This window comes from the organism of the source record quoted next, unplaced genomic scaffold, assembly GCF_019419815.1.
Source record: "Pyrus x bretschneideri cultivar Hongxiangsu unplaced genomic scaffold, Pyrus_bretschneideri_v1 Contig4, whole genome shotgun sequence".
Classification (NCBI taxonomy): domain Eukaryota; kingdom Viridiplantae; phylum Streptophyta; class Magnoliopsida; order Rosales; family Rosaceae; genus Pyrus; species Pyrus x bretschneideri.
Genome location: NW_025999723.1, coordinates 12258607 through 12330695, shown reverse-complemented (window position 1 = coordinate 12330695; position 72089 = coordinate 12258607). Strand labels below are relative to the sequence as shown.

At 37.0% G+C, this 72089-nt stretch overlaps 2 protein-coding genes and 1 pseudogene across 2 annotated transcripts; all 3 read right to left on the bottom strand.

Annotated features, from left to right (window-relative positions):
* Positions 1–46542: 46542 nt before the first annotated feature.
* LOC125468870 lies at positions 46543–50477 on the bottom strand (annotated as a pseudogene).
* A 4773-nt stretch (positions 50478–55250) lies between these two features.
* On the bottom strand, positions 55251–62052 carry LOC103932263 (signal peptide peptidase-like 4). Its single transcript, XM_009341822.3, is given in 15 exon segments — positions 55251–55521; positions 55663–55746; positions 55970–56040; positions 56389–56531; positions 56657–56749; positions 57076–57129; positions 57994–58156; positions 58352–58386; positions 58523–58687; positions 58690–58704; positions 58829–58980; positions 59199–59318; positions 59533–59644; positions 59792–59950; positions 61565–62052. Coding segments are annotated over 15 exon segments (1611 nt in total). The 5' UTR covers positions 61700–62052; the 3' UTR covers positions 55251–55411.
* Positions 62053–65293: 3241 nt separating this feature from the next.
* LOC103932264 (U-box domain-containing protein 33) lies at positions 65294–71839 on the bottom strand. Its single transcript, XM_009341823.3, is given in 10 exon segments — positions 65294–65720; positions 65930–66694; positions 68052–68579; positions 69085–69222; positions 69374–69830; positions 70090–70194; positions 70405–70526; positions 70766–70887; positions 71255–71405; positions 71407–71839. Coding segments are annotated over 10 exon segments (2610 nt in total). The 5' UTR covers positions 71446–71839; the 3' UTR covers positions 65294–65537.
* Positions 71840–72089: the final 250 nt, after the last annotated feature.

The following is a 72089-nucleotide window of genomic DNA, read 5'->3' as shown; positions in this document are numbered from 1 at the left end:
ATTCTTGTATATTGTTCCCCGGGATGGGGACTTTGGTATTTTTTTTCCTCTCGGAGCAAATAATCATACTGCTCAATGTGCTGAGCAAGTTCGTAAATATCTCGAATATTTACCCCCAGGAATTTCGTTTTGTATTCCACGTCCAGGCCATTTAGGGCGATTCTAATGAATTCAACTTCAGGGAGAGGTACTCGACACCAATTCCTGGTCGACTTGAACCTTGTTAAGTATTTCATTGGCGATTCGTCTGAAGCTTGAGCCATCCTAGCCAACGATGAAACAGACATATCCATCCCTCGTCGATAGAATTGTTCATGGAATTTCTCTACCAATTCCTCCCAACTCTGGATGGAGTTTGGTGGGAGATTAATGTACCAAGCAAAAGCTGAACCTGTCAGTGAAAAGTTGAATAGCCATAGTTTATGGAAGTCGCTATTGACGTCCCCACATTGCGCCGTGAACCGAGCTACATGTTCTAACGAAGATAAGGACGATTCTCCAGTGAAAAGACTGAAGTCGAGGATCTTGAAGCCTTTAGGGTATTCGAACTTTTCCACATAAGCTGGGTACGGATGGATGAATTTTGGGACTTCGGCCCTTTTTTTAAGGCCGAGTCGATCATTCTTTGGACCTCGGTCATATTGATGAATGCTGATTCTACTCTCTGGTTAGGTTTATCAAATCTACTGCTTGATCTGCCTCTTTTTTCCAAGTCAATTGGTTGTAGCCGAGTGGATCCTTTCTCAGCTTGCAATGGAACATTCTTAAAAGGAGGCTGTCGAGGTTGGCCGACGTGGCCATCTTCGAAGGCTTTACTGACCAATAGTTCAAGCATCCTAGTCTGTGTATCACTATTGCTTCGTATTGCGTCAAGTAAATCATTCATTTTCTAGCCAATCAACTGCTCGACCTGCTGAGATTGTTCATCAAGTCGTTTTCGAAGAAACGACCTAGTTGGCAGATCAGAACCTTCCCCACCATCTTTGTCGCAATCTTCCACTATTGCTTCGACGAAAATGCCTACCGTTTAGTTAGGAATTTCTAGGTTGCGAGGTTGTCCGCCAAGACAAATTTCCTTCTCTCGGCGTGTCGCACTTGTAGCCTCGGGTGGCACAACAATGAGGGGAGTTTGTGCCTGAGACAAATCTTGTCCAGGGCCTTGTACTGGTAAGTCAGTTGTTGACTTTCCCATGATTGTTTTCTTCTTTACGGACCGTGTCTCAATGGTCATGAACTCCGAAGGTCTAGCATAAGGTCCCACTAGGCGTGCCAAAATGTTGATCCTAAAAACTACCAAGCCTACGTGGCGCGCAGGCCGAGTAACTAATAAGCTAACTACATCCGTCGGTTGAATGCGGGGCGTGCCAACTCGTCGGCCGAGCTCGGCCGAGGAGTAAAATTTGTTGATGTTGCATTGAGCGCGTTGCTGACTTCTTTATTTGTGAAAAGTTCTGCGAAGTTCACGAATCGTCGGCGTCAGATTCAATCACGATGATTATATTTGTGAGAGTATAAGCACGTCGAATCGACACCAGACTATATAGACACAAGTATTCAAAGGTAATGTGTGTCTTGATGGTTAATGTGTTTCGACCGTCAGAATGCCGAACTCTGAAACTCACTTATGAGTATCCAATCATAAAATCAGTCGGCGGTCAATGCGCCGAATGTCGTAACTCGCAACACCTTACTTCGTCGAGAAAGCTAATAAGATGACATCTGCCAATAAGGATTCGGAAACCCTTCTTGACCGAGACTTGGATAGGTAACCAGTCGGCCTCGACGCAGTGCTGTTTGTCCAAACTAAAGGTGCTCCTCGGTTGATTGATTCTACGGCAACAGTGCTATTTATCCAAACTGAAGGTGTTTACCGGTTGCCTTCACAGTGCTGTTTATCCAAACTGAAGATGTGTCGGCAGAAAAAGAAAATAAAAAAATCTCAAGAGGTTTGAGAGGTTTTGAGCAAGGCAATTGTGTGTTGAATTGGAGGTCCCTGAATTGCACCCTCTTTTCTCTATTTATAGCAACAAAACCCAATCCTAACCATACTCGAACTAGGACTCCTTACCCCAATCCATATTATCTCGTCCAATCCCACCTCTATTAGGATTTTGAATTCAACCTCTTACTAGGCCACATTTACTTCCATTTTCCTGTATCCTTATCTAGCCGAGAATCCTTACTGCATCAGGACTTAACCACTTCATTCATCTGCTTCGCAACAGGGCCCACCTACTTCCTATTCATCTGGAATATTCTTTTCCAAACAGGGCTTGGCCGACTTTTATTAGGCGGCCCATAAACCGGTTGGTTTGTAGAAATCCTTGAACATAACTTCTAGGCCGAGAATAATTCCATACTCGGCCCAACCCAATAATTTTAGGTCCAAACAGCCTCAGAATAATACGAAATGCAGTCACAGTCAAAGTAGATGTTGATCGAAATGCCAGAAAATATGATAAATTCGAGAATGAAGAATTTTACCAAATGGTCTAAAGTTCAGTCCCTCTGGACCAACGGAAAGTAGGTTGACTTGTCAAGTCGGTTGATAATCATCGAAACATCGCCATGATATCCACATGTACATGATATTTCGTACCGAGAGCTTATGGTGATATTGAACCACTCAAACGATCCTTTGATGATTTGTGAGTAACGCCATATCAATCCTTGTGGATTTTAGCTGGAATAGGGTAGGACAAGCCAAAGGTGTTCCAAGGGTAGATAAGGTATTTTGTTGTAGTACATAGAAATTACGTTTGCACAACCGGGGTGATACACGATAGTGCAATCATAGACGTTGATTTGGTTTTTTTTTCGCTATTGCCAAAAATCTAGTTCATTTCAAATGAAGATGTTACCAACAACTCTGCCGCCACACTGCAGAACATAGTCGACGACGTCTCTCAAAGATGCCCGGCTGCTTTTATAGTGAAGGTCGTCGCCTAGTCGATGCCCATCGAACCAAGTCGATGTTCGATTGGTTCTCCATAAACGATACGAAATTGAGATCCATCAAGCTAAGTCAATGCCCAAGCCCAGATTCACGTCAAGCAGATGGATCTCCGGGAGCTGGGAAGAAGAAGAATGAAGTGACGACCCAGTTTGCAGCGGAGCTACTGCTTTCTGGTTGATCCGCACGATCTAGATGATCTTAACCCCACCACTTCAAATCTCATTATCCAACTTTCCTTTTCATACCTTGGCCTTGGAGGTAGGATAAATTTTTTAATATGCCGGGAATACGGTACATACACCAAGTATCATAATATAATTAGTTGGAAATTTTTTTATTTTTTTTTCAAATTTTTAGTCAATTATATAATGACACTTGATGTACCGAACCGTATTTCCGACACATTGAAAAATATCTCTAAAGCTAGAAGGAGTAGTATAAGTCAAGCCAATACCAAAGGGTTTTGGTCCATTCATTTCCCCAATATATTGACTTCCCATTCGGTCCAAAAAGAAAAAGACGAAGAAAAAACAAATTAATTTTTCTGATTTGGATGCTATTTTATTAACATTATTTGTTGTCCACTATCTTTACAAATTATTCAATTGGTGACTTAAGTGAATAAGTGACCACTCGAGTTGTTTGTAAAAGGCAATTTTATATGTGTATATAAATACACTTGCAGTGTTGCAATCTTCTTCCAAATTTCCAATAACAGAGCCTAAATACTTTTACTTCTTCGTTGTCGTTGAGATGCAGGGTGAGGGAACTAGGTGCTTGAAACTATTTCCTGCTTCAATATTCGTGGTTCTAATTTTGTTTCAATGTTGCAACCATTCTCTATCCCTTGAATTCAATAATATTTCTTCAGGAGCAGTTGGCCACTGGGATATTGCTAAGGTGCCGAAGGTGAAGAGGTGCACAGAGAGGGAAGGGGAAGCAATCCTTGCTTTCAAACGAGACCTCACACATATTGACAATCGTCTTTCTTCCTGGGGAAGCGAAGCCTGAAAACAAGATTGTTGTGCATCATGGGAAAGAGTCTATTGTGATGAATATACTGGTCACGTTGTCAAACTTGATCTCCAGGACCATTCTCTTGGTGGACGAATATCAAGTCATGTTGGAAACCTTACCCACTTGCAATATCTTGATCTCAGCTACAATCGATTTACTGATGTAAAAAAATCTCAATTCATGGCTCCCTTGCCCTTCTTCTTTAACATATTTGGATCTGAATAACAGCAATCTCAGTAATGTTTATGACTGGCTAGAAGCAATTAATAAGCTCCCTAAACTTACAAATTTGGCATTGTCTACATGTGGTCTTCCTTCTCCTCTAATTCATTCCAGTACTGTTTTTAACATAAATTCTTCTAAATCTCTTTCTCATGTTTACCTCCCTTCCAACCAAGTCACTTCTTCAATATTTTTATGGTTGTCAAACTACAATACCAACCTTTTTCATCTCTACCTCTTTGACAACCAAGTAACTAGTTCAATTCCCCATGTTTTTGGAAACATGAACTCTCTTCATTATCTTGACCTCTCTTTCAACCGACTAACTGGTTCAATTCTCCATGTTTTAGGAAACATCAGCTCTCTTGTCTATCTTTCTCTCTCTTTTAATCAAATTGAAGGAGGGATTCCGCAATCTTTTTTCATGTTATGTAATACGCAAGCATTGGACCTTGCAACCAATACTCTTAGAGGATAACTTTCCAAGCTGTTTCAAATATCAATGTCTACATGTCCTGATCAGAACTCACTTGAGATATTGGACCTTTCAGGCAAACATCTTTCTGGATCAATTCCTAATCTCACAAACTTTTCATCGTTGAAAGTATTACGTCTCTTTGGAAATCAATTGAGTGGAACAATACCTGAAAGTATTGGGGTCTAAGCTCGAGGAAATCGCCCTTAGTGAGAATGCTCTCGAAGGGGTCGTTTCAGAAAGTCATTTCTCTAAACTCTCAAGATTAACTTATTTGGATTTGTCCTCTACCTCACTAGATTTAAGCTTCAATTCTAATTGGGTTCCTCCTTTCCAATTGCATTTCATATATTTAGGCTCTTGCAAGATAGGTCCACATTTTCCAAAATGGCTTCAAACTCAGAAAAGTTATTCCTCCCTTGATATTTCTAATACAAGAATCTCTAACATCCTTCCAAGTTGGTTTTGGGGCAGGCTGCCTCATGATGGTTTTCTTATATATATAGATCTCTTCAACAACCGAATTAGAGGAATAATTCTAAATTCAAGATTTGAGTTTCCCTCATCTTTCATTCTTAAATTGTGTTTGGCTGGGAACCAATTGGAAGGTCCAATCCCTTCATTGCTTTCCACAGCGGTAGGTCTAGATCTCTCCAACAATAAACTTTCAGGGTTAATTTCTTTCTTGTGTCCAAACAAGGTTAGTAATTTAGACTTTCTTGATCTCTCAAGCAAGAATTTTTACGAACAACTTCCAGATTGTTGGACACATTTTGCAAATACAGCCATTCTAGATTTAAGTAACAATGCTTTTTTTTGGGAAAATTCCTGCCACAATGGGCTCTTTATTTTCCATTCAAACAGTGAAACTAAATAGGAATGGATTTGTGGGAGAATTGCCTTCATTCCTAAAGAATTGTACAAGCCTCGTAGTCTTTGATATTGGAGAAAATAACTTATCCAGGCTGATGCCTGAATGGTTAGGGGTTGGATTTCCAAAGTTGGCTATCCTTGTCCTCCGTCCTAATAACTTCTATGGAGACATTCCGTTACACTTGTGTAATCTTAAAAGCCTTCAAATTTTGGATTTCTCAATTAACAATATCTCTGGAAGTATACCCCAATGCATCAATAATTTGACAAATTTGGCTGAAACAAGAGATTCAAGTCTTATTGATCATCATATGTATGACATTACATTGGAAGGGAAGTTTGTTTTCAACGATTATTATGATGAATAAATATCCTTGATATGTAAAGGCATACTGTCCAAATACAAAAGTAATCTGGGGCTTGTAAAGAGTATTCATCTATTGAGCAATCGGTTAACTGGGGAGATTAATGATGAAATCACTGATCTTGTTGGGTTGGTTCCTATCTAGAAACAATTTGACAAGTCAAATAACTCCAGAGATTGGGAAGTTGGCTTCGCTACAGTTCCTTGATTTGTCAAGAAACCAAATTTATGGAAGAATTCCAACAAGTTTTCTTCAAATTTATGCTCTTGGTGTTTTGAACTTGTCAAACAACAACTTATCTAGAATAATTCCAATGGGGACCCAACTCCAAATCTATGATCCCTCTGATTTTGCTGGGAATCCATTGCTTTGTGGAAATTCCACTTCAACAGTTGTGCTCTCCTGAGAAAAAAGGTCCAGAGGATCAACCAGTGTTCAGGGATCAAGTTGAAGAGAAGGATGACTCTATAACAATGGGATTTTATGTGAGTTTAGCGCTTGGATTTGTTGTTGCATTTTGGGGACTTTGTGGCAATTTGATATTCATCAAACCATGGAGATACACATACTACAATTTCTTAAACTGTGTATATGATTGGCTTTATGTGAGGATGGCGTTATCCGAAGATGGTTGATGGGTAAACTGTAAGTACTCTTCCACTTAACTATAATATAATGATATGGTATCGATGCCATCATGATTAATATCAATTTGGTCTCTCTAACTGCCTTTAAATTTGTGACTAATATATGCTGTGGTTTTTTCTCAATCTTTTTAGCTCGTGCATCTACTGTTCGCGAGCCATGCTCCCTTTCAACTGGAGAAGAAGGAGATAAAAGAGTGTAGTTAGAAGTTTTGATTTAGTCAAAGTGTTGTGCTTGATTAACAAAAAAATAAAAAATAAGTGTTGTGCTTGGTATATGGGCCCTTTTGTTTTTGAATGATGCCCTTTTACTAAGTGTATCATTTTAACCTGATTCAATAAACTTCCTTGAGAAACTTGCAAGTAATTTAGTTACAGAGAGAAAAGCCAAAACTTCCCAAATCTTCGTTAAAAACCAAATCCTGACGATTAGGTTCGGCCACTACTACAATATATGCTATCACCGGCAGAGGAAAAACCAACGAGAAATCAAATTTCTGTCGGAAATTTGGCACAAATCCGACATTAAACAATGTAATGTCGCATTTCAATAGCGACACTATTGCTAGTGTCGCGAAAGGGCTTCAGTGTCGCTTTTTGAGCTTAATCCGTCACTACACAGCATCGGTTTAAAGCGACACTAACCTTAACGTCGGTTTAAAGAGACGCATACTTACACGTGCATCAGCTATTTAATTGTAAAGTATACAATCTACTGTCGCTTTTAATCGACATTATATTAAAATTAAATAAATAAAATATCCCTGAAACCGACGTTAGATAACAATTAAATAAATAAAATATAAAATCTAGTAACAGTCTTAACTGACACTATATTTGTTAATAATAATAAAAATAGATGGACAACTGCATGCAATTTCAATTAATTCCAACTAAAATAAATTATATAATCAAAATAATAAATTTTAAGATCTAAATAAACATTAATGAAAATAAATAACAAAAACAATAGTGTCAAACTGTACATCTAACATTTCACATAAAATCCAAAAAGTCATCCGTCGTAACAAACATTAAATCCGACATTACAAACATAACATAAAAAAACAAAAAGATAGAACAATTATAGTGTCATATTTAACCGACAAGAAAAAGAACCAATTAAACTACCCAACCGAATCTGCGCCTGAACGTCGTCCAGATCCTTCTGCTTGAGAACCTTCTCCTTGAGATCCTCCTCCTTGAGATCCTCCATCTGATCCAAAAATCCTCGACAAGTCCACATCAAATCCAACACCCGCAAGCATTCCAGAAAATCCCCCAGCTGGAACTTCAGGATAAAATCCACTAGGAGCAGCCATCTCAGGTCGATATACTGGCACTTGATAAGGCGGCTGCTGCATGTATGGCATGGGCGGCTGCTGCATGTATTGCATGGGCTGCGTAGGCATCGGATACATAGGATATGGAGGTTGTTGATTATGGCCAGCATACGGATATGCAGGGGGAGGCTGACTTTGGCCCGACTGTTGAGGAGGTTGACTCTGACCTGATTGTTAGGTTCCCGGGCTATACGGTGGTTGTGGCTGAAATCTTTGAAAAAACCATGCAAACAACTGATTTTGCTTGTTCTCTAGGTCCGAAATCCGTTTATTATTATTTTCGTCCCTCATTTTCAACTCATTATTTTGAGTCATCAGCAACGCCATTGAACTCTTAGATGATCTCCTGGAGGAAATTGATGTAGAAGATGAAGAATATGCATAGGACACCATATCAGGAGTCACACCATGACCATATCCTCTGACTCTATTATGCCTCTCAAGACCCATAGTATCAACATAAACTTGGGTCCTAAGATCTTCATTATCCTCCTGGCCCGACTCAATCAATGTTTGCAGATTGCTCTCCATTGTTGCCTTGCATTACAATTTTTAAAATCAAAAATTCAATCGTAAAACAGAAAAATAAGCTATAGATAATAAATACTAATAAAATCAAATACTAACACAAAAAAATCAATTACCCCTGTACGCTCTGATGTTTCATCAATCCATGTTTTATCTTTTCGCGTATGACATTTGATGTGAGAATTACTTGACACTCAAATTAAACCCTCGTTTGACAATTGTAGTAGAATGGATAAGTGAGGGATCGTTCTGGACCGGGGATTAGGAGGGATTGCTAATACCTTCTAAATTGAATTAAAAACATAAAAACTAAATTAAAACAGATTTAAGACACTTAGGAACAAGGAAATAAAAAAAAGGGGTTTTAGTTTTGACGAAGTTGAAATAAACAAACAAAGTGCAAAAATGGACAGATTGTAAACAAGTGTTGTGAAACAAGATGGTTGGTGAATTAGCTAGAGGTTCTTTCTCCACACATGATATTTATGCATATGAATCAATTTCCAGTTATTCCTTCATTGAATTATGAACGACAATGCCCCAAATTAACCGTGACATCACTAGTTAACCCTCAGATTTTCCTTATATTATTGGATTGGATGGCATCATTCGACAACCCAAAACATTCTCAAAAGTTCCCTACATGTCATCATAATAGAGATACAATCGAAGATCATTAAGAATAATGAAAACCATAAGCATTGACAAAGCATTTGCAACTATGACATCATGTTACTCATGCTAAGAATTAAACTTAACGCGATCGTGACAAGCGACCTTCACTACTTTCAAGTATAAGTTAGTAACGATTATGTGAAACCTTCTTAAACTTTAGCCACATATTCATGCATGCTAATTAAGTGTCGACCCTCAATCAACAAACACAAATAAGTTAATCATCAAATAGTTAAGCCAATTGCATTCACGAATCAAGAGTTCATAACCGGAATTCATCAATTCATATTACATAAATAATCATGGTATTGAAATCACCCCTAGCCAAAAAGGGTTTAGTTCCTCATAACTTTGAAATCAAAGAAACACCTAAACATTCCAACAATTCAAACTTGAATTGTATGAACGTTTAGGCACTCTTCTCTTCCATTCCTCATATTACAAAACAAAGAGAATTGAATTTAAACATTGAAATCAAAGAAACGCGTAAACATTCCAACAACTCAAACGTGAATTGTATGAACGTTTAGGCCCTCTTCTCTTTCTCTTTATTGTAGCACAAGGTCTAAGGGATGTTGTTGGTGTGTTGAATGGATTGGGGAATTATGGAAATGGATGAGTGTTTGAGGGTTGGAGGAAGGTGGAAGGCTCGGTAAGGGAAGGAATGGAAGTGTTTGAGGGGTATTGTGTTGTGAAATGAGATGATGAATGAATGAATGAATGCAAGGGTATTTATAGGAGTAGTGGAGGGAACGTATAGGGAGAGAATGGATGGGAGAGCATGTGAATGATAGCTAGGAGAATGATTAAAGGGGTGTGAATGGTTGAAAATGCATGTGGGTGAATTGGTTGTGCAATGATGAAAGAATAAGTGCATGTGTGTGTTTTGTGTTGGAATGAATGTGGATGCAAGATGAAAAGTTAATAAATAATGCATGTAGGGTTAGGAAATAAAATCATAACTTAAAGGGGGGATGATTAAAGGGTGTGGCTAGGTTGGAAAGGTGTGGAAGATGGATGGAATTAGGGGGAATGCATGGCAATGATGGGGAGTTCTTTGGTGATGAATGCAATGATGAAGAGTGAATAAATAATGCATGTAGGGTTAGCTAGGTTGGCTTTGTTTGGGTGCATGTGAGTTAAAGAGGGAGAATGTGGTGAAATGATGAAGTAGGAAGGTGGAAATGCATGTGAATGGGTGTTTCTTGATGGTTTTGGGGTTGTGATGCATGTGAATGCATGTGGCTAAGGCTTGTTGATTGGGCTAGAGGTTTTGCATGGCTCAAAGGATTGTTTGATTGGGCTAGGCCCTTTGTTTTATGTCCAAAGTGCATACAAGGCTTTCAAATTCGTCCAACACTTTGGCTCCAAAAATATGCTATCCATTCCAAGCCCAATTTTGCTCCAAAATGCTCCAAAATGCATCTTTTTGCTTCCTTAGCCATATGAACCTAAAAACACACGAAAATGGCTTAAACTACTAAAACAACTATGAATTAACAACATAGATGCACGAAAACAAGCTAAGTAAGTCGCCTAAATATGCTCCTATCAACATTCACGAAAAAAGGTTACAGGATCTGCTTCTTTCCCATGCTTCTTCCGCTTTATCAAAAATAAAATTTCATACAAACAACTTAAGCAAACCTCATACTAAAAATAAATATGATTATTTAAAATTAATCATTTCTTCAAAATGTACGATCCATACATATTCTTCTCGCACTCTTGCAAAGGATTTTGTACCAGTGGTATGGTTCATTGATTTCAATCCCCGATTAATCTTATTTTTTTCAGCAACCTCCCTGGAATAAAAAAAGATTATATTAGGCAACCTTAAAGTTATAACGAAATAAATCATGTAAAGTTTACCTTTGTTTGGTCTCTATTCCAATATGCCAACAAATCATCCCACTGGGCAGGAATCACATCAGGAGGAGGCTCGCTGCGCACCTCTTCTGCTCTTTTAGTATAATACTTATTTTTTAACTTATTTCTAAACTCTTTGTGCGCATGCTCCGCAATCTTAAGCGTCATATGACAGATCAAAGGCATTTTTACTATATCTGCATCTTCAAAAAAAAATATTTCCCTACATCCATAAAAACAAAAAACAAAAAAAATCAAGCTAGTCAATTATTATTACAATCATTGCCTTATTCTTCTATTTTCAACTAAAAATAAAAACACCTATACCTTTATTCTATTCCAGAAAGCTTCCTTATCTTCTTCCGTAACCTTACGCCAATCTTTCTCCAACGGGAGATTTCTATAGTCCCTAACCTCCGCTGCTACATGTTTTGAAAAAGCACTAGCATTATCACTAATGCATTTTCCGGACGAATCAAACAAACAAAGCTGTTTCGTCCATTTAGGAATTGAGGGTCCACGCCTCCGTTGAGATGTACCTTGTTAATACAAAAACACAATTAAAAACCAGGAAACAAATGTATATTTTCAGTTTAGCCATAATAATAGTTCAAACACACACAAAAAAATAAAAATAAAAACTGAGATTAATAACAATTCAAAAAAGAACCAGCATCACCCTCGTCCTCTTCCAAATGAAGTTCCTCAGAACGTTGATCTTCACGAGTACTATCCATAGCAAAATTTAGTGGAAGGAGAAGGAATATGGCTGCAATGGGGGAAAGAGTAGGCCAGAAATGGGGGATAGAGACGAGAGACAGAAGTGGAATCACGGAAGCAATAGGAAATAAAGAAGATTAAATATGGATAAAAACTTAGCGTCGAAATATGAACACTTTGCGTCGGTTAAAACCGACACAAGGTCTGACTCGACCTAACATACTTTTGACAGAAAGCCTACACACGTAACCTGACATACTTTAGACAGAAAGCCTGACATACTTTTCAGTGGAAGACCATTGCGTCGGTTAAAACCGACGTTATCTTGCATAGCGTCGAAATAAGGACCCATTGCGTCGGTTAAAACCGACGTTAGTTTGCATAGCGTCGAAATAAGGACCCATTGTGTCGCTTAAAACCGACACTATGTTTGATTCGACCATCATTATAACCTGGCATACTTTTGACTGAAAGCCTTACATAGTTTTCACTCAAAGGTCAGTAGCGTCGAAATAAGGCCACATTGCGTCGGTTAAAACCGACGTTAGCCTGACAGATTTTCATAACGTCGAAATAAGAACAATTTTGTGTCGAAATAAGATAAAATTTGTGTCGAAATAAGAACAAATTTGTGTAGTGTCTCTGACAGAAAATCCATTGTAGCAAGTAGTCTCGAAAGTGTATAATTTTGCATCGGTTAAAGCCAATAGAAGCATGATTTGACATGATAATGACTGACAAAGTCTTCCAACCCATTCCCCCGTGCAAAAAAACCGGGAAAATTCCCGCCCAACATAAAAAAAAAGTTTTAACTTACAAAAAAAAGAGAACAAGGATAAAAATAGAAACAAAAAAAATAAAAAAGTTTAACCCAAAATTAAAAAATAATCAGCTATGTTATCTCATATAATATTTTAATAAATAAATTTATTAAGTTGAATCAATTTTTTTTGCACTGTAATTGTTATTTTAATTTGTTGTTATTTTGATAATTTTTTGTTGTTATTTACTAGAATGGATTAGATGAACATAATTTGAGTTGTTATGAGAAAATGGAATGAATAATATTTATAAGCATTTATGTTAAATTAACAATATTAAATATAACATAAACTTATAATATTTAGTAATATAAGTATATATTATGTTAAATTAACTTTTTTTTGCACTCTAATTGTTATTTGAATTTGTTGTTATTTTGATAACTTTTGGTTGTTATTTACTAGTATGGATTAGATGAGCATAATCTGAATTGTTATGAGAAAACGGAATGATTAATATTTATAAGCATTTATGTTAAGTTAACAATATTAAATATAACCTAAACTTATAATATTTAGGAATATAAGAATATATTATGTTAAATTAATTTTTTTTGCACTCTAATTGTTATTTTAATTTGTTGTTATTTTGATAACTTTGATAACATTTGGTTGTTATTTACTATAATGGATTAGATGAGCATTTCTCAAAAGTTTAAACCTTGCCAATGTAACTCAAAGCTTGCATTTTATTCTTTTTACAAAATCATCAATTTTCATTGATCATCATCCATTGTATTCATATAGGTTCAAGGAGTGTAGCTGTAAAAAATCATCAAAATCGAACTTAAAATAACCGTTAAATCGTCATTTTTCGTTGATAACCGTCGAAATTTTTTGTCCCGTTACTTCATCCCAGAATGTTTGTTTTTTGCGATTTTTTTCGTATACGATCTCGAATTATATACAAACATGTTTGATGGTTGGATTGTTGAAATTAGTTTTGTAGAATGCGTATCCCATCAAAACGATAGATTCACTAACACTTGAGAGTTTATTCATACTTTCATTAAGTATAACATAAGATTTTGTGGTATCCACTAGTATAAATATTTTAATTTGAAAATCGAATTCATTCATTGTATTCATATAGGTTCAAGGAGTGTAGCTGTAAAAAATCATCAAAATCGGACTTAAAATAACCGTTAAATCGTCATTTTTCGTTGATAACCGTCGAAATTTTTTGTCCCGTTACTTCATCCCAGAATGTTTGTTTTTTGCGATTTTTTTCGTATACGATCTCGAATTATATACAAACATGTTTGACGGTTGGATCGTTGAAATTAGTTTCGTAGAATGCGTATCCCATCAAAACAATAGATTCACTAACACTTAAGAGTTTATTCATACTTTCATTAAGTATAACGTAAGATTTTGTGGTATCCACTAGTATAAATATTTTAATTTGAAGATCGAATTCATTCATTGTATTCATATAGGTTCAAGGAGTGTAGCTGTAAAAAATCATCAAAATCGGACTTAAAATAACCGTTAAATCATCATTTTTCGTTGATAACCGTCGAAATTTTTTGTCCCGTTACTTCATCCCAGAATGTTTGTTTTTGCGATTTTTTTCGTATACGATCTCGAATTATATACAAACATGTTTGACGGTTGGATCGTTGAAATTAGTTTCGTAGAATGCGTATCCCATCAAAACGATAGATTCACTAACACTTAAGAGTTTATTCATACTTTCATTAAGTATAACGTAAGATTTTGTGGTATCCACTAGTATAAATATTTTAATTTGAAGATCGAATTCATTCATTGTATTCATATAGGTTCAAGGAGTGTAGCTGTAAAAAATCATCAAAATCGGACTTAAAATAACCGTTAAATCGTCATTTTTCGTTGATAACCGTCGAAATTTTTTGTCTCGTTACTTCATCCCAGAATGTTTTTTTTTTGCGATTTCTTTTGTATACGATCTCGAATTATATACAAACATGTTTGACGGTTGGATCGTTGAAATTAGTTTCGTAGAATTCGTATAATAATTATATATATAATTATTATAGTTTTTAGGGGTGTAAAACTGTTAAATTAATATATAATTATATATAATTATTATAGTTTTTAAATTAATATATATAATTATATGTAATTATTATTATAATTATTATAGTTTTTAGGGGTGTAAAACTATTAAATTAATATATAATTATATATAATTATTATAGTTTTTAAAACTGTTAAAACTGTTAAATTATATATAATTATTACATATGATTCACAACAGGTACCTTGCGTCGAAATAGCCTCATATTGCGTCGCATAAAACCGACGTAAGGTTAACATTGCATCGGAATAGGCTAAGGTTGCGTCGGTCAAAACCGACAAGTCTGACACACATGACATATGCCGTCGGTTAAAAGCGACAGGAAACAAGAAAAAAAAAAAACAGAAATATAATTTTATGATACGATATCATAGCATACAAAATGAAACAAAGTCTAATTAATACAAAAAATAATTAATATATTTATTCCCTGTCATCATCTGTTAACTCATCGTCGGTATTGGCATGATTAACGAACCCGGTAGGCAACGCTAATTATTCAAGAAAGGGAGTCTCTTCCACGCCAACCCTTGTATGGAAATTTTCATTATCAAGAATTCGATCATCCAAGTTCGGCATGGCATAATCATCAATAGCATCACTATCCTCTAACACGTCAAATAAATCTCTTGGCTGAGTTCGAACAACTACGTGCCAATCTTTTTCAATCGTGTCCTCCACGTAAAATGCCTGTAATGCTTGTGATGCTAGTATGAAAGGATCCTCTTTAAATCTCAATTGATTGAAATTCACCATAGTAAATCCATATTGATTAGTCTTCATTCCTCGTGGACTTTCACTATTAACCCATTCGCACTTAAATAACATCACAGCTCGACCCCTATCTCCTGCTTCAGTAGGACCACAATATTTGACCTCGAACATATCTACAACTCTGCCATAACAATTCACTTGCCCAATTGCTCCAGGAACATTTGCAGGTACAAAGACACCACAATTTTGATTCTTATGCTTATCATCCACAGATTTTATACGAAATCTAAATCCATGAACAATGTGACTTTTGTATCTACTCACAACCCTACTAGGATAATTAGCTAGCCAATGCAAGTCTTGAGATATCAATATGTCATTAGCATCATATCTTGAATTCATCTGTAATAAGTATGAAGATAAAAATTGACAGAATAACTATAAACATGTTATAATTAAAATGCAAAACAATAAATAAATAATATGATTGTTATATCAACTCACATGTTGCTTGAACCATTCTGGAAATTCTTTCTTGCTTAGCTCCTTAATTTGTCGCATAGTTAACCTTTCTCGACGATGTTTAATTTTCAAGAATTCTTCATGTTGCCTACACAATTATGTCCAATTTAGATAATTATTTTTTCAAAGTTAAGAAAACCAATAAAACATTAAGATGTATGATTAAACATTCTTACCTTCTAAATGGGCTAACTTCATCACAATTATTTAGAATGTATCTATGGCACTGATCAAGAACATTTAGATCGAGCTCCACATTTTCTCCTGAACCCATATAACATCCTTTCGAGTCAAAAATTGATAACCCACCAGATACTCCACGTCCAATAACATCTTCATTTCGGCCTCTACGGGTACGATGAGACTCAACGTCTCTAAGATACATGGAACAAAATGACAAGCACTCATCCACCAAATATGTTTCAGCAATAGAACCTTCAGGACGACCCTTATTACGAACATAGCGCTTCAGTGTTTGCAAATACCTACAATTATAAAATGAAATACAAATTATTATAATTATTAATTAAAGTTATGACTACATTTGTAAAAAATTTATAAAAATTTATTCATTACCGTTCAATTGGATACATCCATCTATATTGAACAGGCCCTGCAAGAGCTGCTTCATTTGCCAAGTGAACTGGGAGGTGCACCATTATATCAAAAAATGCAGGAGGGAATATTTTTTCAAGTTGACATAATGTCAAGGCAATTCTTGAATTCAGTTGCTTAAATCCTTCCTCAGACTCCTTCTTACTACATAACTGTCTGAAAATTGCACTCAACTCTAATAAAACCATAGTAACAGCTTTAGGCAAAATCGGGCGTATTGCAAGCGGGAGTAACTGCTGCATTAAAACATGGCAATCATGACTTTTCAACCCATGTATTTTTCGTTCATTCACGTGCACACATCGCGACAGATTTGATGAATATCCATCTGGGACCCGAATAGTAGACAATACTTTACAAAACGCAGTTTTTTCTTCTCTTTTCAATGTGAACAATGCTGGAGGTCGAAATGTTCTATTTCCTTCTCTACGTGGGTGTTGACTATGTCTTATGTTCAAGAATTCAAGATCCGCACGTGCAGCCAACCCATCTTTAGACTTTTCTATATCTAGCAATGTTCCCACCACACTGTCACATATATTCTTCTCGATATGCATAACATCAAGATTGTGTCTAATCAACAGATGCCTCCAATAAGGTAGTTCATAAAAAATAGATTTCTTCTTCCACTGACTGTTACTACTTGTACTGCTCGAAGTTCTTCTTCTGCGTTGCCCAACTGAAGCATCTTTGTTTGGTTTTCCAAAAGTAAATCTCAATGTAGAAAGTTCTTCGAGACATTGTAAACCAGTCCACTGCCTTGGTGCACTACGATGCTCTCGACGACCATTAAAAATGATGGTTTGCCTTCGAAACCTATGATTATCTTCAAGAAAATGTCGATGCCCCATATAACAAATCTTACGACTCGCTGGCAAGTAAATAGATTCTTTATCATGCATGCAATGTAGACAAGCTTTATAGCCATGTGTACTCCTTCCTGACAACATTCCATAAGCCGGAAAATCACTTATAGTCCATAACACGGCAGCCTTCATCGTAAAACTTTGGTTGGAATACGCATCATAAGTGGGAATGCCCACCTCCCACAACTCATTCAGCTCGTCAATCAATGGATGCATGTATACATCAATCTCTTTACCAAGATTGCGCGGTCCTGGTATTAACAGAGACAATAACAAATTTGGTTGCTTCATGCACATCCAAGGTGGCAAATTATAAACAGAAAGCACCACAGGCCATGTGCTATGATCATTCCTCATTTTCCCAAAAGGATTAAATCCATCACTGGCCAACCCTAATCAGACATTTCGAATTTCTGACGCAAAATCCGGATATAATTTATCCAAATGCTTCCATGCTGGAGAATCTGAAGGATGTCTCGTAAACTCATCCTTAGGACATTCAGTTGCATGCCACCTCATATGTTCAGCCATGTGCTTCGACATAAAAAATCGTTGCAATCGTGGTTTTAAGGGAAAATACCACATAACCTTAGCTGCGACCTTTTTCCTCGAGCTATCCTCTGCATTGGTAATTTTATATCTTGATTTACCACAAACCGAGCACACGGTCAAATCTGAAGTATCTTTCCAATAGATCATGCAATCATTGGGACATGCATCAATTTTCACATATGACAGACCCAAGTCATTTATAAGTTTTTTTGCCTTATAACAGGATTCAGGCAAACAATCCCCTTCAGGCAACATTCTTTTAATTAACTCCAGTAAAGTGGTGAAGATCTCGTCAGGCATTCCCGCTAAACACTTAATCTGATACAGTCTTACAACTGCTTCCAATTTCTTAAACTCCTTACAACCTGGCCACAAATCTTGATCTGCCTCTTGAAGCAACTTAAAAAAAGTTTGCACCTCTTCTGGACGCCCTTCCCCAATAGGGGGTTCAGTAGATGGCCCAACACCTTCTTCTGTTAATGGTTGGACAAATACATCATTAAGAAAATCATGCATGCCAATCACCTCATCTCCTGTTTCTTCTTCTCCAATTGCCACATTTTGCTCTCCAATGTTTTGCTCGCCATGATGCCGCCAACAAGCGTTTTTATAATCTTTATCCATATCATACAATATGAGATGTTCAACAATAGTGTTCCTAACAAAAGTATATCGATTACAACATCTTTTGCAAGGACATCTAAACTTATCAAGACCAACACCATTTGCAACTGCTTGATCCAAAAACAAATTAATTCCAGTTGTATACGCTTCAAAATTTCGGGGTATTGTCAACCAACTCTTGTCCATATTTTACCACTTTACGAAGGCAAAATATTACGTTGACACTAAGATGCCTACAATCTTTCAATCCCTATCATGTAGGCATAACTATCAGAATTTTCAATTTCTATCTTTCACCCCTCGAACTCTATCACGATTGCAATCTTTTAATTTTCAACACCTATTATAGTAAAAACAAATTAAAATAACAACAAAAAGTTATCAAAATTATGCTCATCTAATCCATTCTAATAAATAACAACCAAAAGTTATCAAACTTATCAAAATAACAACAAATTAAAATAACAATTAGAGTGCAAAAAAAATTAATTAATATATTCTTATATTCCTAAATATTATAAGTTTAGGTTATATTTAATATTGTTAACTTAACATAAATGCTTATAAATATCATTCATTCCATTTTCTCATAGCAATTCAAATTATGCTCATCTAATCCATACTAGCAAATAACAACCAAAAGTTATCAAAATAACAACAAATTAAAATAACAATTAGAGTGCAAAAAAAAAAGTTTAACATAATATATTCTTATATTACTCAATATTATAAGTTTATGTTATATTTAATATTGTTAATTTAACATAAATGATTATAAATATTATTCATTCCATTTTCTCATAACAATTCAAGTGACAAAATTAATTAATTCGACTAAATTTTTATTGATTTAACAAAAATAGTAGAATTTTATCTAAGTGCTTAAATTATAATTTTTAAATAAATAATATTGTGCATTATACAATTTAAAAATTAAAGAAGTTAGTGACACAAACCTGATTTGTTGAAGAATTTCAACGTCAACAATTCTTTATGTACTCAACCAGCTCAAATAAATTTCCTACAAAAATAAATTGTAACTAAAAATTAAACATAAGAGGAGAAAATAAAAATATTATAAGCAAGAAAAACTTATTGTTGTGAAGAGGAACAAATGAAGTTGGAAAACCAAATAAGAAAGCTGAAAGAGAGAGAACACGGGGAGGCTTTGTAAATTGGAAGAACAAATAAGCATCACACAGCCTGCGGATCCTAGCAGGGTCAACTGACCGCGATCCATTGTCCTAAAATCCATTATTCAGCAGTCGGATGGAAACCAAGGTTGAAATCTGCCCAAAAGAAATTAAATGATCCTCAGATTCTACAATTGGTTCAACTATTCATGATTAATTCAAGTAAACCAAACAAATTCATGATTACTGAGATACCTTTTTCTAAATCTCAGTTCAACTAGTTCGAGAAATCGTATTAAAGCTAAGGTCTTTAAGTAAAGATTGTATACAAGTTGCAAGAATCGAAGGAGCAGAAGAAGAAGAAACTCACCCGAATCCGAAACCGAGCAATCGAGCGGATCGAATCCAAGAAATCTGAGAGACCCTTTAGTGTTTGTGCTGAAAATTGAGTCAACAAATCGGATTTTAACCAAACCACTAGAGCTTGTTACTTGAATTGGATCAGTGAGTGTCCACGCCGGAAAATGATTATAATTAAAGTGATTATAATTAAAGGGTAAGAACAATTATAATTAAAGGGTAAGAACAATGAGTGTCCACTAGAGCTTTCCTCATATATCACATTAGCGTTTAATGCTTCAAAAACAGTGAGCACAGGAAAATGATTATAATTAAAGGGTAAGAACAATGATTATAATTAAAGGGTAAGAACAATGATTATAATTAAAGGGTAACACGCTACCAAAACCTATAGGTAAGAAACTCACTGATTGAGCTATCAAAAAACAAAACAAAACAAAACTGACCCACATGAAAAAAATCAAATCTAATGAGCGGGAGACAGTTCGGGTCTCGGAAATATTTGTCCGGGAAAATTTAAAAAAAAAAAAAGCATATATTATATACCAAATAGCATATATTATATACCAAATAGCATCCACTAGAAATTTTCATGATATCACCATCATTGATTATTCAACTTTTCACTTAACTATATTATCTGCATACAAGATTTGTTCAAATGCATATTGATAAGTGTTAGAAACTTAGTGAACGGGCATCGTTTGAAGGCAAAAGAAAGCGCTACTTGGAAGGCAACCCAATACATTGAATAAAGCTTGTTCATTGATTTCCGAGTGATAAAAAAAAACATGGCAGAAAGATGGAGCCTTCACAAAGGTTGTGTACGTGAGGCCCCACTACGTGGCAACACTCTCGGAGCAAGAGGTCTCAGAGCAAGAGGTCTCGGAGCAGAAGGCATTGGAGCAAGAGGCATCGGAGCAGAAGGCATTGGAGCAAGAGGCATCGGAGCAGAAGGCATCGGAGCAGGAGGCATAGGAGCGGGAGGCACCGAAGATAGATCATTCAAGGCCCCAAACCTTGGTGGAACGCTGGATGACCCAGGAAAGAGGTGCCTCTGGAAGAAAGTTGCAAACCGTTGACGATCATCAAGCTCATCAAGCTTCCTCTTCATGCCTGTCGAATAATTGTTGGCAAGCACGTGCAAACTTCGGTTCTCGTACTTCAGCTGTTTGATCTCCTGCTTAAGACTCTCCACCTCCGCCATCAAGGATTCAACCTGACGGGAGCGAGCAAGAAGGCGTTGGCCCATGTTGGACACAGAGCCAGCACACTGAACACTCAGAGCCAGGGATTCTTGAACGGCCAACTCATCGGACCGTCCTGAAAGCAGCTGACTGTCTTTGGGAGTGAGAAGGTTCCGAGCCACTATCGTAGCCGTTGTTGGATCCGTCATCACAGAGTCCTCATCTGTAAGAGGGCCATGAGAAGATAAGAAAGACGGGCACCATACCTTACCCTGACGAGGCACAACAGGATCACTGCTTAGACTCAAATCTAAGCAAATGTTCGATGGGTTGGATGAGCTAGCCATTGTTCAAGAAGTTAAAAGAGAAGGATAGGCGAAGATGATTTTTGGGAAGTCTTCAAAGTGTGCAGATAGAGGTGATCGATCACCTCTATTAAAGGATAGGCGACACAATCACCAATTCAGAATTGAAGAGACACCGCTCTTCAAAACCTAAAGATCGCCAGCTCTTCAGACGCAATCCAGGCTTTTCAGAAAGCATGTGCAAATTTGTCAAAAGTTCCCAGCTTTTCAGAAGACGCGTGGAAGGTGAGAAATCAGCTGCACACTTTAGCCGACAAACGTGGGTGACAAAGCCGAAAGCTCCCGGCTTTTCAGAAAACGTGTGCATCTTTGTCGAAAGCTTCCGGCTTTGCAGAAAACGCGTGCCACTTGTCAAAAGATCTCTGACAGATCCGCATCCGCACTACTACGTATCGCTCAGAAATCGAAGAGGCGCATTCAAAGATCGAAGAGTCGTCACTATTTCAAAAAGCCGGATTTGCGGGATCAAAACGTTTGTCGACAAGGGTAAAAGAACAGTACCACCACTTGCTATTGGGAAATCCCTATATATGTCAACTGTCATCTTTTATGCCCAACTCTTCCTCACCTCTGAGGGCGCACTCCCAGCAAAGCCTTTCGAAACATTCAATTCTTTCTTCTTCCCCAAAGATGATACCAGATGCCTGGAGTACAGATGACCCAGGAGGAAGCAGCACAACAAATACATGTGCTGATTCATTCACCGCTTTTTCGAAAGTAAAGGTATCTCATATCATCAAGGGCGAAAGCAAAGGTATCTCATATCATGCTCTTTCCCTATCTTTTCCTTTGCCCTTGATATTACTTGCATGGCAAAGTGAAAGAAGCAATCAGCCGGCACTTGGAGTCTACCTGGACTCTATTCCCTGGTTGCTTACCTAGCGTTGCTCTCGAGTAGTCATCTTCAACGGTTGATACACTTCCAGAGAAGGGACCACTTCTGCAAAGGGGAGCAAGTAAGGCAAAGGAAAAAGATACATTGAAGCATGAGGAGACAAGCATATGCTGAGCTATCCTCTAACCCTCTTCAATACGAATTGGAGAGATTGAACAAAGAAACAGATAAAAGGAGTAAGCTCAGACCTTCGGGGGAGACGAAAAGAATCCTGCTGCCCAGTTCAAGAGTAGCACAAAGGAAAATCAACGATCGGAGGAAACCAAAAGAATCTCCAGCTCAGTTCAAGAGTAGCCTGTGGAAAAACTCAAGACCCAGTTCAAGAGTAAGCCTGTGGAATCACCAAGATCATGCCCATATTTCACGCCTTCATTGTATAAGAAAAATGTCAGTCCAACCACTTGTAGATCAAATGTAATTTTGATTGAGTATTATTCTTTCCACCCAGAATTTCCTAACAATAAAACAAAGTGAATGATTTTTTACAGCTACACTCCTTGACCCTATATAAATATAATGAATTAACGGTATTTATACTCGGGGAAAGTATTTTTACCGCTTTTTCTGTTGACTTTGCGTGACGCAGGGCTGCGTGAGTCGCGCAAAACAGCTTTGCGCGACGCACGTGCACATACGTCGCACAAAGCTGTTTTGCGCGACGCCACATACGTCACGCAAAGATGTTTTGCGCGACGTAAGTGCACATGCGTCGCGCAAAGCTGTTTTGCCCGACTCACGCAGCCCTGCGTCACGCAAAGTCAATAGAAAAAGCGGTAAAACTTACTTTCTTTAGCGCCAAAATCTTGCGGGATGCACAAAACGTCGCGCAAATGGCGTTTGCGCGACTGCACTTTGCGCGACGAAGAATGGCGTCGCGCAATACTGTTTTGCGCGACGTAAGGGCACTTACGTCGCGCAATACTGTTTTGCGCGACGCCAATCTTCGTCGCGCAAAGTGCAGTCGCACAAACGCCATTTGCGCGACGTTTTGTGTTTAACGTCACACAAACATACTTTGCGCGACGCATTTAGCTGCGTCGCGCAAACATGTTTTTGCCACTATATTATATTAAACCGACGCAACAACTAACACTATAAGTTCCTTTTGTAGTAGTGGGCCAGTGACGATCCTGTTTATGGAAAATTAATTTCCTCTTTACAACAGCATCAGAATAAACATTAATCCACTATGCAGGTGAAGATTAATGTCCTTAGTAGCTGAAATTTATGGAAAATAAACAGAGGTGACAGCAAAAAAGGAACATATACTCAGAAAAAACAAAGAGAATGACATTCCAAAAACATGTAGAGCAACCTTGTTCTAGCGACCTGGTACTTGATGAAACCTGCAGTAATCAAGAATTAAGCTCAACATTGCAGTATTGACTCTTTCCGGAATAGATATTGCATGGTTCTTGGAAGTTCCCATCCCTTTCTGCATATTTTCTTGGCATATCATGGGGCGATACGTGGCAACCTCTTGTTCCACTTGTTGGATTGAACTGTCGGAAGTCTGAAGCCAAATATAAGACTACATCATCTGAGAATGAGTTAGCACCATTGCGGCATGAGAATTACAACATTACAAAGAAAAGGAAAAAAAAACAGTTAAACAACCCACCCACCCACCCTAACCCCCTCGAGTAAACAAAAACGAAGAGAGAGAATAAATTACCACCCAACAAGTACAGGCAGCGACAAACATTCAAATGGTAGAAACGAAAGACAGAAAACAATCGATCCAACAATGGCTTGAAGAACAAAGAAAAGAAAACGTAATTCATATATATATATATATATATATTAAACACTAGATAAAGAGAACCACAACGTAATGGAAAAAGGGAGGAGAGGCATAAAAAGAAGCACGAAGAACACGTACGGAAAAAAGATATTACCTCAGGTGTAATAACAGTCATGTTACCTTCCGACATATATACAATCCCAAGTTCTGAGACTTAAAAACCGGAGTGTCTCAGGGTCAGGCAAAAGAAAACAGCTTTATGCTTCTTATGCAACGGGGGTTAATAATGTACACTAGTTTAACTTGCTGATATCCTGTTAAGTCAAACAACGTTATAATTAGCAGCCCTTCATTGCAAATCCTTTCCCAAAATTTCAATTTACACAAATTAAACATTAACCCAAGATGGCCATATATCACTATAAGGAAGTAAGACCCTTTTATACCCAAGTACCTCGTAGATTAGCTTAGAATATAGTTTCTTTCTGGGAAAAAAAGGCATAAATCCAGCTCTTACTTGCCATGAAACAACAAGTTCCAATTATTGTTAACAAAATCTTTACTTTATACTTATTTCCATTAATTCCCAAGTAAATGAAAAAGCATTCAGATGATTTTATTGCCCTAAATCAAGTGATAAAATTTACAAATTTAATTATAAGTACCTGAGCTGAGTTTCTCGATTTTACTAAATGTCATTACTAATAAATGATTGTTTTTGCTGATTAAAGGTAATTAGCAAATTTTTTTTCTTTTCAATGATTTCCTTTATTTTCCTACACTTTCTCGACAACCAAACAAGCATATAGAAGGGGAAAACATGCAAGTGATATTTTATTACAGTAGTGAAAATGAGTTGAATTCTTACATGATAACGTGAGTTTAAATCCGTAGATAACTAATCTAACATTTGATCAAATAAAATCTACATTTTGACAACAAAATAAAGGGAAAAACATATTGTACATAAAAGCAAAAGGACAGACAATTAATTAACACGAAGGAGACATACGAAATGTACGGATTCCAGGTAGGGGGAGCTTTAAATTGCAGAGATTTGGCGGTTGTCTGCCGACCCCAAAAATGGATAAATTTGCAAAGAGTAAATTATAGCAATGATTTTTTAACTTTAATTTAATTGGAGTAATAATTCATCAACTAAAAATCTATTATCATTAATCTCTCAACTCATCAAAATATGCAGCTATAGTCCTTTTTTTGTCAACTTTGTTAGAACTTCCGTCAAAATGAGTCGCGTGTCATGCACTTGAGGCTAAATCAATAGGCAAATATCAAATAAGAAAAATTGTATCAATGGTCTCTCAACTTGAATTCAACTGGAGAAACAGTCCCTCAACTTTAACTCAATTGGAGCAAAGGTCCCTTACTTTAACTCAACTGTAGTAATGGTCCTTCCAACGTAACTAATTTTGATAAAATTCTTACGAAGTTGACGAAAATGACCTTAGCTACAAGTTTTAATCAATTAAGGGACTAATGATAATAGATTTATAATTGAAGAATCATTACTCAGATAATTAAATTTAATTAAAATTGAAGGAACATTAGTACAACTTATTTTATTGCGAAATATGAAAAAAATATATATAAAAAAAACTCGTCTGTGACTGGAAATTGCGTCAAAAATCAAAAGGTCGCACAAATCACACGTCACTGTTTCGTTAGGGTTTTCTGCCCTCTGGTATCTATGTTTGATTTGATTGATTAGAATGTAGGGTTATTTCCTGGTACGGCCCACCTTAATCAACGGATCATATTGATCATCAATAGCAGCCGTTGATTGAACTGGTTCCTATCATGAGGTCCATATGTCCCTGAAATAGTTGGACACTGAAAATTGAGTTAGACCTGACCATAGGGTAGATTCTCCCGCTATTTCATCACGGGACTATTGTTTTTTTTTTTTTTTTGTTAAACAAACAATATTATCTATTTTAAGAATAATGGGGATGAGTTAAGTCTTACGATGGGCTAACAATAATGTCGTTCAAATTCGTCTTTGGCGAGAATCGAACTTAAGACCTTATTTACAAGTGAAGAAGAATATCACTAAATCGTAGTATTAAGTAGCGACTCTTGTTCATTAATTAGATCAACAATAGTTTTAAAATATATGATTAAATTACTTATACTACGGTCTAGTGGTATTTCTCTTCACTTGTTAGTGAGAAATCATAGGTCGATTCTCGGCAAGAGTGAATTTGACCACATTATTATTGCTAGTCTAGTATGAGGCTTTGTCTACTCCCCCACCTTTTAGTATAAATAATACCGTTTGTTAAAAAAAAAAAAAAAAAAAAACATACGATAAAATTTAACTAGTCATATTCATTGAGACTAAATTTTGGTTGAATGAGAAAATCTCGTTCATTGCAGAACTCCTATTCTTGCTAAGTGGGGGTGGATATTAGCAGGTGAATCGAGTCAAATCGAGGAAGAGAAACAATTTTCATCCATTATGACTTAAAAACAATCATATGATATTACAAGTTGCATTTTTTTTTCAATACACCGTAGTACTGAGAGGACATGTGTTTACCTATTCTCAATCCAACCCAACATAAATAATTTGGAATGCTAGGATACATGGTGAAGTACAAGTAGACCTGGCATTCGTGTCGTGTTTCTCGTGTTCGTATCGTTTTCGTGTCATACCCGATAGCTTAACGGGTCGTGTCGTGTAATACCTGTTAAAGTAAACGGGTAAGATGACCCGACCCGAAATCAACCCGTTAATATTATCAGGTAATATGACCCGACCCGTTACCCGTTAAGAAAATTATATTTTAAATCAATAAAAATGAAAAGAAAAACATAATTTGACCCAAAAAAATGTAAACCATAATATTAAATTAGTATATACATACTAAATTTCGGAGTTGACCCCTTAATGAAAGTTGTAAAGCTTTTCATTACGAGTGATTACATTTTTCACACTTATTATTACTAATTTTTCACTCAAATAAATAACATTGTTCATGAGATTTGGAGGGTTTTAAAAATCTACACTTATTTATACTTTCATCAAGTATAACATAAGATTTTATGGTATCCACTAGTGTAAATATTTTAAATTGAAGATCGAATTCATTCATTGTATTCATATAGGGTCAATGAGTGTAGCTGTAAAAAATCATCAAAATCGGAGTTATAATAACCGTTAAATCGTGATTTTTCGTTTATAACCGTCGAAAAGTTTTGTCTCATTACTTGATCTTTGAATGTTTGTTTTTTGCAATTTTTGGCGTATGCGATCTCGAAGCATATATAAACAAGTTTGACGGTTGGATCGTTGAAATTAGTTTCGTAGGATGCGTATCACATCAAAACGATATATTCACTAACACTTAAGAGTTTATTTATACTTTCATCAAGTATAACATAAGATTTTGTGGTATCCACTAGTGTAAATATTTTAAATAGAAGATCCAATTCATTCATTGTATTTGTTTAGGGTCAAGGAGTGTAGCTGTAAAAAATCATCAAAATCGGAGTTAAAATAACCGTTAAATCGTGATTTTTCGTTTATAACCGTCGAAAAGTTTTGTCTTATTACTTGATCTCTGAATGTTTTTTTTTTGCAATTTTTGGCGTATGCGATCTCGAAGCATATATAAACAAGTTTGACGGTTGGATCGTTGAAATTAGTTTCTAAGATGCGTATCCTATCAAAACGATAGATTCACTAACACTTAAGAGTTTATTTATACTTTTATCAAGTATAACATAAGATTTTGTGGTATCCACTAGTGTAAATATTTTAAATTGAAGATCGAATTCATTGATTGTATTCATATAGGGTCAATGAGTGTAGCTGTAAAAAATCATCAAAATCGGAGTTAAAATAACCGTTAAATCGTAATTTTTCGTTTATAACCGTCGAAAAGTTTTGTCTCATTACTTGATCTTTGAATGTTTGTTTTTTTGCAATTTTTGGCGTATGCGATCTCGAAGCATATATAAACAAGTTTGACGGTTGGATCGTTGAAATTAGTTTCGTAGGATGCGTATCCCATCAAAACGATAGATTCACTAACACTAAAGAGTTTATTTATACTTTCATCAAGTATAACATAAGATTTTGTGGTATCCACTAATGTAAATATTTTAAATTGAAGATCGAATTCATTCATTGTATTCATTTAGGGTCAAGGAGTATAGCTGTAAAAAATCATCAAAATCGGAGTTACAATAACCGTTAAATCGTGATTTTTCGTTTATAACCATGGAAAAGTTTTGTCTCATTACTTGATCTCTGAATGTTTGTTTTTTGCAATTTTTGGCGTATCCGATCTCGAAGCATATATAAACAAATTTGACGGTTGGATCGTTGAAATTAGTTTCGTAGGATGTGTGTCACATCAAAACGATAAATTCACTAACACTTAAGAGTTTATTTATACTTTCATCAAGTATAACATAAGATTTTGTGGTAGCCACTAGTGTAAATATTTTAAATTGAAGATCGAATTCATTCATTGTATTTGTTTAGGGTCAAGGAGTGTATCTGTAAAAAAACATCAAAATCGGAGTTAAAATAACCGTGAAATCTTGATTTTTCATGTATAACCGTCGAAAAGTTTTGTCTTATTACTTGATCTCTGAATGTTTTTTTTTTTTGCAACTTTTTGGCGTATGCGATCTTGAAGCATATATAAACAAGTTTGATGGTTAGATCGTTGAAACTAGTTTCGTAGGATGCGTATCCCATCAAAACGATAGATTCACTAACACTTAAGAGTTTATTTATACTTTCATCAAGTATAACATAAGATTTTGTGGCATCCACTAGTGTAAATATTTTAAATTGAAGATCGAATTCATTCATTGTATTCATTTAGGGTCAAGGAGTGTAGCTGTAAAAAATCATCAAAATCGGAGTTATAATAACCGTTAAATCGTGATTTTTCGTTTATAACCGTCGAAAAGTTTTGTCTCATTACTTGATCTTTGAATGTTTGTTTTTTTTCAATTTTTTGCGTATGCGATCTTGAAGCATATATAAACAAGTTTGACGGTTGGATCGTTGAAATTAGTTTCGTAGGATGCGTATCACATCAAAACGATAGATTCACTAACACTTAAGAGTTTATTTATACTTTCATCAAATATAACATAAGATTTTGTGGTATCCACTAGTGTAAATATTTTAAATTGAAGATCGAATTTATTCATTGTATTTATATAAGATCAAGGAGTGTAGCTGTAAAAAATATCAAAATCAAAGTTAAAATAACCGTTAAATCGTGATTTTTCATTTATAACCGTCGAAAAGTTTTGTCTAGTTACTTGATCTCTAAATGTTTGTTTTTTGCAATTTTTGGTGTATGCGATCTCGAAACATGTATAAACAAGTTTGACGGTTGGATCATTGAAATTAGTTTCATAGGATGCATATCCTATCAAAACGATACATTAACTAATACTTAAGAGCTTATTTATACTTTCATTAAGTATAACATAAGATTTGTGGTATCCACTAGTGTAAATATTTTAAATTGAAGATCGAATCCATTCATTGTATTCATATAAGGTCAAGGAGCGTAGTTGTACAAAATCATCAAAATCAGAGTTAAAATAACCGTTAAATCGTGATTTTTCGTTTATAACCGTTGAAAAGTTTTGTCTCATTACTTCATCTCTGAATGTTTGCTTTTTGCAATTTTGGAGTATGCGATCTCGAAGCATGTATAAACAAGTTTGACGGTTGGATTGTTGAAATTAGTTTTGTAGGATACGTATCCCGTCAAAACGATAAATTCACTAACACTTCAGAGTTTATTCATACTTTCATCATTTTGATGGGTTATGCATTGATGTTATACTTAATGAAAGTATAAATAAACTTTAAGCGTTAGTGAATCTTATCGTTTTGATGACTTGGAATAAATATATTAATTATTTATATAAGTGTTAATTAGACTATGTTTCAATTAGTATGTGATGATATTTAATAATAAAATTACATTTATGTTTTTTATTACGTATTTTTATTTTTATTCAAGTTAAAATGTTATAAGAGATAAAAAAAGGAAAAAAAAAAAGCTGGTTATTTTTTTTCTTTGGGTTAAACATTAGGGAAATGGATGGATATAGGTTGCAAAATTTCCCAAACATTAGGTGGGAAATGGATGAAACTCTTGAAATATTAGGCGGGAAATTAATTATTATAATTTTTTTATGTTTTTGGTATTTTTAAATTACTTGATATTTTTATTTTTAATGTGTTTTATGATTTTTAATCTCAATCCTTGCCTATAATATACTATAAAAATAAATAAATAAATAAAACTTAAATTTTAAAATTTATATAGAATAATAATAGAATAATAATTAATAAATAATATATACATATTCATTATATCTATTGCATTTTATAGTAAGTTTTTTTTAGTAGTTTAAAAAATTAAAATCATCAAAATAGCATTTTTTTTATCGTGTCGAAACAGGTTACCCGCGTGTCACTTTCGTGTAAACCTGTTAAGGACCCGTTATTAACGGGTTATTATCGTGTGACCCGATAATGACCCGATTAGTTATCGTGTTGACCCGAAACCCGTTATTTTCGTGTCGTTTACGTGTCGTGTTAACGGGTCGTGTAATAAATTGCCAGGTCTAAGTACAAGTGATTGTTTGGAGAATTACTCATGGGAGAGTTGAGACGTACAACAATGTTGACCGTAGGAGGCCTGATATATCTCTTTCACTTTCGTGGTCTATTATGTGCAAACTTGAAGCGGTCATTATTGTGGAGAAGCGTTGTTGTGAAAACTTTTGGGGGAAAGTGTCGTGTATTGACATTTTTTCTTCATTTGTATGGCTTGGAATGGCAAGAAGTTTTGAATAAAGATGGAGGAGGTGTCAGAATTTGGGGATAGATCATAGAGTCAGATTTTGGGCTTCTCTGTGGGCATTAGCTGCAGAGTTTTTAGAGATATCCCTTTTCTCTTCTGCATGCCAATTGGGGAGATACAGTTTATTGATTAGTTTCATTGAAGTTTTTTTCTCCTATGTTAGTAACATGTTGTAGGAAGATTGAATGAAACTTTTGCATTAGAGATCACTCAGTTTAGATGGTAGACTTCTTGTTCACAGCTGAACATTCTGGCTATGTTTGGGTGAGGGACTGAGGTAAAGTTAGTAAGGAATGGACTACAAAATGTTAGATAGAGGGGATTAGAAATGCACTTCATGAGCATTACAAAGGTATATGAGAGGGATTTGCAAATAACTACTTGGAAGGAGTCATTAACAAATCCTTCATACATGCTTGTGTCATGATTATGTAGTGCATCTCTAGTCCCTTTTGTAGTCTATTTCTTCCTCACTTAGCCTCCATGTGTTGGAAATTGGAAGCCCCGCACCCATACTTAGCCTATATTTGTTCTCTTTCTGAATTTCAAAAATAGGTTTCCATTCTTATACCAAAAATCAATAAAACTTTGGGCTTTTACAATTGAAATTTAGTCTGCCTGTTGTGCCAGATTATGCATGATAGATATTGCATTAGTATCAATGTTTTGAAGTGCTAATTGTTGTTTACAGGGCTACTTCACCTCCTTCATTTGCTTTGGAGGTATTTGTTCAAGTGAGGGGAAGACAAGGTTCAGGCGCCTCTGTCAGCCCTTTCTATATTCTCCTTCTTCTTCAAATGTGCTAGAAGTAGAGGTAATTATCATACCTAGAAGACAGCTTGCGGCCCAGGGCGAGCATATGTGTATGATTGTATGGGCCTTACAGGATTCGGCCTCCAAATCCCGATGCCAGCACCTGATCTTGCTCCACCTTCGACCTCCCAACCACTTCGCCTAGCCGATACCCAATAGCATGATGTATTAAACCTAGAAGACTACTTGTTGTAGTTTTTTCTTATTTTGTTCGGACATCTTGTATGTACATTTTCATATATTTTATAATTAAATATTTTTTCTTGCTTTATTAATTATTGTTTAGAATTTAATTATAATATCTATTAAAAATTAAATAAAAAATATTTTTGCCAAAAAAAAAAAAAAAAACAAGGGTTTGCGCGACGTAGGTCACTTCTTCGTCGTGCAAACCCTGTTGTCACTGACTTGGCGTGACGGTTGGTGCACGACAAAGGCTCGTTGAGCTAATTTTTGCCCGACCTTTTTTGACTTTGAGCGACGAAAGACTTACGTCGCGCAAAGTGTTTTTTGTACTAGTATTATGATCTTTTTTGTACTAGTGTATACTCCATCAACTTTGGACATAGGGTCTAGGAGAACGTACTATGTTTTTGGAATTGAATTCTAACTTCTAAAGCATAACAATGAGTCCGGATGTTATAAACGTCACCTGTTATATCAGTTGATCCTTCAAAAATCCTATTAGTAACAACTTCGTAAATATTTGCTATCCTTTACAACTATGACAAGTAAAGAGGTTTTCTGAGTTACTACTGTACTAATTTGTCACACTATTCCTTTGTTTCGTAGTTTCGTTTATTGAGAGGAGGGTTGTAGATGGACGTGTGTGTAATTCTAAAATCAACAAGTTACTAGGATCACAAATAAAACAAAAATAATTACAATAAACCAATCAAACAATTAAAGGGAAATAAAGTTATCTTCCAAAGCGGAGGAAGAAGAAGCCATGAATGCTAGAGTTTCAAAAGGAGTCTTCTACACTCAAGCAGTCGAGAGTCCTTGCTATCAAATAAGGGTTTTAGCACGAGATATATAGGATGATGTTGTGAGTGCAGGGATCTCCTAATATATAGACACTCATCCCTTTAATCCAGCCTATTAACTGATTAAAGGGATATTCCAAATCAATTAGGATTTCATTAGAGTCCTAGATGGTAACGAATTCTTTGTCAACTAATTAAGGTTTTCATGATTAATTGCACTAAATAAGGACTCCTAAACCTAACCAAATAAGGCTCCATAATTTTCTCAACCATTAGCTTGGATTGACCAAGTTACTTGTATGTCAAGAAATAGCAAGTACATGTCCTTTGACACTCACGACTTACATTCTTCCACTTGAGTGTTCAAGAACATGATACTTACTTGGCTAGATGGTAGGTGATCACTAAGTCCCACAAAATTTGCAACTATACCCTTAACAACTTGTCACTAGTAATATTGGAGTATAGAAAATAACATGTAATTGCTTCTACATGTTTACACTATTACCACGAATATCAAATTATGAGCACAATGTTGCGTGACATCATTCGTTAAATTCAGGTTGATATATAAGCAAAAGATCAACTCCTGAACTGAGCCTCATGCAAGCATGGCTCATATTTTCTGTCAATTTAGAATATGATAAGAGGACAAGTAAAATACGACATACTATTTACAAAATTAGGACTTCTTATTAAACTTATGAACCAAACTTAAACAAAAACTCTTAAAATATCAGCCACTAACACTTCAAATTTTTAACACAAAAGGTAATCTCTTACTCCTACTGATTAACAGAAACACGATTATATAGATAAATTATTACTCCCACTGATTAAGAGAGTAAAAAAAAACTTTATAAATGTCTAAAAAATGAAACATATACCTTTCAAATACTCCCATTAGCAAAACATTAGTCATGGGATCTAGAACATAAAATTTGTGAGCTCAACATCTTTATTCTAGATATATGTAGGGAAGTGACTCTTGTGACTGAAAAACTATACAAATCATTTGGTCAGTTTTGTTCATCTAACATTTGACAGAAATAGAAAACTTTAACTAAATGTTTTCTTATTACATTAAAAGCATATAATTCCAAAATCATCTTTGGACAAAAACTAATTATATTAGGTTTGCATAGCTAAAACATAAAATACAAGGGCAAACATATATAGCTTCAACACTTTTGAGAAGTTGAAGTACATACAATCTTGTCAATTCCATGTTTCACTATACATTGATTTATAGTTGTACTGAATAAGAAATCACTTTTGAGCAGATTAATTATCCATCAATAACATATAAATCATAATTTCAATTTCTTGAACAACAAACAAGAATTAATAAGCAAAACACTTTTGAGCAGAATGTACCCATTATTCCTTCATGAATGTGAATCTGATTGTATTGTATTTATTAGTTCAATATTGATAAATAACGATGGTGATCAAACTAAAACTTCCTGCAATGTTAGTTGCATATAATAAATAAAATATAAAAAAAATATGATGATTTACATCTTATCTTCCCACAACATGACATTAAACAGATGCAAAATTAATGAGTGCGAAGCCCATAATATATTATTTCCTCCACTTGGGCAAACACTCTTCAAAATTGCAAGGTTCGCAAATAAATATAAATAAATAATAAATAATGATCATGATTTTTATTTTATTTTAGTATTCAAGAAGATATACATATGTGAATAATACAAAGTCGATTAAAATTAAAATGAAACCCAATAAGAGAATCCAAACTCAAATTTATGTTTCAATTCTAAAACAAAGTTGATTAAAATAAACACTTAGTTTAGATATCTCAATAACATCAATTTTTCAACAATAATTTTAATCAATTTAGAAGCCAAAGAAAATTAAGGCAAAAGATTGACACATTTACCTATTTCGTTCTTGATTCTGCAAAATACACCATGGATGTAATCGAGTTTTGAAGAGTCGAATCGACAGCAAATTGCATGATTTTTACACCTTTGGGCAAAAACAAATTGTGTGAAGAAAATACCTACATTGCTAGCCAAAACATAAAATACACAAAATACATATAGTTTCAACCGCTTTGACCAAATGAAAAATATGTTGGAAGTACTTTATGTTTTGCTATAATACTAATTTATAATTGGTGAGTGATTTCCTGAAATTCCCTTTGGCACAAAAATATGCACCATATAAATTAGAATTCTGATTTTTCAATACAATCATTTAGAATAGTATTAAATGATCCATTTTATTGGATATTCAATGATTCTCAAAAGATTAAATTAGACACAAGAGTATGTCGTTATTAACATTGAACAATAGAGTTCTTGAAAGAGGAAACATGATTATTCAGTTATTCGATAGGGACCAAAATGATTAATTAGCTAGTAAACTGATATCACTTTCCAATTTTTTTCTTAAATAACAATGATCATCATAATTAGAATTGATGACCAAACAAAACATTGGTTTGAGCAAAATAAACCAATAAAAGTCATTAGAATTGAGAATTCGAAAATCAACAAGTTACTAGGATCACAGATAAAACAAAAATAATTACAATAAACCAATCAAACAATTAAGGAGAAATAAACTTATCTTCCAAAGCGGAGGAAGAAGAAGCCATGACTGCTAGCTAGGGTTTCAAAGGGAGTCTTCTACACTCAAGCAGCCGAGAGTCCTTGCTATCAAATAGGATTTTTAGCACGAGATAGGATGTTGTTGTGAGTGCAGGGACCTCCTAATATATAGACGTTCATTCCTTTTATCCAGCCTATTAAATGATTAAAAGGGGACTTACCCAATCATGTGGCAACTTTGGCCTACATGGAGTCACGTCGGGATTCACCCATCGTGCAGGACCAAAGGGGACTCACCCAATCACGTGGCAGTACGAGCCCGTCCCCTGGCTCTGATACCATGTAGAATTTTTCAGGTCAACGAGCTGAGGGCCCTCTCCAAGAACACCGATAATGTCCTCACTTTACCACCTGCCTAATCTGTCAGGTATAGGGTTTTATAACAAAAGACCTTGGTATTAGTTAGAGTAGGGTAATTCTATTTAAAGTGTTTCTCTCCTTTCTCCTTTCCCTCTAGCCGATGTGGGATAATGGGATTTCAACTCGCCCCCACACGTAAGACCCAATTTTGTGGGTCACTCGTGGAGATCCACACATCGGTAACCACATGGAGCCAAGTCAGGACTCACCCAACACGCAGGGCCAAACGGGGACCCACCCAATCATGTGGCAACTTTGGCCTACATGGAGCCATGTCGGGACTCGCCCATCGTGCAAGGCCAAAGGGGACTCACCCAATCACATGGCAGCACGAGCCCGTTCCCTGGCTATGATACCATGTATAATTTTTCAGGTCGACGAGCCGATGACCTACTCTAACACCACCAATATTGTTTTTCCACATGCCCAATCCGTCAGGTGTGGGGTTTTATCACAAAAGGTCTCGATATTAGTTAGAGTGAGGTAATTCTATTTAAATTGCTTTTCTCCTTTCCCTCTGGCCGATGTGGGATAAATAGGATTCCAACAAGCCCCTGTACCTGAGACTCCATTTTATGGGTCACTCGTGGAGATTCACACATCGGAAACCACGTGGAGCCAAGTTGAGGCTCACCCAACATGAGGGGCCAAACGAGGACCCATCCAATCACGTGGCAACTTTGGCCTACGTAGAGCTATGTCGGGACTCATCCGTCAAGTAAGGCCAAAGGGGATCCACCCAATCATGTAGCAGTACGAGCTTATCCCCTGGCTCTGATACCATGTAGAATTTTTTAGGTCGACGGGCCGAGGGCTCACTCCAACAACACCGATACTCTCCTCACTTTACTACCTGCCCAATCCATCAGGTGTGAGATTTTATCACAAAAGGCCTCGATGTTAGTTAAAGTGGGGTAATCCTATTTAAATTGCTTTCCTGCTTTCTCTCTGGCTGATGTAGGATATTAGGATTCCAACACACCCCTGCACGTGAGACCCTATTTTGTGGGTCACACATGGAGATCCACACATTAGCAACCACATGAAGCTAAGCTAGGGCTCACCCAACATGCGAGGCCAAACGGGGACCCACCCAATCACGTGGTAACTTTGGCCTACGTGGAGCCATGTCGTGACTCATCCATCACGCAGGGTCAAAGGGGACCCAACCAATCACGTGGTAGTACCAGCCCGTCCCCTAACTTTGATACCATGTAGAATTTTTCAGGCCAACTAGCCGAGGGCCCACTCTAACAACACCGATACTGGCCCTACTTTACCACCTATCTAATCCATCAAGTATGGGGTTTTATCACAAAAAGGCATCGGTATTAGTTAAAATGGGGTAATTCTATTTAAATTGCTTTTCTCCATTCCCTCTGGCCAATGTCGGATAAATGGGATTCCAACACGCCCCCGCATGTGAGACCCTATTTTGTGGGTCACTTGTGGCGATCCACACATCGGCAACCAAGTGGAGCCAAGTTAAGGCTCACCCAACAACCAAAAGGGAATCTTATTTAAATTGATTTTCTCCTTTCCCTCTGGGCAATGTGGGATAATGGGATTCCAACACACCCCCGCACATGAGACCCCATTTTGTGGGTTACTCATGGAGATCCACACATCGGCAACCACCCTGGCTCTGATACCATGTAGAATTTTTCAGGTCGAAAGGTCAGGGGCCCATTCCAACAACACCAATATTGTCCCTTCTTTACCACATGTCCAATCCATCAGGTGTAGGGTTTTATCACAAAAGGCATCGATGTTAGTTAGAGTGGGATAATCTTATTTAAATTGCTTTTCTCCTTTCCCACTTACCGATGTGGGATAATGGGATTCCAACATCCACCTATGGTTTTGTGCCTACTCCACCAACCTTATCAACCATCATCGAACCTTTGTCAGCGTCATGGATGTCCTTTCTCCGTAAGCCTTGTCAATGATTACCAAGCCCGTCTTGGTACCACCACAGTCGTCTTGGTACGTTCATCTCTATTGTCACGAGCCCGCTATCCTGAAAAAGATCAATCATGCCATTCTATTGCGGTTCCATGCTACTATGCGACAGTGCCGAATTATTTTTTTTCTTTAATCTTTTTATGTTGCAGGTAACCACACAACATGAATGCATGATTTGATTGTGAGCACAAAGCTGAAGTTACACTCATGTGATGGCAGACATGATTTAATAATTCAACGGAGGCAACCATGTTGCTAGTTGCGGCTAATACATATGCCTCGATTAGTGGACATTGTAGCAAAGTGAGTTCCCTACAAAACAGTGATTACTCTTACTGCTTACTCCTCATCACTGTGTTCTACATCCGTTGTTGCGATACACTGCAACCCTGCTGCTTACTGCTACTGCCCACTGCGACTACTGCTGCCGCTACACACTTGCTAACTGTTGCACACTTATTGTAATTCTACTGCTGCCCGTTGCATCATTGTTGAATTTTAGGGGAATTCCAAACAAAGGAAATGAAGTAGCATATGCGAACTAAAGACTTATCAAAGTCAAAAGTGTGTAGCTCGACCTTCTAATGTCGATATGCTTTCACTCAGCACTTCCATGCTTTAGCCGTGCATAGCCCTTGCATCATGTGGCTTCAACTTTTGGCACAGCTATGCCAAATGAGTATGGAATTTGTAAGTGGGCCCCCACCCTTTTTTTTCTCATGGCTTTGCATGCGAACCATTTTCACGTACTTCTTTGGAGACCTATATATATATAGGATTGCACAGCCACTGCATAATGGTTGCACAACAATTGCATAGCCACTGCATTGCTTGCTACTCTGTCGTCGAACAGCTACTACACAGACATCGCTGCACTACCATCCATGCACCGTCGTCGTTGTACTGCCCACTGCACACCTGTTGCACTGCTTGCTATCACTGCACTACCTGCTACAACGTCATCGCTGCACTACCATTGCTGCAGGGAGCCGCTGGGTTACATGCACTGCCGCTGCTGCAAGGGAGTTGTTAGATTGTCCACACTGCCACAAGGGAGGCTGCTCACCGCAAGAGAGGTTGATAGCCGTAAGAGAGTGTGCTTGCTACGCAGGAGGCTGCTCGTCGTATGGAAAGCTACTCACCACAAGGGAGTTTGCCCACTGCCAGAAAGGCTGCTTGTTGCAAGGAAGTTAATGGATTGCATGCACTGCCATTGCCTGCAAAGATGATGACACATCGCTGTTTGCGAGGATAAGCCACTGTGATGACAAGTTGTGATGCCGCTTTCGGGTTTTCAACTCAACAGACTTTTTTCTTCATTTTTTTTTGTTTTTTGTGTCCTAACTTTTGTTTTAGTCGTCTTTCCGTGTTTTCAACTCAACGGACCTTTTATCAACTTTTTTTTTTTTTTGGCCGTGCGTAGTTTATGCTCTTCCTAGCCATGAGCATTTTGGCGCTGCCTTTTAGGCTCGTGTAGATGAGGAGTGTTTGGTGTGGATTCAATGCCATTAGCGTTTGTGCCTAGTGCAGTTTTAGCTCGTGCAGGCGAATAATGTTTGATGCCGTGTTGCAATTTTAGCTCATGCAGACGAATAGCGTTTGATGTCGTGTTGCAGTTTTAGCAAATGCAAGCAAGGAGCTTTTGATGTGAATTTGTCAAGCGATCTTGGAGAGGCATTCCTCACAAACTTTATAGCAAGGAGTCTTGATCGATTGATTGAAGAAGTCTTCAAAGAAGAAATCGCACACCGTGTCGAAATTTCATCATCTTCAACAGTTTTCATGTCGCTTTAGAAGTTGATGAGAACTTCTGCCTCCTCTTTGATTGATCAACTTGCAGATGAGGCATATGATTTTTATGCCTCTTCCTCGAAGTGACTTAGGTCCATCCTTCAACTTTATTTGGCTTAACTTGTACGATTTTGGAGCATGCTCCCAATGATCGAGGTGATGATTTTGAGTCGAAAGAGCCAAAGTGATGGTGGTATGGTTTGACTCCACCACATCGTTTAAATCTAGCTAGATGATTCCTTCTTGGGCCAACTTCATGATAAGATCTTTCAGCATAAAGCACTTTTCCACCGAATGACTGATGACGCGGTGGTATTTGTTGTATCTTGGGTTGTCAGTGCGATTCATCTCTCCAGGCCGCTTGCACTTTGGGAACTCGATCACCTTCTTTTGGAGCAAATCTTCAAACATAGGAGTGACATCTAAGTTGGGAAAATGATACTTCTTCTCTTCTACTCCTTTGAGTGTGCATCGTGGCCTTTCTTGGACTTAACTTGACTCAACCTTCTTCACACCCTTCTTGTCTCACATCAAGGACTCGAACGAACCAGCACTTATTGCCTTAGACTCTATGATGGGTTTCTTTGAAGAGGACATCTTGTCACCAACTGTATCATTCATTTCATCATGGCTTGTAATGCTTAGCTCATGTCATGGCTCGAGTTCTTCAAAGGTACAAGGTTTGATCCCTTGAAGGATGTACTGCAAACCCTAATGCATTCTTTGTTTGGACATCTCTACGGAAGACAGCTCCGAGAGATGATCCTTGCAGTCAAGGCCTAATGCACGCCAACTGCTAATGTAGTCGACCACTCACTCATCCCTTCATTACTTTATGTTGGTAAGCTCTATCATGTCGAGGGTGCGACATGTGCTGAAGAAGCAGTTGAGGAATTCTTTCTCCATTTGTTCCCAACTGTCAATTGACTCTGATTCCAGGTACGTGTACCAATCGAATGAGGTGCCTCAAAGTGAGCAAACAAATTGCATCACAGGGTAATCGACATTAGTACTAGCGTTATTGCATGTCTCAATGAAGTGAGTGATGTGTTGTTTAGGGTAGTTTTTTCCATCAAACTGCAAGAATTTGGGAGGCTGGTACCCAGTTGGCATTCGAAGATTATCAAGTTTCTTCATGTATGGCTTGGAGTACATGAGTGAATTTTGGGAAAAATATTGTGCTTTGATAGTGTTAGTGATCATGTCTTGGAGTTGTTGGATTGACAAAGACGCCACTAAAACAGAATCAGTCTTTGACTGCTTCTTCCCCTTAAAGGTGAATTATTGACTCGCCTCTTGCTCCAGATGAGGTGCACCTTTGCTTGACTCTCCACCGTGCCTTTCTTCTAGCTTGCTCATGAGCGACGCTATTTGCATGTCTTTCTCCTCAACAATATTTGTCAGCATCTCGATTGCTTGAGCCATTTAAGCTAGTTGTTCATCAGCAAAAGTAACTCCCACCATCATCACCTGCATAGAACCTAGGCATAGGCGCACTTTTAAGCTGACACTGGAGATATGTAATGGTTACTGCTCAGCTGAATTCTTGGATTTTGGCGAGCATCTTTCACTACTTCGAGAGATGAGCTTCTTTGCCCCATGTGAGTAGTAGAGATGATCGTCTTGTGCTTTTGATGTACTTCACATGATTTAGATGGATGCGTCATGGCAACAGTAGCCTTTGACTTGCTTCAGTTGATGAAGTTGATGGTTGGTTGATTATCATGACTTCCTTCATGTGATTTTGGTGGAATCGTTACCAGAGTGGTGTGTTGGGTTGCATTCAGTCTTGCCTCACGAGACGATGCCAGTCAAGTCACGCTTCGTTGCGAAAGATGTCATGTTCTTTTCTGCATGCACTGGTGCAACTTAAGGCTTCATTAAGGCCATCGTTTGAATTGGAGATGAGTCGCAACATCATGAAGAAGTATCTGAGCGATGGTTGCTAGTCGGCAATTCTTGGTATGACCCCGTGCTTGAGTTTGTGTTTGAATTCTTTGAAGCGGAAGAATGCCACTCATCACTTTGGGAAGTCATTCTGCATGTTGCAGAAGCATGATTTGCTGCCCCGTGATAGGCTAGGCTGATGACTGGCTCACGTATTTAACAGTCCTCTTGCTCCCTTAGTAGCACTAACTTGGAAGTGGCGTGAAGCATGGTCACCATCTTTGCCTTGCTCCGTGTTGTGACGCCAACAGATTCTTCACTTGTAACAAAAATGCTGACACTCCTTCCCTTGGTTGCCAGAGCAGCTTGTTCCTTCTTTCAAGCCATTGGTTTTGACGGTGTATGAATTTTGAACGGAGAAAGAGATGAGAAGCAGAGATTGTCCCACTGGGCATGCCAAATTTGTAAACATGAAAATACTACGACAAATGACAAGAGAACATGTATACAAAGAATATTTTGTATTAATGTAATTTAGGGTTACAATCACTTTACAACTTGATTCTCTTATTCAATCTCCGAAATGTAAGGGGTAGTAGGGTTGTTGATCCAAGGGTCGCGATAACTTGATCTTGGATGAATGGATGCCGTAAGGTTTTGGCTCATGGCAATGGAGGAACCGACACATGTAGGGGTGCTTGGTTTTCTTCACAGGTTTGACGAAGAACACAGAGGGTTTTCCAAGTCTTCTTGAGTTTGGGGGGTTTGAGTGATTGAGAGCTTTAGAGTTTCAAAGTTTCAGCGTCTGAGCGTGAATGATTTTCTAGACCTCTTTCTTTGTTTGGGAGACTCCTATTTATAGACTCGCCAAGCCTTGACTACATATAGATTTGGTCTTGATTGCGGGCTTGATTAATTGACAAAAGAACCAAGACTCAATTTGTGGGCCGGTTCGTGATTTGACTCCATCAATTAACATTTGATTTAATTAAATTAAGACCAAATAATTCATTTCCTGCCAAGTGTTGACACGTGTCCTTCTTGATGACTCGTCCAATTTTGATGAGTCACATCCATGTGTACGATTTGCAAGACACAATGGCGCATGCCACGTATGCCCAAGCATGTCGAAATTTTAATGTGTTGGTGAACATTTATTTCACCGAAATTTCGATGTCTACAGAGAGATCCATAATTTGAATGTGTTTCAGATTACATAACTGCAAGGGAATGCTTCCATAAAAGTAATTAAAACAGAGGATAAGGATAGCCAAATTTGGAAGTCCAACCCCTAACCATTCAAGTATCATTCCTGATAAGTTATTTTCTCCAACATCAAATACACTTAGATTTCTGCAATTCTTCAAGGATGAAGGCAATTGTCCCACAAATCCATTCTTGTTTAGCTTCAGTGTTTGAATTAAAAATAAAGAGCCCATTATGGTAGGAATTTTTCCAAAAAGAGCATGTCACTCAAATCTAGAACGGCTAGATTTGCAAAAAGTGTCCAACAATGTAGAAGTTGTTCGTAAAAATTGTTGCTTGAGAGATCAAGAGATGCTAAATTACTAACATTGTTTGGACACAAAATAAAAAAAATTAAAAAATAAAAAATAAATAAATAAATAAACAAATTAACCCCAAAAGCTTATTGTTGGAGAGATCTAGAATTACCGATTTGGAAATGAATGAAGGGATTGGTTCTTCCAATTGGTTCCAACTCAAGTTCACTTGAGTAATGGAATATAAGAGAAACTCAAATCTGGAATTTGGAATTATTCCTCCAATTTGGTTGTTGGAAAGATCTATATACCTAATATCGTGATCATGAGACAGCCTGTCCCAAAACCAACTTGGAAGGATATTGGAAATTCCTGCATTAGAAATATCAAGATACCAATAACTTTTCTGAGTTTGAAGCCATTTTGGAAAATGCGGACCTATTGTGCAAGAGCTCAAACTTATGTAAACAAGTTGGAAAGGAGAAATCCAATTAGAATTTAAGCTTAAAGCTAGTGAGTTAGAGGACAAATCCAAAAAGGTTAAATCTCGAGAGATTGGAGAAGTGGCTTTGCGAAACCACCCCTTCCAAAGCAATCATTCTAAGGTAGATATTCTCGAGCTTAGACATTGGCTCAATGCTTTTAGGTATTGTTCCACTCAATTGATTTCCAGAGAGAGATATCTTTTATCGATGAAAAGTTTGTGAGATTAGGAATTGATGCATAAAGATGATTGGATGAGAGGAACAAATTCTGGAGTGAGTTCTGATCAGGGCATGTGACATTAATATCTGAAACAGCTTGGGAAGATAACCACTAACAATGTTGTAGGAAAGGTCCAATGTTTGCAGATTGCATAACCTAGAAAAAGATTGCAGAATCCCTCCTTCAATTTGGTTATAAGGGAGATGTAGATGAACAAGAGAGCTCATGTTTCCTCAAACATGGGGAATTGAACCAGTTGATCGGTTGTCCATGAGCTCATTGTTTCAGTGCTTTTAAAATCAACAAATTGTTACCTAACAAAAAAAAAAATTAAAATTAAGTAAATAAGAAAAAAAAAATATATATATATATACACACACACACACAAAAATAATTAACGAAGAGTTGATAAACACAAATTATTTAAAACAATCCCCGGCAACGGCGCCAATTTCTTGATAGAGATTTTACCACCTGCAAAAGTAGGGATAAAAACACTTAAAAATACTTGCAGGAGAACAAGGTAGTTGTAGGATAAACGGCTCAAGTAAGGTCGTTTTCCGCAGGGATTGAATGAATAATTTATGTAAATATCAAATCTTAATTAATTATTTGAAAAAAAAGATTGGAAGAGGTTGGTTTTGAATTTAAAAATAATTAAAAAGAATTTAATTAAAAAGGTTAAAGAAATTAGCAAAGTAAAGAAAACAAAGGAAAACGTTTTGAAAACCAAATTCTAAAAGCCTAGGGCTCCGCCGTCCCCTTAACAATCATACGTAGTTCTTCTAATTCCTTATGAATTACACATGCATATTTTGAAGGTTAGGTTTTCCTAAAGTATGCCCTACTTGGAACCGCCAATATAGAACATATATCTAACATGCATCCCGTCCGTGGCTATCCAGATCGAATGTGAACATGCAAGACTCATTAAGTTTTGTGAAAACCTTTTGAAAAACCATATAACTCCTAAGACGTGTCGTCCATCCTAAGTAGTTACACATGTTAACCACAAGAAGCCTTAGTCAATTTTAGAGACAACCCTCCGCCAAAATTGCATCCAATTACTTATCTAAGCATCCTAATGGTAGCTAAGCATTAAGATATAGAGACAAGTTAAAGCACAATGATTAATAATTCAAAGTATGCATGTATAATTTCATAAACAATTAAATAAAAGCTACATATTCATGCTAAGGCTCAAGGCATCGCCCTAACAAACAAAACTAGTTACTAACAACCATAAAACAAAATATTATTAAGAATATGGATAGAAAACACCTTGAAAATAAACTTGATTCCTTAAAAGCTCTCCAAAGCCAAAGTATTGCGTTCTCCCCCTCGCCTTCTCCCCTAATGGTTAAAAAGCTTTATTTATACTACTACAAAATAAAAATTTTTCTAGAAAAGGTCTTAGAATAAAACTAGGAAACATAATAAAATAATAAAACAGAAAATAAAGGGTTTCCTATTCAAACTAAAATTCGGACTTCTCAGAAAATCACACTTTTGACCGACCAAATCAACTCCGATTTGGTCCCGAAATGTCTCTTTTTAAAGCTGAAGACGTCCCCTACAAATCCTCAGAAGGAATCTTCCTTAAAATACACCATCTTGACCTCCAAAATGCTCAAAACGTCCAAAAAGGTCAATTTGGAAAAGCTGCGCGCTGGGCCTTAATTTCATCCTACGGTCAAACGGCCTGGTATAAAAATCTGGAATTTTGACACAATCATCTTGAAAGGCACACGAACATCCTCCAATTGGAATCACTCCAAAATTCATCCGTTTGATCACTTTTTGCTTTAGAGAAAGTCGAATGTCCTACATTGAAAATATAATCCAAAGTATCAAAATTCTACCAAAATAACCAATAAATTAATACTAAGATTAGGGTAAACTATATAGTATAATATGGACTCATCACTGGCATTGCATTTGGACAGCCAAAGAAATATGGAAGATGTGAGTTGATGCAGAACAATCCTGTTTTTGGGCTTTGCTTCCCCACGAAGAGAGGCGATTGTTGGTATGCGCGAGGCCCTGTTTGAAGGCAGGGACCTTCGGCACCTTAGCAATATCCTGTGGCCAACTACTGTGGAAGAAATATTATTGCATTCAAGGGAGGACGGTTGCAACGTTGTAACATAATTAGCACCACAAGTATTGAAGCATGAAATAGTTTCCAGCACCTAAAATTGTCTTTTGCAGAAGAAAAGTAAGCATTACATTTGTAATAGTTAATATCATTCAATAACATTAAGGTTCTTGTCAGCAAAAGCGTGGGAACACCAATTCCACCAGACGCTCTCAATGCTATGTATACGATGTTGGTTGAATTTTTTGTCTTCTTTTCTATGTAACTTGATTAATATTTCTTGTAAGATTCTCAAGGAAATTTATCGAAAAAGATAAAACGACACACTATTAAAAGGGAATAAAAAGGACCTACACTACGCCCTAACTTACTCGGTCAATATCATTCCATTATTTGCACAACGTGTTTGGAAAAAAAAATATTAAAAGTAAACATCACAACCAAGAAATTAATAAAAATGGCCATAGTATTGACTTGACTTAATGTTTGTAGCTTAAAAATAATATCGACATTGCTATCTCATCAAGACACTGTTTGTTTTTCTTGATCAATGACATGCTAAAGAATTTAAGAAGCAAAAACATATTTGAACGAGCTTTGTGCAATGAAGATCCAGCTCCGTAGACATATAATACGACTTTTACTGTCACTAATTACACATATTTTGGGTTCTCATGCAAATTAATCTGAGTCACAGTTATGGTAATGAATCTGCGTGGAGTAGTTGGTATCAGACAGTCGTCTCCTAAGCTATAAGACGACACCCACTTATAAGAACAATGAGTCCGGATGTTATAAATGTCTCTATGTTATATCAGTTACAACCTTCGTAAATATTTGCTATCCTCTACAACTATGACAAGCAAAGAGGTTTTCTGAGTTACTACTGCTCTAATCTGCCACACTACTCCTTTGTTTCCTAGTTTCGTTTATTGAGAGGAGGGTTGCAGATGGACGTGCGGGCATGGCCTCTCCGGTTCTCCTCTTGTCCACAGAACTTTGAGATCCCCTTTCAAGTGTCCCAAAGTCAAAAAGGTACCTGCAGAAATGCAACTAGCTTATGTCTATGGCTGCTCATGGATTCTGTTTTGCCACAAACATTCAGCGCGAAACCTATTTTCATTCCAGTGAGCACTAGCAATATAGATGTTAGTGCAGATTAGCCAAGCTTGCGTCTTACCCAGTGTGAACGGAACTATATACAACAAAGCTGGTTGGCCATGGCCGTCCATCAAGTTTAAAGCCACATACGTGATAAGGAGACCTGCAATTGCAAATCGCCAACCAGCCATTCATAAATAGGCAATTGTCTATTACGCTAAACATCATTGAATCCATTGACCTTTATTTTCCATATACAAAGAGAAAACACCATGCCGATAAAATTCTGAATCTAGCTCAATCTCAATCAGATGCATTTTCTGAATTTCTTGTTTAGCAAAAAGAAAAAGAATGCAAAATGCCCCAAATTTTAGCACATTTCATACCTAAACCATAAGCGGTCATTGCCCACAAAAAGTAACCAGCTCGGAGCTTCTTATTTGCTAACCAATTGTACCTGCAAAGTTCCCAACCAATAATCAGATTAATGAACTTTTGAGACAATGTGCAACATTACAAACCCTCATTTGTAGTAATAGCTGAAAATTTGCTAGTATCTTAGATGCTGCTCTCATGTTGTTAATTATGAGTCCCATGGTTTTCATCATTAATTGATCCAGACTTCGTGATTAACGCGAAAACTGAAATACCTAATCAATCTCAGCATGTTCACTTTCCGTTTACGCAATTTAACAAGGACATAACAGAATCAAAACACAGTATCTGAAACAGTGACATTCAAGGTTCAATTCTAGGGACTTAAAAGGGATGTTGAAGATATATTTGGAATCTCATTTCAGACCTTAGTGAAAAGGCTACAACCAATCCTGGTAAGATAATATCACCAAATCCGATGATGCTGTAGCCACCCCAGGGATCAAACATCCGTGGGATTTTCAGTAGCATTGGTATACCGTCCTCTCCACTTTTATCACCACGAGCCACCTGTAAACAAGAAAAGATTAATACTTAAATCTCTATCACTTCCAGGGCAGGTCTCCATAGTCAAAAAGCAACCTTTATCTAGGGTGGCAGAAAGGAAGGAAGAGAGTTCTTATGATTTACTCACCACTATCATTACGCTCTCATGGAACCACCATTTAGAAACAAATACCCAGAAGATGTCGTATAAAAACGCACAACTCAGAAGAACTGTTCCAACCTGATTAATTAATGAGAGAAAAGTTATAAAATAATCTAGAAAAGCTAGATATGATTGCCAGATGAATAAATAAAAAATTTCTGGTGCAATCTTTTCTCAACAAAATAAGTATCCAATAAGGATTTAAGACAAAGTATTTACTTAACCCAGAAACAAAAAAATCAATATAGGTTAGTTAAGTACCTCCTTGCATTTCTTACATAAAATCCTCAAAAAAGGCAACAAATAACTGCTGAACAACTAAAAATTCATATTATTCTCAACAAGAACCAGAAAAAAAAAAAAAAAAAATATATATATATGTTTTTGAAATATCACCTTGAGATTCGGTATGCGAACAAGCTGAAGAACTGTGATTATCAGTGCAATACCCTGATTTTGTATGAGCATATGTTAGCGTCTACCAACATTTTAGAGATTACAAACTCACTTTGAAAGTGAAAGATAAATTGCACCTATTAATGTAAAGGATTATGTAAAGACAAAAATGGGCAGTCCAAATATAGGATTTCTTTCTTCAGGTACTAAATAGTAATCAACAAGCAGTATATTTGGAGGAAAAAGGAGCCAACCAAATCAGCACATATCACATTTAGACAGTTCTAAATATTAAAATTTTTTGCATAAGAAGATAATCTGAAATTGCTACCTAAGAGCAGACTAAGTAAGAATAATTAAAAAGGAAAGATGGAAAACAAAAACACGAACAAGCCATGTACAGAAGTAAGAATTCCAAATGTCTGCCCACATATGTAGCACAGACAAACTGCAACAAACTTATTAATTTAGGAAACATTCACAGAATCCATCAATCCTTATGGGTCATCAGCTCCACTTGCGTACTTACGGGTTATGGACTTGAACGGCCTTACAAAATAAAATACAGTAATGCCCGCAACATAAGGACAGGATAGTTCCACTCAGTCAAAGCAGACAAAATATAGCTGTCCAGTTTTGAGAACCATTAACATACTTTTGCTTCTGTAAAACCTCCATGTGTTTACCATAAGAATATACAACAAAATTATGATACCCCAACCATTTTAAACTTTAAGTATGATTTTAGACCTTGTCAGATACTTTTTTAATCAAAGTATCACCAGCTTGACTCGCTTACTCCAAAAACAGAACAACAGAAGCAAAATTGCCCTTGACAATGTTTGGATGTTCCAATGGAAATATATAACCACAATACCACGTCAACAGAAAACCAAGAAAAGAGAATTAATTTCTTACAAGGATATCTTGACCGATCCAAGCAAATGAAATGCGGCGATACACTGCCCACAAAACAGCAAATGCTATGCAGAAGGGAGCAACTGCTAGTGTCAGATATGAAACAGCTCCAAAGATTGGCAGCCTAACATATGATTCTTCAGCACGTTTAAACCGTCTGAAACTATATTTGGTTAAATGTCAGCTTCATACTACCAAAAAAAATCATCTACACACATAAGGAACAGCTCAAAAGTCAAAATTATGCTTTTAACAAATCATTAGATCACATTCTGGAGTAAATAAGGGTCGGAGGGCAAAGACAGCCCTGTAGCTGTAAGGAACAAAAACCTTAAACAAAAGTACAAAAGTAGTATACCATGATAGCAAAGTCACCAAGCAAGTCTGCAGGCCCTGCAAACAGAAGGGACTGCAAGGTTCAGCATTAACCTCAGAAGAGGTGTGCATAATAACTAAAACAATTCATCTACACCTAAATAAAAGTTGTAATCATAGTGACAAAGTCTGTATTATAAAAGAGTGTACCTCTATCCCGCCAATGCAAAACAAAACCACCAGAATCTCCACAAACCAGAATGACATGAGTTTGTAAAACATAAACAAGAAGCATGAAGCAATCACAACAAAGAGGACTTAGTGAATTACCCTGAAAGAGTTCAAGCCCCATGTAAAATAACTGCTAAAAATTACATAGCTGCTCTGGAATCAATATGACCTTCAATAGCTTCTCATGCTCAATAGCTGCTTCTCTTGCACTCCACACAGACCAATAAGAAGCAAACAAGATGGTACCAACAGCCATAAGCCACAAAAAAACTTCTACAATATCAACCAGTGGACGCAAAGGAGAGTACAGCTGCACAGAAACTGAAGAGAGAGATTTCAAAGGCAATGACAGAGACAAAATAAAACTCACTCAGAATAAATAGCTGATAACGATATAAAAAAAACAAGATAACTATTTTTTTTAAACAAGATAAGGCTTGGCCAACTATAAACAGTTACGTGTATAATACAACAACAACAACAACAAAGCATTTTCCCACTAAGTGGGGAGTTACGTATATAATAGCAGAGAGAAAACCATACCCATGGAGCCGTTCTTTAAATCAGTTTCGAAGATTGCACCAACATCTTGGGGAAGCATAACAGCTGGTATGCCTATCTCGACATCAGGTTCATCATTTTCACAAACCATCTTGAAAAGTTATGTAGGTCAGACAACAGTACTTTGCAAATTTCAGATCATGCAGGCAAGGAGCTTTTGATGTGAATTTATCAAGCGATCTTGGAGAAGCATTCTTTGCAAACTTTATAGCAAGGAGTCTTGATCGATCAATGGAAGAAGTCATCGGGGAAGAAATCACGCACCGTGTCGAAATTTCATCATCTTCAACATTTTCATATCGCTTTGGAGGTTAATGAGAGCTTCTTTGCCTCATCTTTGATTGATCAACTTGCAAATAAGGCGTATGTCTTTTGTGTCTCTTCCTCAGAATGACCTTGGTCCATTCTTCAACTTTATTTGGCTTGACTTACACGGTTTTATAGCATACCCCCAACGATCGAGGTGATGATATTGAGTCGAAAGAGCCAAAAGTGACGGTGGTATGGTTTGACTCCACCACATCGTTTAGATCTAGCTGGATGATTCCTTCTTGGGCTAGCTTCATGATAAGATCTTTCAGCACGAAGCACTTTTCACCGGATGACTGATGACACGATAGTACTTGCAATATCTTGGGTTGTCAGTGCGATTCATCTCTGCATGCCGCTTGCACTCTAGCAACTCGATTAACTTCTTTTGGAGCAAATCTTCCAACATAGGAGCGACGCCTAAGTCGGGAAAAGGATAATTCTTATCTTGACTTAGCCTTCTTCACACCCTTCTTGTCTTGACTTAGCCTTCTTCACACCCTTCAGTGTGCATCGTGGCCTTTCTTGGACTTGACTTGACTTAGCCTTCTTCACACCCTTCTTGTCTCATATCGAGGGCTCGAACGGACCAACACTTATCTCCATAGACTCCGTGATGGGTTTCTTTGAAGATGACATCTTGTGACCAACTGTATCATTCCTTTCATCATGGCTTTCAATGCTTAACTCCATGTCATGAGCTCAAGTGGCTAGTTCTTCAAAGGTACAAGGTTTGATCCCTTAAAAGATGTACTGCAAACCCCAATGCATTCCTTGGATGCACATCTCTTTAGAAGACAGCTCCGAGAGATGATTCTTGCAATCAAGGTTTAATGCACGCCAACGGCTGATGTAGTCGACCACTCGCTCATCCCTTCGTTACTTTCTGTTGGTGAGCTCCATCGTGCTGACGGTGCGACGTGTGCTGAATAAGTGATTGAGAAACTCTCTCTCCATTTGTTCCTAACTGCCAATTGACTCTAGTTTTTGGTTTATGTACCAGTCGAATGTGGTGCCTCGAAGTGAGCGAACAAATTGCTTCATAAGGTAATCGCCATATGTACCAGTGCTATCGCATGTCTCAATGAAGTGATCAATGTGTTGTTTAGGGTTGCCTTTTCCATCGAACTGCAAGAATTTGGGAGGTTGGTACCTAGTTAGCATTCGAAGATTATCAAGTTTCTTCGTGTACCGCTTGAAGTACATGAGTGAATTTTTGGAAGCATCTTTATATTGTGCTTTGATAGTGTTGGCATTCATGTCTTAGAGTTGTTGGATTGACAAAGACGCCACTGAAATGGAATCAGGCTTTGACTGTTTCTTCCCGTTGAAGGTGAATTCTTGACACACCCCTTGCTCTAGATGAGGTGCACATTTGCTTGACTCCCCGCCATGCCTTTCTTCTAGCTTGCTCATGAACGACGTTATTTGTATATCTTTCTCCTCAACAATCTTTGTCAGCATCTCAATTGCTTGAGCTATTTAAGCCAGTTGTTCATCAGCAAAAGTAACTCTCACCATCATCACCTACATGGAGCCTAGGTCTGGGCGTTCTTTTAAGCCAACACTGGAGATATGTAATGGTGACCGCTCAGCTAGATTCTTGGATTTTGGCAAGCACATTTCATTACTTCAAGAGACGAGCTTCTTTGCCCCTTGTGAAGTAGTAGAGAAGATTGGCTTGTGCTTTTGACGTACTTCACGTGATTTAGATGGATGTGCCATGGCAACAGTAGTCTGTGACTTGCTTTGGTTGATGGCTGGTTGATTCTTACGATGACCTTCATGTGATTTTGGTGGAAACATTACCGAAGTGGTGTGTCATGTTGCATTCATCTTGCCTCATGAGACGATGCCAACCAAGTCGCGCTTCGTTGCGAAAGATGTCATGTTCTTTTCTGCATGCACGGGTGCAACTTGAGGCTTTATTGAGGCCATCGCTTGGATTAGAGATGAGTCGCAACATGACGAAGAAGTATCCGAGCGATGGTTACTAGTCGACAATCCGTGGTATGACCCCGTGCTTGAGTTTGTGTCTGAATTCTTTGAAGCCAAAGAACGCCGCTCATCAATTCGAGAAGTCCTCCTGCGTGTTGCAAAAGCATGCTTTGGTGCCTCGAGAGAGGCTAGGTTGATGACGGGCTTACACCTTTGACATTCCTCTTGCTTCCTTAACAGCACTAAATTGGAAGTGGCTTGAAGCATGGTCACCGTCTTTGCCTTACTTTGTGTCGTGACGCCAACAGATTCTTCACTTGTAACAAAAGTGCTTACGCTCCTTCCTTTGGTTGCGAGAGCAGCTTGTTCCTTCTTTCAAGCCATTGGTTTCAACGGTGTGTGAATTTTGAGCAAAGAAAAAGATGAAAGGCAGAGATTGTCCCACTGGGCGTGCCAAATTTGTAAACCCGAAAATCCTGGAACAAATGACAAGAGAACAGGTGTACAAAGAATATTTGTATTAATGTAATTTAGGGTTACAATCTTTGATATGTAAGGTGTAGTGTTTTTAATCCAACGGTCGCAATGACTTGATCTTGGATGAACGGATGCCGTAAGGTTTTGGCTTATGGCAATGGAGGAACGGGCACTTGTAGGGGTGTTTGCTGGTTCTTCACGGGTTTGACAAAGAACATAGAGGGTTTCCAAGTCTTCTTGAGTTTTTAAGTGTTTGGGGGGTTTGAGTGCTTGAGAGCTTTAAAGTTTCAAAGCTTCAGCGTCTGAGCGTGAATGATTTTCTGGACCTCTTTCTTTGTCTTGGAACCTCCTAGTTATAGACTCTCCAAGCCTTGACTACATAAAGATTTGGCCTTGATCGTGGGCATGATTAATTGACGAAAGAACCAAGACTCAATTTGTGGGCCGATTCGTGATTTGACTCCATTAATTAAAATTTGATTTAATTAAATTAAAACCAAATAATTCAATTTTCACTAAGTGTTGACACATGTCCTTCTTGATGACTAGTCCAATTTTGATGAGTCATATCCATGTGTATGATTTATGAGACACATGGCGCATACCATATATGCCCTAACATGTTGAAATTTTAATGTGTTGGTGAACATTTATTTCACCGAAATTTCGATGTCTACAAAGAGATCCATAATTTGAATGTGTTTCATATTACATAACTACGAAGGAATGCTTCCATAAAAGTAATTAGAAAAGAGGATAAGGATAGCCAAATTTGGAAGTCCAACATCAAATACACTTAGATTTCAGCAATTCTTCAAGGATGACGGCAATTGTCCCACAAATCCAATCTTGTTTAGCTTCAGTGTTTGAATTGAAAGTAAAGAGCCCAATATGGTAGGAATTTTTCCAAAAAGAGCATGTCACTCAAATCTAGAATAACTGGATTTGCAAAATGTGTCCAACAATCTAGAGGTTGTTCATAAAAATCGTTGCTTGAGAGAACAAGAAAGGCTAAATTAGTAACATTGTTTGGACACACCAAAAAAAAAAAAAAATAGAAGCCCTTAAAGCTTATTGTTGGAGAGATCTAGAATTACCGATTTGGAAAGGAATGAAGGGATTGGTTGTTGGAATATAAGAGAAACTCAAATCTTGAATTTGGAATTATTCCTCCAATTCGGTTGTTAGAAAGATCTATATACCCAATATTGTGATCATGAGACAGCCTGTCCCAAATCCAACTTGGAAGGATATTGGAAATTCCTGCATTAGAAATTTCAAGATACCAATAACTTTTCTGAATTTGAAGCCATTTTGGAAAATACGGACCTATTGTGGAAGAGCTCAAACTTATGTAAACCAGTTGGAAAGGAGAAATCCAATTAGAATTGAAGCTTAAAGCTAGTGAGTTAGAGGACAAATCCGAAAAGTTAATCTCGAGAGATTGGAGAAGAGGCTTTCCGAAACCACCCCTTCCAAAGCAATCATTCTAAGGTCGATATTTTCGAGCTTAGACATTTGCCCAATGCCTTTAGGTATTGTTCTACTCAATTGATTTCTAGACAGAGATGCATCATTTATCGATGAAAAGTTTGTGGGATTAGGAATTGATCCATAAAGATGATTGGATGAGTTCTGATCAGGGCATGTAGGCAATATCTGAAACAGCTTGGGAAGATGACCACTAACAATGTTGTAGGAAAGGTCCAATGTTCGCAGATTGCATAACCTAGAAAAAGATTGCGGAATCTCTCCTTCAATTTGGTTATGAGAGAGGTCTAGATGAGCAAGAGAGCTCATGTTTCCTAAAACATGAGGTGAAGATGAACAAGGCTGGCATTGCATTTGGATAGTTAATATCATTCAATAACATTAAGGTTCTTGTCAGCAAAAGCGTGGGAACACCAATTCCACCAGACGCTCTCAATGCTATGCACCACAAGTATTGAAGCATGAAATATCGACATTGCTACCTAATCAAGACTGTTTTTTGTTTTTCTTGATCAATGACACGCTAAAGAATTTAAGAAGCAAAAACATATTTGAACGAGCTTTGTGCAATTAATCTGAGTCACAGTTTAAGGTAATGAATCTGCGTGGAGTAGTTGGTATCAGACAGTCGTCTCCTAAGCTATAAGATGACACCCACTTATAAGAACAATGAGTCCGGATGTTATAAATGTCTCTATGTTATATCAGTTACAACCTTCGTAGATATTTGCTATCCTCTACAACTATCACAAGTACAGAGGTTTTCTGAGTTACTACTCTTCTAATCTGCCACACTACTCCTTTGTTTCCTAGTTTCGTTTATTGAGAGGAGGGTTGCAGATGGACGTGCGGGCATGGCCTCTCCGGTTCTCCTCTTGTCCACAGAACTTTGAGATCCCCTCTCATGTGTCCCAAAGTCAAAAAGGTACCTGCAGAAATGCAACTAGCTTATGTCAACGGCTGCTCATGGATTCTGTTTCGCCACAAACGTTCAGCACGAAACCTAATTCCATTTCAGTGAGCACTAGCAATATAGATGTTAGTGCAGATTAGCCAAGCTTGCGTCTTACCAAGTGTGAACGGAACTATATACAACAAAGCTGGTTGGCCATGGCCGTCCATCAAGTTTAAAGCCACATACGTGATAAGGAGACCTGCAATTGCAAATCGCCAACCAGCCATTCATAAATAGGCAATTGTCTGTTACGCTAAACATCATTGAATCCATTGACCTTTATTTTCCATATACAAATAGAAAACACCATGCCGATAAAATTCTGAATCTAGCTCAATCTCAATCAGATGCATTTTCTGAATTTCTTGTTTAGCAAAAAGAAAAAGAATGCAAAATGCCCCAAATTTTAGCACATTTCATACCTAAACCATATGCGGTCATTGCCCACAAAAAGTAACCAGCTCGGAGCTTCTTATTTGCTAACCAATCGTACCTGCAAGGTTACCCAACCAATAATCAGATTAATGAACTTTTGAGACAATGTGCAACATTACAAACCCTCATTTGTAGTAATAGCTGATAATTTGCTAGTATCTTAGATGCTGCTCTCATGTTGTTAATTATGAGTTCCATGGTTTTCATCATTAATTGATCCAGACTTCGTGATTAATGCGAGAACTGAAATGCCTAATCAATCTCAGCATGTTTTCACTTTCCGTTTATGCAATTTAAAAAGGACATAACAGAATCAAAACACAGTATCTGAAACAGTGACATTCAAGGTTCAATTCTAGGGACTTAAAAGGGATGTTGAAGATATATTTGGAATCTCTTTTCAGACCTTAGTGAAAAGGCTACAACCAATCCTGGTAAGATAATATCACCAAATCCGATGATGCTGTAGCCGCCCCAGGGATCAAACATCCGTGGGATTTTCAGTAGCATTGGTATACCGTCCTCTCCACTTTTATCACCACGAGCCACCTGTAAAGGATAAAAGATTAATACTTAAATCTCTATCACTTCCAGGGCAGGTCTCCATAGTCAAAAAAGCAACCTTTATTTAGGGTGGCAGAAAGGAAGGAAGAGAGTTCTTATGATTTACTCACCACTATCATTACGCTCTCATGGAACCACCATTTAGAAACAAATACCCAAAAGATGTCGTATAAAAACGCACAACTCAGAAGAACTGTTCCAACCTGATTAATTAATGAGAGAAAAGTTATAAAATAATCTAGAAAAGCTAGATATGATTGCCAGATGAATAAATAAAAAAATTCTGGTGCAATCTTTTCTCAACAAAATAAGTATACAATAAGGATTTAAGACAAAGTATTTACTTAACCCAGAAAAAAAAAAATCAATATAGGTTAGTTAAGTACCTCCTTGCATTTCTTACATAAAATCCTCAAAAAAGGCAACAAATAACTGATGAACAACTAAAAATTCATATTATTCTCAACAAGAACCAGAAAAAAAAAAAAAAAAAAAAAAAAAAAAAAAAAACAAGGTTTTGAAATATCACCTTGAGATTCGGTATGCGAACAAGCTGAAGAACTGTGATTATCAGTGCAATACCCTGATTTTGTATGAGCATATGTTAGCGTCTACCAACATTTTAGAGATTACAAACTCACTTTGAAAGTGAAAGATAAATTGCACCTATTAATGTAAAGGATTATGTAAAGACAAAATGGGCAGTCCAAATATAGGATTTCTTTCTTCAGGTACTAAATAGTAATCAACAAGCAGTATATTTGGAGGAAAAAGGAGCCAACCAAATCAGCACATATCACATTTAGACAATTCTAAATACTAAATTTTTTGCATAAGAAGATAAATCTGAAATTGCTAGCTAAGAGCAGACTACGTAAGAATAATTAAAAAGGAAAGATGGAAAACAAAAACACGAACAAGCCACGTACAGAAGTAAGAATTCCAAATATCTGCCCACATATGTAGCACAGACAAACTGCAACAAACTTATTAATTTAGGAAACATTCACAGAATCCATCAATCCTTATGGGTCACCAGCTTCACTTGCCTACTTACGGGTTATGGACTTGAAAGGCCTTACAAAATAAAATACAGCAATGCCCGCAACATCAGGACAGGATAGTTCCACTCAGTCAAAGCAGACAAGATATAGCTGTCCAGTTTTGAGAACCCTTAACATACTTTTGCTTCCGTAAAACCTCCATGTGTTAACATAAGAATATACAACAAAATTATGATACCCCAACCATTTTAAACTTTTAAGTATGATTTTAGACCTCGTCAGATACTTTTTTAATCAAAGTATCACCAGCTTGACTTGCTTACTCCAAAAACAAAACAACAGAAGCAAAATTGCCCTTGACAATGTTTGGATGTTCCAATGGAAATATATAACCACAATACCACATCAACACTAAAACCAAGAAAAGAGAATTAATTTCTTACAAGGATATCTTGACCGATCCAAGCAAATGAAATGCGGCGATACACTGCCCACAAAACAGCAAATGCTATGCAGAAGGGAGCAACAGCTAGCGTCAGATATGAAACAGCTCCAAAGATTGGCAGCCTAACATATGATTCTCCAGCACGTTTAAACCGTCTGAAACTATATTTGGTTAACTGTCAGCTTCATACTACCAAAAAAAATCATCTACACACATAAGGAACAGCTCAAAAGTCAAAATTATGCTTTTAACAAATCATTAGATCACATTCTGGAGTAAATAAGGGTCGGAGGGCAAAGACAGCCCTGTAGCTGTAAGGAATAAAAACCTTCAACAAAAGAACAAAAGTAGTATACCATGATAGCAAAGTCACCAAGCAAGTCTGCAGGCCCTGCAAACAGAAGGGACTGCAAGGTTCAGCATTAACCTCAGAAGAGGTGTGCATAATAACTAAAACAATTCTTCTACACCTAAATAAAAGTTGTAATCATAGTGACAAAGTCTGTATTATAAAAAGGAGAGTGTACCTCTATCCCACCAATGCAAAACAAAACCACCAGAATCTCCACAAACCAGAATGACATGAGTTTGTAAAACATAAACAAGAAGCATGAAGCAATCACGACAAAGAGGATTGCTGCTGTGGTGCTAATCTCCACTAAAGCATTGGAACGATCAACTTCGATAGGTAAGAATCATCGGAAGCATCCTGCACAAAGAGGACCAAACCATATATGATTTGATCAAGGTCTTAGTGAATTACCCTGAAAGAGTTCAAGCCCCATGTAAAATAACTGCTAAAAATTACATAGCTGCTCTGGAATCAATATAACCTTCAATAGCTTCTCATGCTCAATAGCTGCTTCTCTTGCACTCCACACAGACCAATAAGAAGCAAACAAGATGGTACCAACAGCCATAAGCCACAAAAAAACTTCTGCAATATCAACCAGTGGACGCAAAGGAGAGTACAGCTGCACAGAAACTGAAGAGAGACATTTCAAAGGCAATGACAGAGACAAAATAAAACTCACTCAGAATAAATAGTTGATAACGATATAAAAAAACAAGATAACTATTTTTTTTAAACAAGATAAGGCTTGGCCAACTATAAACAGTTACGTGTATAATACAACAACAACAACAAAGCCTTTTCCCACTAAGTGGGGAGTTACGTGTATAATAGCAGAGAGAAAACCATACCCATGGAGCCGTTCTTTAAATCAGTTTCGAAGATTGCACCAACATCTTGGGGGAGCATAACAGCTGGTATGCCTATCTCGACATCAGGTTCATCATTTTCACAAACCATCTTGAAAAGTTCTGTAGGTCAGACAACAGTACTTTATGCAACAGAAACTTAACTTTACAATCAATTTTTACCACCGTTTTTTTCTATAATGGTAAGATCTTATTTTACTGCACTTGATATAATTTTTCCCCTTATAACTCATACGGTTGTAATGGAAATTCTTACCTAGGATTAAAAGGTTTACTCTAGGATTAAAAGGTTTTTATATCAAGAAAAGAAAATTACCTGTGCGGTTGTTTATAATGAGGATGGCTGAAGCATTAGCAGCTTCAGCCATATTTGCCTTGGTTGTGAAACTGCAATTTCCTCGGTGCACCAAAATGACCTCTTTAGTGAGCTACAAAAAATCCACACAATCCCCAATATGAACCCATAAAATGAATTAGCATATCTTACACCTTTAATTAGGAAGATGCTTAACTTTCATGGCTCTGAAACTCTAGTGTAAGTTAAGAAAGAACTGAAAATTTTGATCGAGTATTACCTTCTTCTTGGGTAGGCTACAACAATCAGGGGGGTCTGCAAGAACCACTCTAGTGTTGGTGGCATGTTTTTCCTTCGATTCCAAGGTAGGTCCAAATCGAGCACCAACACCAACATACTCAGCGTCTTCTAGGCCGTTGATCCAAGTTGGGACCTTTACCTATAGACCAAAACAGAATTTAAATGTAATGGCAAGGCTGTAGTCACAATATCCATAAGTGAAGAAAACAAAGTGCAATGCCTCCCTTACAAGCTTAGGCTACATTTGACTAACTGTAACAGAGCTAGGGTAACAAAAAATAAAATAAATTCAACTATCCCAATATACCATCTTGGACTATCTTGGATCCTTAGCTGAATTGAATTCCACTAAACTTGTGGCAGCCAAAGAAATAGAAGCTTAGTTCTTACACGTAACTGTTTATGGTTGGCCAAGATATGTCCAATAAGGTAAAGACATGTCCAGGAAGCATTTGAAATAAAATATTAATAACTGCATCGAAATTCGTTTTCATTTTAGAACAACAAAGCCTTTATCCCACTAAGCGGGGTTGGTTGTATGAATCCTAGAAGGCCACTGCACTCGGTTTTCCCCCAAGTCTTCGTTAGCTCCAAGTACTCCATGTGACTTTCTTACAGTCTCTATCCAAGTCTTCCTCTACCCCTTTTGCCTTGAGCCTCTGTTTCATAATTGCATTTTCTAACCGGAGCATTTGTAGGTTCGTTTCACAAATTCTTAATCAAAATCTCTATTTTATGATTGGTTGAGTCTGGTAAAAAATTTCCAACAATTGGCTGAGTAAAAATTATAATTTTCAAGGAACCTAGATGATTATTTTCTTAGAAACCAGATAAAGAATCAAATGAAAACTTGAAAAGATATGTTAAAATTTATTAAGTCAGAGCCTCAGAGGTATTGCCTAAAATCTAACCACCCATCTGGTAACGTTTCTGTTATGTTGTGTTTTCTTTTCCAAATTAAGGATAGCCGGAGAGATGAAAAAGGGAGATGGGAAAGGGAAGAGACTGAGAAATGTCATGAAGACACGAGGAAGACAGCTTAACTGACTTTAATTGTAAACACTAACAATTCTAAGAAAAATCTAATTCTAATTCTATTTGCAGTCTATCGTCACTCGTCCCTCCTCTACATCTCTCCTTTGTTAAGGACACAGAAGACGAGAGATAAAAATGCATCAAAGTAAAAATAACATCAAACAGACATATGAAATTCTGAGCAGAAAAGTATGAAATTTGTCTGCGACAGCTTTGATTGCTTAAACTACCGGATGACCGTGGCATTGAAATCGAAACTAAATTATCATTTCCAACTCCAAAATAGTTGGATATTCACATTTTAATTTTGTATTCACTAATCTGGCTCTATTTTCTCAGCAATCAAACAGCAAGCTCGAAATTCTTGTTCCCAAAAGCATCACAAAATCTTGATACTTTGAAACAGACATTCCAGTTTTTTCTTTCTCTCTCATTACTTACCTAATCAATATCTCTACTAGCAACTACTCGATCCCCACGCCGCTGAAATCAAAACTAAACTCTCACTTTGGAAATTCACAAGAAATTTCCTATCCCCTAATCCTGCTCCATTTTCTCAGCAACCAAACAGCAAGATTGAGCTTCTTGGTCCCCAATGCATCCTTCCCAAACAAAAATCCCATCTTTTCCCTCCCCAGTTTTCTCAGCAACCAAACAGAAAATAAAAATTAAACTAAAAAAATAAAAAATTAAACTCCAAAAAAGTCAGTGAAATTACCAGAACGAAGTTGTTGTCGCATCCAGGCCTCTTGGGAGCAATATTATCGTGGTGGACAATGTCCCCAGCTGAGCTCAGACTCAGACTAACCACCAGCACTCCCACCACCACCCACACACCTCTGTGTAAATCCATATTTATTCACAGCAACCAAACAGTAACAAATAGTATTTATTAGAACTTAATTTTAATTCTACTACCAAAAATCCAGAAGGGGGTTTAGGGTTTCAGAGCTGCAGAGGAACATGAAGAGGAAGAAGAAGAAGAAGATGATGATGGAAAATTGTGGGGGAATGAATGGCAAAAAGAGAGGGGGAGAAATATCGCGGATGGTGTCTGCGTTTTGTGTTTCCACGTTGTCGTTTTTGGGGGTTTGGCCGTGTAGGTGGGTAACCGTTGAACAGGTTCGCTTTCGTGCATTGGCGGTGTCGAATGTGAGCTTGCTTACCGGCACTCTGAAGGCGTGCGCTGCACGCGCCGTCTGTGGACTGGGTAACTGTAGTCTGTAGCGGTTTACCGTGGAAATTAGACGAAAGAAAGTTGAAAAGTAATTTTTCTTTCTGGGTTTTGTGCTTTGACTGGGATTTGATTTCATCTTTTTTATTTGGTTTAGCGACCCCTTTAGCTAAGCCAAAGAGTTTTGGTGAGTAATCAATGTCATAAATTTCATTATCTATTTTAAGCAAAAATTTATATATATCTTACTGTTCTAAAAATTTTCGTTTAGTGCTATAAAAAAAAAATAAAATCTGTTTAGGGTTACAGTGGTATTCCTCGTCATTTGTAAGGGGAAGATCTTAGATTTGATTCTCACTAAAAGTGAATTTGAATCACATTATTATTGTTAACCCAATATGAGACTTAGCACACTCCCTCACCTCTTTAGTTTAGATAAAATTGTTAGTTAAAAAATAAAAATTCTGCCTATGCACCAAGCGGCTGGTCACCGCCTCGATTAGTTCCACAGCATTTGAAAATTAAAAAAGTGCGTCTCAACCTGCTTAAGCACCTGCCTAGTCCGTCTAAGCACCCACCCAACCTACATAAATCCTTTTAGACACCCGACTAGGTTGCGACTTTCACTTAAACAGAAAATCAATAACTTTCTTTTTTTGCATTCTATTTTGTCAATAAAATGTAAAAGACGTGTTGAATACTTGAATGAACACTCATTATATGTTTGTTTCCCATGTTTTCAACATGTCCTAATACTTTACATGGGTTCTATATTTTGGATTGCAGCTTGTGATTGCAAAAGGTGTTACTAATCTCATTATTGAGATGGACTCTCTGTCTGCTGTTACTTTGCTTAAGCAGAATTCATCAGATAACTTCCATCCTCTTCATACAATTGTGAACAGTTGTAGGACAATGATGGATAGTTTGGCCAGATGTCAGTTGAACAAAGTTTTTAGGGAGTCAAATAGTGTTGCTAATCAGATGGCGATGTGGAGTTTCAATACTGATTTGGGCAGCCTTGTTTTCCATGATCCTCCTGCTTGGATTGCTTCTGCTCCTATAGATGATTTACTTGGTATTTGTAAAACAAGATATGTTTGTTCTGATGGTTTGAGTCAATTTGTCTTTGGGTGTATTTCCCCCTTATTTTACCAAATAAAACACGTCCTAATACTTTATAATTTACATATCATTTTATTTTGCAATTTATATATGTTGATATAATTATGTGTTTTTTTAAGTATAAGTAGACACTTATTTATACAATATATAATAAATTTACTTAAATCTGCCTACTGCGCCTAGGCACCCGTCTAGTCACCTAAACGCTACGTTCCAACTCGCCACCTGACTAACACCTATTTAAAACCTTGATATATTCCCAAATTTTCTTTGTCAAAATATCTTAATGGGTGATTAATATTCTGAATTGCACCCATCTTACTTTTAGAGAAAACTTTACTGTACCATTTTCTTATAATACTCATCACGGAACTTCAAAAGAGTTCGCACGCATATCACAATTCACAAATCACCAAGTTATTTTCCTAACTTTAAAGGCGATTATTATCAAGATATGGTAATTTGAAACATAATGTTCATGGTTTGACCAAACAAAAATAAATTAGCTGCGCAGCAATACTTGAACGATTAAAACCTAATTTACACTCACCTGTAAGGCTTTGGTACTGTTCTCAGCAAAGATCTTAAGATATCAAATTGTGAATTTAACTTTTTAATTGATAATTATCAATATACATCAAGCAACGATTTTATGTTATCAAATTGTGAATTTAACTTTTTAATTGATAATTATCAATGTGTATCAAATTAACAATAGTAATACCGTACAAAATGATTATTAATATATGTCAATTGTGTATTTGATTTATCAATTTTACTTTTATTCGATTCAAATTAACATCAAATTTATTTTGATTAGTTTAATGGTGGATTCTTTATTTCACTTTCAACCAATAAAAAAAAAGGCAACAATTTTTAAAATAAATACAACCATTTAAAACTCTACATTAATAAGAAAACAATATTGTACAATTCAGTTGGAGAATCATAAAATTTGACATAAAACTTCATATTGCTACATTAGTCGTCAATTGTAATTTGACTATTATAATTTGGCATTTTATTGAAAATGATCTTTGTTAATATCTTTATTGATCAAATATTTGGAATATTGTGCTATTAATCAGGTTGCTGCTAAGCCCATTAAAAGGCTAAAATTAATAACGAAGGAACGGACTACGAATTTTGAATGAGTTTATGTAAACAGGGACCAGTCCTCCGTATGTTCCTTTGGTCATAGTTGTACTTGAGACCTCAAAACTTCTCTATGTTTTCCTCTCCGCATCAGATCTTCTTTCCATCCGACGGTCGAAGTGTGTGAAATATAAAAATAGGATTGTGATCACCAAGAAAAACTGGACACTAAGAATTCAAAAGGGCGTGAGAGAGCATATGGACTTTTTTAACCGGTTACTGTCCGAACTGGTCTGAAGCCTCCGTATGGACCGTACAAATAAGACGGCTGTATAAATTATTACAGACTAGAGATTCCCTACATGCGAGTGCACCGTAAACATAGAAACGTGTCAGAACATAAGGGGCATGTCATCATAGTAAGCGGTAATAATATTATTCCTTCCGTCCTTTCGTACTTTCGTCCTACCATCCACTGGCAAGCGAACACGTGTAGCAGTGCGCAGGGTTGCGCCCATCGGAGCACTGATGTTTCGTTAAACATACGGCACTAAAGCCATAATGTGGGGCCCGCAAATGTTTTCACTTTTCTGTGGTCAGCTCTCCACACATGTGCGGATGGACTGTTTTTAGTCACATGTGGTGGGCCCAACTTTGTATTTTGCTGTGCTTGGTTGTCAAGTTCCTAAAGCACGTTTGCTTTTTAAGCTTTCTCTGAAACGGCCCTTAATACTGCACTTTAACGGTATTTCTCTTTAGTTGTAAGTAAGAAGTATTATTTTCAATTCTTGTCAAATACAAATTTAAATAACATTATTCTTCACTCATTGTGAAATTTAACCCACATTTTCCTCTCAGTATAAATAATATCATTTGTAAAAAAATAAAAATAAAACCTTTATCCAAAACGAGTAAAGTTAAAAAAGTCATTTATGTAAAGCACGTGACCAAAACCATGTTTGCAAGTGTTTTTTTTTTCTTTTTTGGAGTTCTGCAATTGCTTTTAAAATGATAAATAAAACGTTCAACCGAAAATAAATAAATAAATAAAAATGAAAAAGTGTTTCTGTTATAAACATCGTTTTTCCGTAATCATAATCGTAACCAATGTCAAACATACACATGATCAAGCAAGAATATGATCATTTTAAATAAGTATCAAAAAGTGTTGGAGCAAATACGTGCAGTCTTCTGTAAGCCACATAATTTATTTACACGTGAATATATATGTATGTATGTATGTAGTCATCAAAATATCTACGTTGAACAAAAATATCCAAAGAAATGGATAAAGAGATCAACGCTGATGCAGCCACTCCTGAATTGCAGAACGAAGAGCGTGGTTAGGGACGAGATTCTTGTGTTCAAGCTTAAGATTTGTCATGGGCGATGTGTCGTGACCACTGTCCAACCATCCTTTCAAAGCTTCTGCTTCGTAAGTGAAACCGTCCGCTGCAACATGCGGATCCTGCATGACTTCCTGCAAGTATGCATATAAGAGGAACGCATTTTACTTGACGACATATTCAGTTAATTAATGAAATTCTTCAAACAAATAAGAATGCTCGGAAACTATATTCCTTGTAGATCGATAAGCCTGTGTATACATCAAGTATTTCTCAATCAATATAATATAGTCATTATGACAATGTTAATGCAATATATAATCAAATAATGAACAGAGCTTACCTGGAAAATGGGACAAATAAAATATGAAGGAGGTTGGAAATGCTCTTCAGTACCCAACAGGAATGATGATGAGCAACCACATGAAGCCCTCATGGGTTCAAGTACCCTCCAGACATCCGATACAAGGTCCGCCCTGCACTTCCGGCTCATCTCACAACACCTTAATGCCAAGCAAGCCAACTGTTCAGCCTGTACAAATGGCCAATCCCCAGCCAAAGGATCCAAGAGCATTTCCAACTTTCCGGAATCTAATGCACACTGCACTTCCTTTGTTATCCCCAAAGCTTGTTTCCCAGTCAGCAACCGTAGTAGTATAATTCCAAATGAGTAAACATCTGACTTTGGCGTAAGCTCTCCTGATGAGAGGAACTCAGGATCCATGTATGCGAAAGTGCCCTTTGGTTGAGTTATGCAACTGTGTATTGTGTTGTTGCTTGAACCCTCCCCACGAGACAACAGACGACAGATTCCAAAGTCGCTGAGTTTGCTAACAAAGTTAGCATCTAGTAGAATATTGGACGGTTTTAAATCACCGTGCACTATGCTGTGAGGTTTACTGGAATGGAGAAAGATTAGGACGGAGCACAACTCTGTGGCAATTCGTATTCGAGTCTGCCATGACAAAGGGGAAGCATTGTCCTTGCAGCTGAGTCGATCTTCAAGACTTCCATTTGGGAGATACTCATAGATAAGAGTGCAAGCTTCTGGGCAGGCACCAATGAGTGTGACAAGATTGGAGTGTCTTAACTTACTTAATACATCCACCTGAGAAGCATCAACTAAATTTGGTAAATTGGCAAACATGCAAATTAAAGTACTTTCCAAGCAGTTTAATTCTTCCAATTTTAAGTTGTAAAATATATATTTGTAAAAAAGACATCAAAGGAAAAAAGCTGCCTAACATTGAAAGTTCTGGCATCTGCAAAGCAATAAAATCTAAAACATTTCACATGCTCAATTTTTAACTTCTGAACGGCGATGCCAGCACATGCTATTGACTCTAAACGTACATAGTAAAGATAGAAATGCAACAAAGAGAGAGAACAGGTGATAGTATAGTAAAGGAAACTATATGAAAACCATATATAATTAGTGTAGTTTTCAGCTCATTGTATCTCATTCGTTACTTTCTCAACTTCGTCATCTCTCCCTCATTCATCCACATTCCCCGCCCTTAAAAGTAAATAAATATGACATAATCCGACGGTCTCTAAATTATTGCATCAAAGAAACAAGAAATGCATCCTAAAAAAGGTTTAGTTTCTTGGCTAGTCCACTGGATGATCAAGAAATCACTAAGGTAACCTATTAAATGCATCAACCCAGAAACTACCCCAATATGTTCTTAGTACGTGGACAAATCAGTGTTTTAAAAAATGCGCCTCGAGGCGGCCCTTGGAGGCAGGCGGCAGCAATTTCGCCTCTGTTTTTTTTTTTTTGTGGAGTAGGCGGAAACTCGCCTAGGCTTGGTCGGGGCATGCGTGTTTGACTGAGAATTTTCAGGACCCTTCAGCAATCCAAAATCTTGCTTGAAATTTGAAATTTTCAGGGAAACCTCTGCTCTGGTTCTGTGTTGCAGCGGCGTCTTCATGAAGAAGACAACCGCACAAAGAAGAAGAGGGATTTTTTTTTTTTATTTATAAATGACCTGGCCTAAAACAATGTCGTTATGGCCAAGTCTAATTTTTATTTTTTTATAATCACAGCAGGTCCCCTCCTTCCCCACCCAATACCCGAGTCTCTCTGCTATATTTCACCCAATACCCATTGCCCAATTCCTCAAACCCTAAATTCTCAATCCCAATCCCATATTTCGAATTTACCCCAATCTCATACCTCAATTTATTTCAAAATTCAAGTAAGCTTTTTAGTAATCTAATCTCAATTTGGTACCAGAAAGTTTGATTGTTTGTTTTCTTGTTGGTTAATTTGTTTTACAAAGAATACTATTATATATATATAAAAAATTTGAGGTCCTGTGAGGCTTCGCCTCTCGCTTCAAGGCTTTAGCCTAGACAGGGCTATCCATAACAATTAGACTCCTGATTATAAAATTTCACTTCGAACCCTAATATAAATTACTGCAAGTAAGGGGGAGCATACAATATTCAGGTTATCGTACCTCTTGCTGAAACTCTGAGGGGCCTTGCATACTCTGAGCATTTAGCATTTTTATAGCAACCTGGGTGTGACGTAGGGAACCTTTAAAAATGCTCCCATATCCCCCTTCTCCGATCTTCAGAGATGGGTTAAAGCCTTGAGTTGCTTCTTCAATCTCTGCCAATGAGAACTCAGAGAAGAACCGAGGCATGTGTGCGCTCGAGGCTTCTCCTTGTTTTTTCCTCAGCTCCTCAGCTTCTCTAAGTGCATTGTCACGCTCCACCTGCAACTCATCCCGTTCTCTTTTGTAATTTTGTAAAAGTTCCACAGCTGAGATAACCTTCTGCTCCAAGCTCATGACCATCTGATTAGACTCTGCAATTTGGCTCTCAAGTACTAATTTCTGATCTAGGGCAGCCCTCAATTCTTCCATGACTTCATCTCGTCGCTTCTTCATCTTTTCAAGTTCTTGTCTCTCTTTTGCCAGTGCTTCTTCCATTTCTTTCCTTTGTCTCAACTCCTCATTATATAAGACCTCTGATGCTTTAGCCTGTGAATACAACAATTCACAAGTTTCTGTTTACGGAGTTTTTGGCTATGAAAAAAGAACAGAGATCATGGAACATATTATGTTTTCTTTTCCAAATTACATGTAACCAATAATTTTATGCAGTTTAATGCAATGCCAAAGCCACTAGCACTTTAAGTGGTACAAGATCAACTACAAGCATCAGAGAAATATTAGGGGGTTGGGGAAGTGTTGGCACATATGCCTCTGCCTCTAAGAATCACCACCATAGAAGAAAAAAGTTGACATTTTGCTAGGAATAATGCAAAGGATTCTGTTCATATTCGCTTCTTAGATGATCAAGTTCTATGATAGTCAACTGAACGTAGCCAATTCTAGATATAACCTTATTTGATGAACAATTTAATGTGTATGTTACATCTGTAAGTATTGGAGAACAGAAGAGAAGAAAAGATAACTTTTATGATTTATGTTGGGGGAAAATGGAAAGGGTAGAAGGAAGCGCCAAATAGAAAAGAGTCTTTACCCTCCGTATAGCGTCAATGGCATCTTTTTCAGCTTTCCCACGCCTAATTCCCTCCTGAAATGCATCTCTCTTTGCATTTTCAGCCTCTGACATCGCTTGTTCAAGATGATCGTACAGAGTATCATCTACATTTCCATCCTGCTAGACCATCAAGGGTTTTAAATTAACTCAGTTGATTCTTTCTAAGGTGACAGTTGAAGTACTAATTCCAGAATTTAAATTCAGCACATGAAACATGCAGATGGTTCATGAAAAATCTATGCACGCCCAAGGGTAGTTTCGCACTTACCAATACACTGGGAGGGGATGAGTGATTAAGATCTTTAAAATGAGAAAGTGAGTGTGAGTCACTTGACCCATTTTCACTTCCCTCAGCTTTCTCATACTGAATCAAAGCTAAATCGCCCAATCCAGCAGAAGAGCCTGTTGAATATCCTGAAACACTCCTACTTGATACCTGATCCCATTCCACAGGACTTGCTCCTGGTTCATAACTACATCTTGGAGTTGAAAACCCGTCAGTACCATCTGTGTAAGTGACATCTGTTGTGCTGCTTCCATTCCCCAAATTTATCGATCTTACCCTGCGGAACAAATCTTGAGCTGGATTGGTGAGTTTTGGTCGATTATTCCGCTTGATTGTAACAGATCGTGATCTAAAGTGGTGCGGTGACTGTTCTATATCAGTGTTTGGACTTGGTCGCAGCAATGGAATCTCTGTATCAAGTCCATCTGAATTCCCTTCCCTATTTTATCACAGTATATGCATTAGTATTCATGATCATCAAAATCAAACAACAGTTCATGATTTAAAAGAAAATAGGTGTTGAGAAGAAATTTATTTGTACAGTTATAATTATAATAACCATTACGCAAACAATTAAAAACCATATGGATGTTTTGAAGCTTGGATTTTCTGTATGTAATGATAAATAACAGAAGTATCAAGAAAAAACCTTTTTCTTTAGTATTTTAGTTTTATTTTCTAAGAAGTTTCAAGTAAACCTGGTGTGTATAAGGTGCCCCTTGCAAATAAATTGTATGTGACAGGAAACAGGTGCTTGTTGGCGGACGTATATGGCTTTCTTGGACCTGAGGTCCATCATTTTCCTGCAATGTTAAATTGTGATTGAGCAATCTCAATGTAAAGGATTCATATATAAACTCTTCTGTTGGAAATCCCATCAGAAGGGGAAAGAAAACAAAAATCTCATCTATGCTGGATGTATACAAAATGCATCATTAAAGCACATCCGGGGTAATTAAACATTTGAAAATGTTCATAGGACTAAAAAAATAACAGACAAAAGGCATAAATACCTTGAATGGTGCTTGTCCGCTGCTGCTCCCATAACAAGTTTCCTGATCCCATGCTGAGAGATGAGTTCCACAATTTCCTTCTCAATACAGTCCATTTCAGTATGTATTTCTTCAGCCCGAATCTACATTGGACAGTCGAAAGCAAAATATATCATAAAACTTGGCATTTTACAAAGCATTTGAAAGGGATCTCCTAAACTAACAAAATTTTAAGTTTTGCAACATATGACAATACAAGAATACATTCTTTTATGCTACGATGTACTAACTTTGTAACCTGTATCTTGTTATTCAAACTTCTTTAAGAAAAATTGTTCTATTTTGTACAAGAAAACAAGGGAAGAGGCAGAGGAAAAAATACCCCCATTTGGCGACATATACGAAGGTATTCATCGAGAATCTTATTCATGTGTTGCCTTTCTATTTCCCGATATGCTCGAACTTCCTGGTCCTTCAGTGAGCTTGCTGGGAACCTCGTCCCCACTGCAAATCAAGGAAACAGCAGAAAATTAAATCCAGTCGGAATCCCTAAAACAGAAAGGCAGAATAGAAACTTTGGCATACAAAGTATCTGATTCAAACCCCAGCCAACTCATGAAACATTTGATTGTGCCTAATTTACTTTATATATATACATATACACACTTCTCTACTTTGCTTCAATTTTTGGCAAATTTCTCGAATTGCTCGTGCTACCCATCAAACCGAAAACCATGGTCCTCAACAGACAGCATTATCAAGCTAGTAATTGTGAGTTGAACAAATTATATCAGCAGAGTAATTCCAACAAGTTACAAGATTCTTATTACAACATTCACCAAACAAAACATGTGTGTGACTGCAGACTTACTCAAGGGAATCATCTGAGCTGGCTGGTGAACATGAAGTATGCAGATTTTCTTCCCTCCTGAATTATGTACCGCCCACAACAGAGTTGATTTGCTATCTTTCACATCTTTTCCCACTGCAACATAGATCATATCTTCGATTATCTGCTGCCACCGCCACCGGCTCCTCCACAATCTCTCCGCCGCGAGCCATGTATGCTGAAATATCAGGGTACCTTATCTGTTCTGCTGGTTGAGCAATTGCAGGCACAGAACTCACTACAGCAATGGCCAAAAGCTATTGAACATCCCAAGCATCAAAGCCTACCTATCTATGAATTTCCCTCTCAATCTTTCTCCAAAACTTTACATTCCTCTAAAACCCCTCTTTTTCCTGGACTTTTAGAACTTGATCATCAATTTTTCACTCTACCCACACAAATTTATCTCTCCACAAATTCAACTCACTCTTGCTCCTCTTCAAACTACTTATCAAAATTACACTCTACCCAGAAATTAATACAGCAAGGGCAAGCAAATTCAACTCGGAAAAATAAACCCACTTCTCCAAATCAAGAAATTTACCAAAATCTCACACATCCCAGTCCAGATTTTTCCCTATAAACTCAAAATTTAACCAATTCAGCAAAGAAATCACCACCCAATCTGATAAATTGAACTTATTTCCCAATCCAGAAACTCTATGCCATAAAACTCCCACACCCAGAAAGCGGAATTCAACTCTCCACTCCCTAAAGTGAACCAAAAGGGCTAGTAGAAACAAATGGATGAACGAAGAAATACAAAGGGGGTGATGGTTCTTGAAGGTCGCTATCGATATGATTAGGTCGTCTAAAT